General features: G+C 48.4%; 2 protein-coding genes across 2 annotated transcripts in view; both read right to left on the bottom strand.

Moving 5' to 3' along the window:
* Positions 1-13236: 13236 nt before the first annotated feature.
* LOC142255826 (endogenous retrovirus group PABLB member 1 Env polyprotein-like) lies at positions 13237-51429 on the bottom strand. Its single transcript, XM_075327272.1, has 4 exons — positions 51097-51429; positions 44903-45068; positions 43135-44339; positions 13237-13257 (listed from the first exon to the last, which is right to left on the bottom strand). The coding sequence occupies exons 1-4, from the start codon at positions 51427-51429 to the stop codon at positions 13237-13239; spliced, it is 1725 nt and encodes a 574-aa protein (XP_075183387.1).
* A 19940-nt stretch (positions 51430-71369) lies between these two features.
* Positions 71370-72089, bottom strand: part of RNF26 (ring finger protein 26) — a 2309-nt gene continuing 1589 nt past the window's right edge. Inside the window, exon 1 of the mRNA XM_075329337.1 lies at positions 71370-72089. This exon is cut by the window's right edge and continues 1589 nt beyond it. Within this exon, the coding sequence (XP_075185452.1) occupies positions 72042-72089 (48 nt within the window). The 3' untranslated portion in view covers positions 71370-72041.

Genomic DNA, 72089 nt, shown 5'->3' with positions numbered 1-72089 from the left:
CTTCACTGGGAATGGTCACCTGGACGGGCTCGCCCTCAGCAGGAGTGGTACTGCAGGACGTTTGGTTGAATCACAGCCTGTGTGTTCATTGACCTCACAAATCAGCACAGCTTCATTTAGCACCACGACAACTGTGCTGCCTCCGTGCCAGCAGCCGCCGCTGCTCGGATCCGGACCTTCTGTGGGTGGCTCGAGGGTCTCGCGGACACGCCGAATAAAAAAGGGGGGGACGCAGATGTACGGGCTAGGCCGTATTAAGTTTGTGACGCCACCCACGGTGTGTGCTGAGGTGGGACACCACCGCTGCTGTTGCGGGGCACCCGAGGGAGATGTAGTGGCAGCTGGATGTTAACCCCTCCATGGGTAGGGATGGTTGCCCCGAGGCCCAGTGTCTTTGTACAGGGTATAGTGATAGCAAGGGCCGGCGTGTCCGGACATGAGGGGGGGATGTTTGGTTACTCACAGTAAATAAACCACATAAGTCTTTTGGTAAACCAAGGTGCTGGTGGCCGGCCGCCGCAGCCGGTTGCATTCAGGTCCCCCTCCCGGGCTGGTGGTCAGGGCCGTATTTGGAGTTCATGCCGCCCTAGGCACTCTCAATGGTGGCGCCCCCTTCTGATCAGTCAAATTAAGGTTATGTGCACAGCATTTTGTTTTCAGACAGATCCGCCCTGTAACCCACCCAAAAACCCCAAACTCTAAATATTAAAGGAATTAATTCATATACTGCAATGTAAAAAAGACTTGCTGTCCATATGTTCAGTCTTTGGAGTTTTTTAAGTGCGTCAGGTTTCCTCAGACATGAAGCGGCTGACAGTGACTGGACCATTATATGGCGCCTGCTGCTTGGATGCCGCTTACTAGTTCACTTAAAAAATAAGTAAAATCCAGTAGCTAAAAGATGTTGGAAAAAACAACCAAGAAGCAACAGCAAAAAAAAAAAAAATATTTGCTTCAGGATAAAATGATGGCTGTCCTGAAGTGTTTTCTGTCTGAATAATTCCGGGGGTTCACAGACAACTACAAGAGGTGTGCACATTCCCTGATAGAGCCCAGAGCCTTCAGATAGTAGTTAAGACCTGCATACACATTAACCTAAAGTGGTCTAAACTCGCCAATATCGACAGGTTCTGCTCACAGTCCAATGTGTATAGGGGCTCTCAATTCTGATTGTCGGGGGAATAAGGATCCAGCATGTCCGATTACGGAGTGTAGATCCTATTATCCTCTAAATGATAAGCTGCTGCCGGAGATGTCCAGCAGCGGCTCTAATGGAGAACACAAACACTTGGCAGAATGAGTGCTCCTGTATATGGGAGAGTTGAGCAAGATAGCTGTCGGCTGAAAGATCAGACTATACTGTATGGGGGCTTTAGTCTATTACTTATTCGGCTGATAGACATGCAGATAGCTGTATTTTTAGTCCAGCACACTGACGCTATGTTTTAGGATCAAGACTGGTAAGGTAAAGATTACAACAGCCACATGACTATCACCAAAACCACCATCAGTACAGTACTACATAACTAAAACCACACGAAATACAAGAATACATAACCAAAACCACAGTTAGTACAGTAATACATCAACAGAACAACTGTCAATACAGTAATATATCACCAAAACCATCCTAAATACAATAATACATCACCAAACCCACCCTAAAGACAATAATACATCATCAAAACCACCATCAGTACATGAATACATTGCCAACTTCATACAGCAATCAAGTGCAGTGTAAGGTTAGACCCATATACATATATGTATTGAATTAACGTACAACTCCCAGTATGTCCTTAACAATAGTAAGGAGATGCTGGTAGTTGTTACCAGCCATCATTAGACTGTGGACCATATAAGAACCACAATACTGATTAGTCCCAGGCAGTAGACTTAACTTTTGGAGGAGATCTTATATGTTTAGGTCCATTCATTTTGAGGAGATTAGTAGGGCAGAGGTGGGCTCAGTAGGGAGAAGGGACATCATGGGGTGGGATTTGAGACCCCTACCAATTGCTCAAAAGACCTCTTAAGTGCACAGCTCAGGAGACAGGACTATGAAATTTTACTCCCGGATTCCATTCTGTCTGCATGTTCTGGTTCTCGGAAACACTTGGGGCCACGGTAGTCGGACCCCCAGCGATTGGACAGTTATTCCCCATCCCAAGGATAGGGGGTAAGTTTCTAATGTGAGAAAACCCCTTTAAAGCAGCATTAACACTGCAGCCAAAGATGGGAAACTGATTTATCTAAACAGTGTCCATCACCCGATGCACGAGCAAAACTTTCATTCATCAGGTGAGATGATTTTTAAGCTGACTGAAAGGGAATCTGTCACCCCAAAATGACACCTAGACTGCAGAAATATTTATATGGCGGACATGATCTGTGGAGAAATAATCCCACCCATATAGAGTTCAGCTTAAAAGGAACTGGTCACGACCTTTAATATTAAACTGCTTCATCGTCTTGTTAGTCAGAAAATGTGCATCACTTACATTGCGTCACTAACAAGACATCGGGGGCAGTTTAAAATTAAAAAAAAGGGTGTAACAGGTTCCCTTTAATATTCACTGAAAAAGCCACATTTATTTGATATGAAAATTAGAACATTTCTGCGCAGCCTAAGCCTGGGTGCACGATACCACCTAATATAGGAAAATACTAGCCAGGCCTTTGTCTTGATTAATAGTGATCCATTGGTGAGAGTGAGCACCGTAACAACAGATCTCCTGACTGCACCGCACCCAACACTGCGGCACACTCCAAGTGTCAGTGCGGGTATGCACAAAACATAGGAGGAGCACAGCGGCACACTCCAAGCGTCAGTGCGGGTGTGCACACAACAGAGGAGGAGCACAGCAGCACACTCCAAGCGTCAGTGCGAGTGTGCACACAACACAGGAGGAGCACAGCGGCTCACTCCAAGCGTCAGTGCGGGTGTGCACACAACACAGGAGGAGCACAGCGGCACACTCCAAGCGTCAGTGCGGGTGTGCACACAACACAGGAGGAGCACAGCGGCACACTCCAAGCGTCAGTGCGGGTGTGCACACAACACAGGAGGAGCACAGCAGCACACTTCAAGCGTCAGTGCGGGTGTGCACACAACACAGGAGGAGCACAGCGGCACACTCCAAGCGTCAGTGTGGGTGTGCACACAACACAGGAGGAGCACAGCGGCACACTCCAAGCGTCAGTGCGGGTGTGCACACAACACAGGAGGAGCACAGCGGCACACTCCAAGCGTCAGTGTGGGTGTGCACACAACACAGGAGGAGCACAGCAGCACACTCCAAGCGTCAGTGCAGGTGTGCACACAACACAGGAGGAGCACAGCGGCACACTCCAAGTGTCAGTGCGGGAGTGCACACAACACAGGAGGAGCACAGCAGCACACTCCAAGTGTCAGTGCGGGTGTGTACACAACACAGGAGGAGCACAGCAGCACACTCCAAGTGTCAGTGCGGGTGTGTACACAACACAGGAGGAGCACAGTGAGGAGGGGGACACGGCACTGTGATGTGCTGTCTGCTCACTTCAACAACCTTCCTTCTCATTGAATCTGCAGTCAAATATAGGCAGCAACCAGGTGTCAGAACGTACCTGCAGTCACATTGCATGCGCACCAACGCGGACACTGCAGTCACATTGCATGCGCACCCACGCGGACACTGCAGTCACATTGCATGCGCACCCACGCGGACACTGCAGTCACATTGCATGCGCACCCACGCGGACACTGCAGTCACATTGCATGCGCACCCATGCGGACACTGCAGTCACATTGCGTGCGCACCCACACTGACACTTTGAGTGCTACTCTGCTCCTCCAGTGTCAGGACACGTGCAGAAATGCTAAGTGATTTTAGACAGCACTGACTCTCACCAAAGGACGAGGGACTGTCTTTAATATGCAAATAGGAGGGTGCACATCTGCACTAAGACACCGGCCGCAACAGGGTGCACAGAACAGTCTGCATATATATAATAAAATATTAAGTTAAAACTGTACATGCCAGAGCGACATCCCCTGTATAAATGTGTCTGCAGATTAATTGGCATTTTGGGAGTAAAGAAAAATGTCATCGTTCTTAGCAACACATTGTCCTGTGTCTCCCAAGACTCCCCTCTCGTCTGGTCTGCTGCAGAACATACTGCAATGGTGCCCGTATAGGGAATGTGTCACCAGGTTTTTGCTCCCCCATCTGAGAGCAGCATAATGTAGAGACAGAGACCCTGATTCCAGCAATGTGTCACTTACTGAGCTGTTTGCTGTCATTTTCTCTGCTGCAGATCTCGTAGTTTTACAGAGCTCATAAATATGCTGGACTACCTGCAGCACACCAAGTAGTCCTGTAATGATAACTACTGCTGATTAAACAGTGATTTTATCAAAACAACACTAAGCAGCCCATTAAGTGACAACACTGGAATCAATCAGGATCTCTGCCCCTACATTATGCTGCTCTCAAATTAGGTGGCAAAAACCTGGTGACAGACTCATAATTATCCTCACTAAAGAGTAACCACCCTAAGTAAGCCCAAGGCTGTGCCCAAGAATAAATAATTGCCCATCATTGAGCTCGCTTCATAAAAAATGACCTCACACCGTGTCACTTATAGTATACAGCCTCCACATTCTCTCCTATAACATTTCCACTACACTGCCCCCTCAAATGAAAACCCCCACTGTCCTCACCACTGAATTATACCCTCCAGACCTTCCTCACTTATGAACTATGATCTCCTCTGTCCCCACCTCTCCATGCAGCCCCCACTTCACTGTCCCCCTCATGATGTCCCCACTCTATAATGAGCCTTATGCTTCGCATTCTGTATACCGAGCCCTCCCAGGCTCCTAACTGAGCGCTCCCCATGCTGCCCCTTCTCCATATCAAGCCCCCCCATGGTTCCCCATTCTCCATACCATGCCTCCCATTCTCCATACTGCAACTCCCATTCGCTATACTGTCCACCACCCTCATTTTCCCTCCCCCCCATTTTCCCATCCTGCTCCATCCCCCATGCTGCGCACCCCCATTATGCTCCATCCTCCATGTTGTGCCCCCACATCATGCTTCATCCCCCCATCCTCCATGTTGTGCCCCCACACCATGCTTCATCCCCTCATTCTCCATGTTGCGCCCCCACATCATGATTCATCCCCCATCCTCCATATTGCGCCCCCACATCATGCTTCATCCCACCCATCCTCCATGTTGCGCCCCCACATCATGCTTCATCCCCCTCATCCTCCATGTTGTGCACGCCCGCCCCCCCCCCCCCGGGTTGCTTGTTCGGCGCTGTCTTCGGCTGTAAAGCGCTTACCTGCTCCAGGCTGCATCTCCGGTCCTCTGCGGCGGCTCCATCTCCCATTCTCCGCGGTGGCGGTGGCGGCAGGATGTCACATCTTCCTCGGCGGCGGCTCCATCTCCCGTCCTCCTATGCGCGGCGCTGCCTTGCGCTGCTGTGACCTCTTTACAGTGAGCGCACGGCAGCACGTCGGGGCGGGGAGCTGATTCCAGATCCTCTGACCCTGGAAGTGCCGGCACGCTCACAGTTTAATTTATATTCGCGTGTTATAGACGCGATTATAAATGACTGCGGCGCCCCCTCCCTCCTCCAAAAAGGCGCCGGATTTAATAAAGAGTTTGGAGGAGGGAGGAAGATTTAAAAAAAAAATATTTTTTTTTTTTTTAAGTTTTGGTCTGGGCGCCGCCCCCTGGAAGGCGCCGTCCCAGGCACGTGCCCTCAAGTGCCTAATGGCAAATACGGCCCTGCTGGTGGTCGCTGTCTTTTCCCTCTGCACTTGCTTTGTGTATGGTGGACTGCCTGGTCTGGAACTCAGGAGTCCGCTCTCAGCTGGATGTGGCCTAAGGAGCCGTGCCCGCAGACGCTGGCCCGTGGGATCTATGGGCCCTGGCGGTGGCCTTATCCCTATAGGTGAGCTCTTCTCTTCTTTTAGGGACTTTGGGTGGGACAGGACCTATAATCCTGCCCCCAATCGGTTAATTAGCTAGGCCGCTGGTTTCGGTCCTGGCTTCAGGGTACGAGTACCCCCTCTGTGCTACGGTTTTCGGGTCAGTTTTCTGTGTCGATACTGGCGGGCTACAACCCTGTCCGGGTCCACCTCGGATCTGCCGAGCCGTCTTCCCGTCTCCTGCTGACGGAGACCACTGTCTGCCACCTAGCCAAGGTACCAGGGCTCCAACCCTGGCACCATTCAACTTGAACTTCCTCTGCTGGAGCTACACCTAGCTTCAGCCCAAACTCCTCTCCACTTGAACTACAAACTTCATTTCAAGCTTAACTGAACTGTTTTCCTCCCCTGGGTCGTCTAGACCCCTGGGTGGGCGTCTCCAACCACCTGGTCCCGTCCACTGGTGTGCCTATATTTCCCTAAGGGGGGGTGACTAGGGTTTCAGGTCGGCTGTTTGTTACCTAAGTAAGGGATGGTGTTATGTGAGGGCCTATCTGTGACTACCTAGTTTGACCAGGGCATCACACAACCACTGTGAGTTTCTCTGCTCCCTGTCTCCCAGGCCTACAGCCCACGGCTCCCCTTCACCACCATCACCGGGGTACAGCCCCCTACCCACGGAGGGGTTAAACACCTTGCAGCTATACCACCGCGACCGGGCTCCCCCACCAACAGCAGCAGTGGTACACCATCTTACCACGCACCGTGGGTGGCGTCACAAACTTTCCTAATCCCCTGTACATAATTCCCCTTGCATCGAGTGGCCGCATGACCCCCGGGTCCGGAGACCCCTCGAGCCACCGTGGATCCGGATCCGAGCAGCCCGGCTGCTGGCACGGGGGCGGCACACCTCGATTTCTAGCGTCAAAAACAGGATACGAGCAGGACCCACTTAACTGGGTGACGTGCGCCTTGAAAGCCAAAGACTGCAGGTCCAAAGTCCTTTTCCCGCCAATTCCGCCATTGTCCACCATCTTTTCGCGCCAAAAAGCTGTCTTCATCGGAAAAGAGAGCAAAGTTTAAGCCCCGCCCCTCGTCTTCCTTGTGAGGCTGGAACCGGAAGTTCCCAGAGGGCCACGGTCAGCGAGAGAGTTCTGCGAAAAGACCGAGGGGGTGGGCCAGAATGTGTTACTAGCGGAAGTGGGGCAGGGACCCCAGGACTCTGCGACAACGTTCCTGGAAGACACAGTGGCAAGATGGCGGAGCGAGACTGGTCCCCAGAACGTGCTGTCCCTGGGACCGCGACATAGATAGGGGAGGAAACAGAGCAGCTGTGCAGGAGAATGCGGACGCAGTTCCTGTTCATTCTGAATCACTGGAGGGAAGAGATGAGGAGCTTAGCAATGGCGGTGCGAGCCCGTGAGATTGAAATCCCATGTGAAGAGAGGGTAAGCGGTTACCCAGTCCCTATTGATTGCCCAAATCCGGCCACAGCGGCTGAGGGATCCGGACCGTCCCCGCTCGCGGTGAGCACTCCACCATCAAGTACCCCGTCCTCGGCGGACACCGAGCTGCCCACACCAACCCAGGCAGCAGAACCTCCAGTGTATCTACAGGAAGCTGCAGCTACAGAGATTCAGACCACAACCCTCATTCCTGTCACGGCAGCGGTCACCCAGACACCGGCCAGACCAGACCCGGCCGCATCACCGGGCCCGTCCTCAGAGGCGGAGCACCCGGACCCTGCAACCCCGGCTGCGGAGCAGTCGGTACATCTACACGCAAGTTCATAAAAAGTTTTAAAAGTTGTATATGGACTGTCACCTTTGTTGAACGTTCTCCAGTGTTGAAATGGAGCAGGCTGTCAGTGACCGACTGAAGGGTTCCTGATAGAAGGTGACAGACAATTTCTGCTATAATTAGACTGCGCCCACCTTGTTGAACCTTTTTCCACCCGTTGTTACAGAAAAAGACTGCCAGTGCCTTGGACGATGCAGTGCTGGTAGGCGGCACCAGGAGGCCCCGGTGGGGGTTGGCGCAAGGGGCAACAGCTACCAAGTTGCTCAGGACTGTTACCAGAGTCGTCTGTTAAAACACCCGGGATCTTAACCTGGTCACTGACCCATGAATAGGTATGCAGAGGATCAGTTTGTTTGGGTGGTGGGTTAATGGGATCCGGGACATTGGGAGTGTGGACTCTGAGTATTTTTGCAGTGTTGGGAAGTGTGCCTCCCCTGTGAGGGATGGAAACTGTTTATACAATGTTATTCCTTTTTTTCTCCTTACAGGAGTAGTTTTAAATAAACCCTGATGTGTCCTGTAGCTCGGGTATGAGCTACGTTTAACCAAGGGGGAATGTGACACCCTGGCCTATCAGGTTGTCACAGGGTGTTGGACAATTTTCCTTTCTGTGCAGCATCCATCTCTCTGCCTTGGTTCCAGGTGCCACCCAGTGATATGCTAAGACCAGCATGCAAATCCCACACACACTCACCGGTGGGAAGGTCCAGTGAGGAAAGGGCCACCCACCGAAGGGTTAAGCAGACTGGGTAGGAGGTGACTAGTTAGTCATCGGCAGAGGAGCAAGGAGAGCAGTGGGCTCTCAAGTAGCTCTCAGGGAGGAGAGCAGGCTGGGGATTTGGAGCTCCAGACAGCGTGAGAGAGCAGACTCAGAGAGTGAGGAGCTGTAGAAGTGGAGGCTCCCGGAGGGTCGGACTAGACCAAAGCACACTAAGGCTATGTGCGCACGTGTGCGCTCTGCACGGCACCTAAAAGGTGCGCTTCAGAGCGCAGCTGAAAAGCTCCGTTCTGAAGCGCATGGTGCCGGCGAGAACGTGCGCTCTGCCTGCAGCTCCTGCCATAGACAGAGCAGGAGCTGCCGGCAAAACGCACGGAAGAAGTGACATGTCACTTCTTGAACGCAGCGCTTCGTGCAGCAGCCGAAGCCTTGCACTCTAAGATGCCACGTGCGCTCGGCTCCTGCACAGTCTCCATAGACTGTGCAGGGGACGCAGGACGCATGCAGTTACGCTGCGCTACAAAGCGCAGCGTAACTGCATGAATTACGCACACGTGCGCACATAGCCTTAGTAACATCACTGGGAATGGTCACCTGGACGTGCTCCCCCTCAGTGGCAGTGGTACTGCAGGACGTTTGGTTGAATCAAAGCCTGTGTGTTCATTGACCTCACAAATCAGCACAGCCTCATCCAGCACCACGATAACCACTGTAAGTTTCTCTGCTCCCTGTCTCCCAGGCTTACAGCCCATGGCTCCCCTTCACCACCATCACCGGGCCCCGGGGCACAACCCCCTACCCACGGAGGGGTTAAACACCTTGCTGCTATACCACCGCCACCGGGCTCCCCCACCAACAGCAGCAGTGGTACACCATCTTACCAAGCACCGTGGGTGGCATCACGAACTTTCCTAATCCCCTGTACATAATTCCCCTTGCATCGAGTGGCCGCACAACCCTCGGGTCTGGAGACCCCTCGAGCCACCGCGGATTCGGATCCGAGCAGCCCGGCTGCTGGCACGGGGGCAGCACACCTCCATAAACAAAAAACATGGGAAAAGGACAGACATATAATGTAATAATTGTATATGACGTGTGAAAACATCAACAACACTTCAAAGTAAAATTATCACAACCCGTGATTTTTATTATTTTATTATGACTCTTTCCTGTTGAGCCTTATTATCCACACTCAGAAATAGTTATCACAACATTATGGAAAGGGAATCGGTCAGTAGGATCAACCCTCCTAAGCTGATGCGATGTCTTGGAGCAGAGAAACACGTGTTTTTCTTAATATGTAAATGAGCTATTAAGATCTTTGAGTCGGACATAGATCTCTTTTAGACTCTGCCTCCAGACCTTATTTTATGTGAAAGGGAGGGTTACCAGTGTGAGACACGTAGATCAGGAGAGCAGGGTTACACACAGCCCAGAAGTCTTAGGGGCACTTTGCACACTACGACATCGCACGTGCGATGTCGGTGGGGTCAAATCGAAAGTGACGCACATCCGGCATCGCACTCGACATCGTAGTGTGTAAATCCTAGATGATATGATTAACGAGCGCAAAATCGTCGTAATCGTATCATCGGTGTAGTGTCTGGGAAATCCATAATTACGTTGCAGCGACAGGTACGATGTTGTTCCTCGTTCCTGCGGCAGCACACATCGCTGTGTATGAAGCCGCATGAGCGAGGAACATCACCTTACCTGCGTCCCGGCTGCAATGAGAAGGAAAGAGGTGGGCGGGATGTTTACGTCCCGCTCATCTCCGCCTTTCCGCTCCTATTGGTCGCCTGCCGTGTGACGTCGCAATGACGCCGCACGACCTGCCCCCTTAGGAAGGAGGCGGTTCGCCAGCCAGTGCGACGTCGCAGGGCGGGTGAGTGCATGTGAAGCTGCCGTAGCGATAATGTTCGCTACAGCAGCAATCACATGATATCACACCTGCGATGGGGGCGGGGACTATCGCGCTCGGCATCGCAAGCATCGGCTTGCGATGTCGTTGTGTGCAAAGTGCCCCTTAGCTCTGCTACATCTACATACAATCAAGAAGTCTATCAAAACTACACCAGTAATTGATACATAATAATAGGAATTTTTATTTATATAGCGCCAACATAATCTGCAGCACTTTATAATTTAAAGGGGACATATACAAACAATATGAAACATTACAGAGTAAACAAATCAACAACAGATACCAAGAGGAGTGAAGGTCCTGCTCAGAAGCTACAATCTATGGGGGAATAAGAGAGGTACAAAAGGTAATCGGTAAAAGAGCTTGTATTGTTTGGTCCGGCCATCAAAATAATAAAAAGGGGCTTCGAATAGCGCTGCATGAACCGGTCACCAGCCAGTATGTGTCCAAGTACAGGTACAGAGTGCTATTAAGTGCATGGAGGGTGTAAATAAATGATAAAAAGGACCAGATTTGGAAGAGGAATTTGTAAGGGCAAAGAATAGTTAGTGTAGTCGTGTGTGCAAAGTGAGATGAGGTGATAGACTAGTCTACAGAAACGTATTTTAAAGCAAATCTGTCAGTAGATGTAGGCAAAGAGACCCCAAATCCAACAATGTATCACTTAGATTATTGGGTGCAGCAGTAGTGACGCAATCAAAGATTTTCATTTTAGCAATGCAGCAGAACTTAAAAAGCTGCCCCCGTCCATATTACGCTCTTTATGTACAGAAGCTGCTAATCCCAGAGGGAAGTGGAGTCAAACTTAAGCTCTCCCACTCCTCAGACCACCATTGATAAAGCACTGACACTTAAACTAACATTGCAGGCAAACAAAAACACACTTTGTGATAAGAGACACATGGCTGAAATCTCAATGTTTAACCCTTACAGCATGCCGTCATCAGATTGCATAGCAAAAACCTGCGGACAAATTCCCTTTAAAACTGTGGGTATTGCAAATTAACAATTGTTCTTGGTCACGTGTTCCAGTGAATTGGCGCTGCTCATGAGAAGTCTAAAGGGGGCTTTACACGCTACGATATCGTTAATGTTTTATCGTCGGGCTCACGTTATTAGTGACGCACATCCGGCGTCATTAACGATATCGCAGCGTGTGACACATACCTGCGACCTTAAGCGACCTCAAAAATGGTGAAAATGGTTCACCATGGAGAGGTCGTCCCAAACTCAAAAATCGGTATGGGTTATTTTTCGTTGTGGTTCGTCGCTCATGCCGCAGCACACATCGCTATGTGTGACACCGCAGGAGCGAGGAAAATCTCCTTACCCGGCCGTAATGCGGAAGGAAGAGGTGGGCGGGATGTTTACATCACGCTCAGCTCCGCCCCTCAGCTTTGATTGGTCGGCCGCTTAGTGACGTCGTGGTAACATCGCTGTGATGCCGAACGTCCCTCCCCCTTGAAGGAGGGATTGCTCAGCGGTCACAGCGCCGCCGCCGACCAGGTAAGTGCGTGTGACGCTGCCGTAGCGATAATGTTCGCTACGGCAGCGATCACAAACAATCACATGCGCGACGGGGGCGGGTACTTACACGCTCGATATCGCTAGAAATTGCTAGCGATATCGCTACCGTGTAAAGGCCCTTTTAGAGACGAGAGTGGGAGGTTCGAATTATAGAGCATGTCAGTCTTAAGTCATTAGCGGAATTTAGAGCATGGGTAAGGTGATAGACAAGATGAAGTAAGACATGTGGGATGGCGCAGAACTGTGGAGGGTATTGTGGGTGAAAGTTTATATTGTACTCTGTAGCGGATGGCACAAGGTGGAGGCATCGGTGTGGCGCTTGCAGAGGAATTTAATTCTGGCTGCTGAATTCTAGATGAATTGGAGAAGGGAGAGTTTAGTAAGAGGGAGACCGATTAGTAGAGAGTTGCAATAGTCCAGATAATAATGAACAAAAGTAACAATAAGAGTTTTTGCAGAATCAATGGTAAGTAAAGGTTTAGTTCTAGAGATGTTTTTGAGGTGTAGGTGACACGAGCAAGCAACTGATAAGATGTAGGGAGTGAAGGAGAGATCGGAGTCAAATAAAACCACAAGACAACAGGGGTGCTGCTGGGGAGTGATGGTAGAACTACAGACGGAAATAGCAATATTGGGTTTATGAAGGTTATTAGAGGGAGGACCAATATGGGCAGTGTCAATGCAGAAAAATGGTTACCCAGACTCCAGCGGACAGATACCAAGACTCAGTAGATGTTCTTTAAAAAAATATTCTTTTTGCAAAGCAATTTTATTTAGGTAATATAATTAAAAATAGTTCCACACATAGGGCAAAAAACAAGTGTCGCATAGGGGTAGTTGTCTCCCATACTACGCGTTTTGGTGTATGTGCGCCTTCTACATGGTCCCTGTCCCTGAGGGACCAAGTAGAAGGCGCACATACGCCAAAACGTGTGGAGCGCCGAAACAGATAAAGTGGAGCATAGTGAGGAGGAGCTGGTGATCCACAGTGTTAAATGCAGCATAGAGGTCCAGGAGAATCAGTATTGAGTACTGACTATTAGATTTAGCTGTTGGTTGATCATTAGCGAGTTTAACAGGAGCAGTTTCAGAAGAGTGTAAGAACCAGGAACTGGATTTTAAAGGATCAAGAATAGTTATCTGAGAGACAGCAGATCAGACGGGATCAAGAGATCCAGAAGTTTAGAGATGAAGAGTAGATTAGAGACAGATCTGTTTTTAGCAGCACTATTTTGGTCCAGGGTAGTGATGAGTGAAGCCGAACTGTAAAGTTCGGGATCATACCGGACACCTAGTATACATGCACAGACCCCGAACTCAGACTTCTCAGGGAAGTCCATGTTACTTTTCAGATTCAGTAACCTGGATTAAAAAAAGGCAAAATCGGGATTACAGCAGGACAATTATACTTACCGAGTCACCCCCACAGCTGTTACACTGATTCCGGGTCCATTGATTAAACTTCATGAATATTAACTGCTTCCCCCACCCACCCTCTGTGACAGCATCTGTGATTGGTTGCAGTCAGACTGACGGCATGCTGGATTCTAGGATTGGTTGCCCTCGCATTAGCTGTCTGGGTCTCTGGAGTGGAGTGTAAAACTAATTAAATAATTAGAAAAAATGGCATAGGCTCACCTGTATTTTGATACCCAGCACACATAAAGCAGACAGCTGGAGGCTACAGCCCACAGCTGTGTGCATTACATTGGCTGTGTATCAAAATACAAGGAACCCCATGCAGGTTTTTTTAAATTATTTATATAAATACATTTTGAAAAAAACAGGTTGGTGTCCCTCTCAATTTTGATACCCAGCCAAGATAAAGTAGACAGCTGGGGGCAGGTATTCTCAGGCTGGGGAAGCCCATGGTTATTGGGCCCTCCCCAGCCTAAAAAATAGCAGCCTGCAGTCACCCCAGAATTGGCGCATCCAATCCTGGCGCTTACCCAGTTCATCCCGATTGCCCTGGAAATCAACCTTGCGGTGGAAATCTGAGTAATATAAGGGGTTAATGACAGCTATGATTTGTCAAAAAAATCACAGCTGTCATCAAGCCTGAGTTTAGTAATGGGTAGGGGTCTATGAGACCCCCCATTACTAATCGTGTAAGTAAAAAGAAATAAACATCATGTAAGCACTAGGATTGGCACGTCTAATGGATGCACCAATTCTTGGGTGGCTGCGGGTTTATATTTTTAGGTTGAGGAGGGTCCAATAACTATGAGTCTCCCCAGTCTGAGAATACCAGCTCCCAGCTGTCTGCTTTATCGGGGTTGGATATCAGAATTGGGGGGGGACCATACTCCTTTTTTTTAAGTATTTATGTAAATAATTTTAAAAAAGCGCCATATGGGGTCTCTCATATTTTGATACACAGCCAAAATAACGCACACAGCTGCGGGCTGCAGCCTCAAGGTGTTTGCTTTATCTGCTCTGAGTATCAAAACATGGGAGACCCTATGCCATATTTTATCATTTATTTTTACACTTCACTTCCAGGACCCAGACAGCTAGTGTGAGTGTCGCAGGCAGGGGGTGACTGACCACGTCAGTGAAGGCTACCCGAGGCTACCCGAGGATCCGGGGCTCATGAAGCGGTCCGTTGCCCACAACAATGAAAAGGGGGTATTTACAGGGGAAGAGTTTGTCAGTGATACCACCTGTGGGTTGCAATGATGGATAGTGACACCGCTGCTGCCTTGGTATGGGACACCCGGGGTTGATGGAGTGGGGCAGCAGGATGGTATCCCCTCCAAGGGTAGGGGAGGTGTTGTCCCGGGGCCCAGGTGTACGGGAAGGGATGCTGCGGAGCGTGTTCTGCAGGGCTGGACCGGGTGGTAATGGTGTACTCACAGTTCCAGAGAAATTCACACAGAGTCCAATGGTAAACCAAATTGCCAGTGACCGGTGACCTCCGGCGGGTGTATTCGAGTCCCACACCCTGGTACAGCAAACAGGGATCCCTTCCTCCTGCACTTAGTGTTTGTGTCTTCAGTTTGACTACTCCACTTGAAACGGGGAAGTCCACTCCGGTTATTCTATATGTTTGGTGCTGTGGCCCGTGAGAACTGACCCGTGGGATCTTAGCAGGCAATCTTGCGGAGCCCTATCCCCCTCGTTGGGCTTCCGTCTCGCTCTCTGGGCTTGCTGGTGGGACAAGACGTGGAATCTTGTCCACGGCTAGCTAATTGAAGAGGGGCTTGAAGCAGTCCTCACCTTAGGGTCCAGGCACCGTGACCATGCATGGCCTCTGGACCAGATTCCCGCTGTCGGTACCGGCGGGCTACAACCCTGCCCCGGTCCACTTAAGGGCTCCCACGACCGGATCTCCATCGCCTGTGGCCCTGTCTGCCAACTGCCACTTAGTCAGTAGTCCGGTAGTCCAGAGGCTCCAACCCCTGACTACCCTGTCACTCCACATTCCTCTCACTTCCACTCTCCGCACTGAACTGCGTCTCAGCTCTAACTTCAACTTCAGCTGACTTGTTACCTCCCAGAACACCTCAGGACCCCTAGGTGGGCGTCACCATCCGCTTGGCCCCGCCCACTGGTGTGTCGCTATTGTCATGGGGGGGTGACTAGGCTTTGCTGGCTGATTAATGTGTACCTGGGTGTGGGTTTGGTTGGTATGCCAAGGAGGATGGAGTCCTGCACTTGGAAGATTTGTGCAGTCTCTGTGACAATCTGGTGTTGCCAGAGCATCACACGAGGACAACCAATCACAGACACCTGCGCGATGTTGCTCTGACAGTAACTAATCGCAGACGCTGTCACAGAGGGTCAGTATTCATGTGACGCGCCCACTGGGGCCTGGGGAGACTCGTTACCGGGCCGTGGTTTTGTTTCTGCTGCTGCTGGGATGCCCCGGTGGCTAGGCTCGGTTCTGTGACCCCGGCGGTGTCGTTTAATAAAGATGTAGGGGATGATAATGGTTGATTCGTGACGCCACCTGTGGTATGCGGCAAGTTTGTTGCCGTCACTGCGAGATAGGAACCTCTGGGGAAGATGATGATGCAACTGGGATCATATAGCTCTCCACAGGTAGAGCTGGGCCCCAGGGCAGATGGGGGTGGTAGTAGTAGTCTATGATGGCAGGCGCAGGTGAATACTGGAGCAACTCAGGGGTGCAGTCAACAGGTGTTTACTCACTGTAGCCAGTTACACAAATGCCAGGGACCACCTTTGGAAAGCCGGTATTCACTGTGATGGGCTCCAGTCGATCCCAGGTAGTTCGGCGGTTGAGTCTGGTGCGCCTTTCTAAAGTGTTCCCTTTCCTGGCCGACTCCTGCGCTTGCTTCTCCCTCCTGCGTTGCGCCTTCGCTCACTGAACCCTGTATCAGTGCCCGTGAACCCTGTGAGGTGGCATGAAGCTCTATCCCTTTGGTCCTTGAGGGTAACCTTCCAGTGTATTTGTGGCGGTGGTAGCAGTTCGAAGACAGAAAATGACCTAGATGAAGTGCAGAAGTGAAGAGAATGTGTCGCGGGCGGGGAGGAGGATGCTGCGCTCACCACGCTCGGGTCCGGCACTGCTACTGCTTTGCTTGCTGCTCGGTGGCTCGAGCGGTGGGCCGGATCCAGGGACTCGAGCAGCGCTCCTCGCCCGTGAGTGAAAAGGGGAATGGTTTTGGGGATTTATTGTCCATGACGCCACCCACGGTTGTGGTGAGGTTGTGACACCACCGCTGCTCTGGACGGGGATCCCGGGAGCGATGACGGGGAGCAGCTTGGATGTTGTTTTTCCCCTCCGTGGGTAGGGGGTTGGTTGTCCCGGGGCCCGGTGAGGGAGAGATGACAGGTGGGTTACGGGATCTGGGGAGGTGCAGGGTCGCGGGGGCAGCGCGGTGCCACACGGCACAGTGGTACTCACTCAGCCAATGATGAATGCAAAGTCTCCGGTAAAACAAACGGCTGGATGGATGGGTCCCACAGACGGCTGCGGTGTTTTTCCTCCCGGTAGGTTGGCGGTGACTGCCTTTCCCTGCACCTGTTTTAAGTTCTCGGTTCTGATGGCTTCCCACCGGTAACCCGCTCCCCAGCTTGGATGGATGCTGAGGGAGCCCCTTTTTGCCCGCAGGCTCTGGCCCTGGGAACTGTAACCTTGGCGATGACTGTATTTCCCTTCACGGTTTGAGCGGTTGCCTTCAATCGGGTCTTGACTGCTGGGAAACCCCAGAGGTTCCCTTCGCTGACGGATTTGACCGGTTTTACGGCGACTCCTAGCCTGGTCGGGGTCCGTAGGCCCTGGCGAATTGTGCTGGCTTCTCTTCGTTCCCCGATCCGGTACCGGCGGGCCACCACCCGTCCCTGGTCCTTACGGTTCACGTCAATCAGCCCCTCCTGCAGACGGTCACCACCGTCTGCCAACCTTGCTGTAAGTGCCCGGGCCACGTACCCGGACACGGTCAGTCTGCTCCTTTACCACTTCACTCTCTCAACTCCCAAACTGATCTGACTGCTCTCTCTTCCTTTTCCCGCCTCCTGGACTGTGAACTCCTCGGTGGGTGGGGCCAACCGCCTGGCTCCACCCCCTGGTGTGGACATCAGCCCCTGGAGGGAGGCAACAAGGATTTTTGTCTGACTTCGATGTGCCTAGCCGGGGTGTGGGGTGTGTTGTTGCAGTATTTGTGACGTCCTGGCTTGTCCAGGGCGCCACAAATACATGATATCAGGAGATTGGAAAATAATTTCATTTCATATATGGTCAATTTTTTCATTAAAATAATTGGCCAGATCATCAGTAGTTTTGTGGAAACCCGTGGCTTGGAGCGTCTGGGGGTCCCCTCCTGTTTGTCGTCAGGCTCTGGTCCGTACGGCGGGCAGTGTGAACCATGTAGGGTCGGTGTTCTGTTCTGGTCCCTGGCTCTATCGTTGCTGCTGGTGCCCCCGTACTCTTGGGTCAGTGAGGACCATGAAGGTCCCCTCACTGTGCAGGTATTTGTCAGGCAGCTTGAAGCGTTCACCTAACCTAGGGCCTTGTGCCCAGTCGGTGCTTTGGTTCCTGGGGTACCTCGTCGTATCCTCCCTGGCAACCACTCTCCTGTACCAGTCAGGTCACTGCTACATGACCCCGTCTGGAGACACGTCCATCTCCTACCACTGTCACCACTGACTGACCTACTGTCTCTCTCCTCCCCCAGGTTGTTGGCTAGTGGACTGGATTGGCTCCACTCCTAGTTGGCCAACCATTAGGTCACCCACGATTGAGAGAGGGAACTGAGGATGTTGTGTTTTGATGGTACCAGCACTGAGCTTCCAGGTCCCTAGGGGGTAGGCCCTGTATCCTTGTCATGATGCAGTACCTAGTAGTGCCCTGAAGGTTTCAGGGGCGCTACAGTAACACCATGCACTTAGCAAAGGCAGGAGAAAATCAGGTCCTGAGTATTCCCTTTTTGATGTGTAGGGGAGTTAGTTGTGAAAGGCCGAGATATGAAGTTAGAGATAAAAGATGTGTGGTAGATGGAGAGAGGGGATCATTAAGAGGGATGTTAAAGTCTTCCCTGATGAGAGTGGAAGTGTCACAAGCTAGAAAATGTGGAAGCCAAGAGACAAAGTGATTGAGGAACCGATAGGATGTGGCTGGAGGGCGATATACAACCGCCACTCAAATGGAGAAGGCAGTAAAGTCTGACGGTGTAGACCTCAAAAAAAGGAAAGGAAACAGAAGGCATTTCAAAGAAAATTACCCGTATTTTTCAGACTATAAGACGCACTTTTTTTCCTCCAAATTTCGGAGGAAAGCGTGGGGTGCGTCTTATAGTCCAAATGTCAAAGCAGGCGGTACCTGCGGGTTAGGGAGCTGTGAGGAGGGAGCGGCTGTGGAGTGGGATCACAGGAGGCAGGGAGGGTCGATGCTGCAGGAAGGCGGCGGCTGGAGAAACCACGTTTGCCCACTGCTTAAAGTAAGCGAATATTCATTAGCTGCTCGCTGCCCACCTCTCTCAATCAATCCGACGTGTGCCTGATGCAACGGATCTGGCTCAGACTGTAAAAACTGATGCAACGGATCCAGCAAAAAACTGATCCGTTTTTTTGTTTTTTTTGTTTGTTTTTTTTCTATTTTCATGCCGAGAGAGAGAGAGAGACCATCATCACTGCACACACTGGTACTACCGCCCCCATCATCATCACCGCACACACCCCGACACTACCGCACTCATCAACACCGCACACACCCCGGCACTACCGCACCCATCATTCCCGGACACACCCCGACAATACCGCACTCATCAACACAGCACACACCCCGGCACTACCGCACCCATCATCCCCGGACACACCCCGGCACTACCGCCCCCATCATCATCCCCGCACAAACGCAAGCACTACCGCCCCCATCATCGTCCCTGCACACACCCCGGCACTACCGCATCATCATCATTCTCGCACACATGCAGGCACTACCGCACTCATCATCATCACCGCACACACAAGCACTACCGCACTCATCATCATCACCGCACACACCCCGGCACTACCGCACCCATCATCATCCTCGCACACACGCAGGCTGTTTTTTTTTTTAATTACTTATTTATTTATTTTACTACACTATATAGACCCGCCCACCAGCGGCTATGATTGGTTGCAGTGAGACAGCTTTAACTCAGCGTGGGGGCGTGTCTGACTGCAACCAATCATAGGCGCCGGTGGGCGGGGGAACAGTGAATACTAGATGGAATAATGAGCGGCCGGCATTTTCAAAAGAGGAGAACCCGCCAGAGAAGTGTGACAGCCGTGCAGTGCTGCGACGGTGATTGGTGAGTATAAAGGAGGGAGGGAGAGACTGACCAACAGAGAGAGAGAGACCGACGGACCGACCGATAGAGAAAGAGAGAGACTATTTACATACCGTCTGGGCATGCCCAGAAACAAAAAACGGTAACCGGCTCTGGCTTCCAGCATATGACGGATGACCCCGGATCCGGCGTCCATAGGCTCCCATTATAAAACACGGCGTACGTTGACGGATCTGGCGCGATCCGTTTTTTTGCCGGACACAAAACTTTCATCTTAGTGTTTCATCCGGCCGCCAGACAAGCAAATTTTACCGGATCCAGCAAAAACCGGATGGCACGCAAGGCCATCCGACGCAATCCGGTGCTAATAAGAGTCTATGGGGACAAAACGCATCCGGCGGCAACAGACGCTGGATGCGTTTTTTCATGTTTCTGCCGGATTGGGCTGATGGCAAAAAACTGATGTGTGAACATTAGCTGCACACCCTGTTCAGCTCTCCTCCTGGGTCCTAGCTGCCTGCACACCCTGTTCAGCTCTCCTCCTGGGCCCTAGTTGCCTGCACACCCTGTTCAGCTCTCCTCCTGGGTCCTAGCTGCCTGCACACTCTGTTCAGCTCTCCTCCTGGGTCCTAGCTGCCTGCACACCCTGTTCAGCTCTCCTCCTGGGCCCTAGTTGCCTGCACACCCTGTTCAGCTCTCCTCCTGGGTCCTAGCTGCCAGCACACTCTGTTCAGCTCTCCTCCTGGGTCCTAGCTGCCTGCACACCCTGTTCAGCTCTCCTCCTGGGCCCTAGTTGCCTGCACACCCTGTTCAGCTCTCCTCCTGGGTCCTAGCTGCCTGCACACTCTGTTCAGCTCTCCTCCTGGGTCCTAGCTGCCTGCACACCCTGTTCAGCTCTCCTCCTGGGCCCTAGTTGCCTGCACACCCTGTTCAGCTCTCCTCCTGGGTCCTAGCTGCCAGCACACTCTGTTCAGCTCTCCTCCTGGGTCCTAGCTGCCTGCACACCCTGTTCAGCTCTCCTCCTGGGTCCTAGCTGCCTGCACACCCTGTTCAGCTCTCCTCCTGGGTCTTAGCCGCCTGCACACCCTGTACTTAACTCCCTGCCTGTTCTGCACATTGCTGATCTGTGGCGGCTCAGAGCGATCACGGACAACTTCTGCAGTTTCAGTTTGCTGGATGGGTGTGGATGGGGAGTGGATATGGGTGTGGCTGTTTGTGAACTGGGTATGGTTAGGGGGCGTGGCCTAAAAATTGCCACAAAACTTTGTCCCTCTTTCCCTTCTTTAAAAGTTGGGAGATATGCATACATACACACACATTGTATATATATATATATATATATATATATATACATATATATAAATATATATATATACATACATATATATATATATAATATATATATACACATATATACATACACACACACACACACACAGGTTGGAGGATCATATTCCACGACGGGGGCCATATATACCTTGAAGGGACCCAGAATGGGGAATATGTGTATAGAATTTGGGGATATTATTACCTCCATAACAGTGTCTGCAGCAGACTCACCCCCCCATAACAGTGTGTCATGATCACATTTTTTTACTTTAATTTTTCTTTCTATTTTTTCCTCCTCTAAAACAAGCGTGCGTCTTATAGTCCGGTGCGTCTTATAGTCCGAAAAATACGGTAATGAGATTTGCGGGGCTTCTAAATGTAGCAGGGAAGGAATTAAACGTATTGTTCCAAAAAGGCTTGGAATAGGGGCGATATCTCCTACGAGAAGGAGAATAGAGAGAGTACGCAGATGCTTAAGTGATTTGTGATAGCGTCTCTTGAGTTGTACAGTGGGAGTGAATGGATCTGTGTGGTATAAAAATGTGAAAACAGCATGACAGCCATGCATAGGAGAGATAAGGAGAGGGAGACTGACATAGATGAAGTGCACAGAGTACATGAAAGGGAGGTAGATATGAGAGACTGAAGCAGCTAGCACATAAATGATATACATACATATGGTGAAAACATTTTGCAGCACAAATGAACTAGGAACACGTTTATTTGATTTTCTTGCATGATTGCATGACGTACCTGTCTCTTACCCTGTCTAACTGCCATTTTTAACTGCAAGACTCATAAAAATCTGGCACTTCGATAATATCTGCATAAGTGTTTTCTCCTCAGCTCTGTCTAAATATATAAGAAGTTTTGTGCTCAGATTCAGTTCTAATTTAACTCCATAATAATCAATCAACTAAGTTAAGACAGTAGTAGGTAATAAGATGCAAAGACAAACAGCTTGAGGCCAGCATCAATCATAAAATCTTTGAACAAGAGAGATGACCTTACAGCATCAGGGAACAAACTCATTAGGATTAATGAAATATATACCATTGATACAGGCTGGAAAGATGGGTTAATCCCAGCAGATGAATGAAATATATAGCTATATGAAGAAAAGTGAGAAGAGTGTTAAGCGGGCTTTACACGCTACGATATCGTTAATGTTTTATCATTGGGGTCGCGTCGTTAGTGACGCACATCTGGCGTCATTAACGGTATCACAGCGTGTAACACTTAGAGGCGACCTTAAACGTCCTCCAAAGTGGTGAAAATCGTTCACCATGGAGAGGTCGTCCTAAAACCAAAAATTGTTAATGGTTGTTTATGTTTATAGATGTTGTTCCTCGTTCTTGCGGCAGCACACATCGCTGTGTGTGACACCGCAGGAGCGATGAACCTCACCTTACCTGTGGCCACCGGCAATGAGGAAGGAAGAAGGTGGGCGGGATGTTCGTCCCGCTCATCTCCGCCCCTCCGCTTTGATTGGCCGGCAGCTTAGTGATGTCGAGGTGACGTCGCCGTTACGCCGAACGCACCTCCCCCTTGAGGGAGGGATTGTTCGGCAGTCACAGCGACGCAGCCGACCAGGTAAGTGCGTGTGACGCTGCTGTAGCGATAATGTTCGCTGCGGCAGCGATCACACGATATCGCATGCACGACGGGGGCGGGTGCTTTTGCGTACGATATCGCTAGCAATTGCTAGAAATATTGTAGCGTGTAAAGCCCGCTTTAGATTCATACTATGTATATCTTCCGGGCACTTATAAAAATCTGCCACTTCGATAAAATTTACATTAGTGCCCCCTGCACAAGTTACTGGAATTAGGCTTTCTTAACCTATATTATGCTGCTGTTAGATTATACAGCAAAAACCTGTAACAGAGTCTCTTTAATTAAATTGATATTGCTTGAACTTAGAAAGTTTGTATGTGACTTATTTCTTTTTTTATTTAATAAAATAATTGCAATACACTGATGAGTAAAAGGGTAACAATTAGTGATGAGCGAGCATGCTTGTTACTACTCGGTACTCGCACGAGTATCACTGTACTCGGTCTACTCGGCGGGGACCGAGTAATCTCGCGATACTCGTGCTGTACTCGTGGTCTTCATTTCTGCATGTTGGCGCTCTTTTGAGAGCCAGCCCTCATGCAGGGATTGGCTGGCAGACCACTGCAATGCCACAGCCCTGTTAGTTGTGGAATTGCAGTGATTGGCCGGCCTGGACAGCGTGACCGAGCCTTTATACCAGCGGGCGCGCTGTGCTCTGCTCACAACTATCCAGACAGTCAGTGCAGGGAGAGTGTTGCTGCTTCAGGGAAAGGTTTGCGGCCCTTTATAGCTATTTCCGTAGCAGGGCTGCAAACAGTGTGACCAAAAGTCCTTCTCAGGACTATTCTAGTTGTATACAGGCAGGCAGGGTATAGCCAGGTCGGAGTACAGTAGCAGAGTCCTTCTCAGGACTATTGTTGCTGTATACAGGCAGGGTATAGCCAGGTTGGAATACAGGCTAGTGACCAAAAGAGTCCTTGTCAGGACTATTGTAGCAGTATACAGGCAGGCAGGCAGGCAGGCAGGGTATATAGCCATTCCTAGTGGTGACCGTATACCAGCCTTCATCATATCTGGGGCTGGTGTATACAGTCTAAAACAGTCCAGATAGTGTCAGACTTCTCAGTAATTGTCGCTCCTAAAAACCTGTTAGGTTCTTATTGCGTCCGTGCTTGCATTTAAAAACCGCACGTGTGTGCCTGTCGGTGGCAGCGTACAGGTGCACTTGTGTGCATTTTTCACAAACTATTATATAACGCACAAGTGTAGTGTATAATACACGTCAGTCAGCAGTGGCTGATAGTGTCAGACTTCTCAGTAATTGTCGCTCCTAAAAACCTGTTAGGTTCTTATTGCGTCCGTGCTTGCATTTAAAAACCGCACGTGTGTGCCTGTCGGTGGCAGCGTACAGGTGCACGTTTTTCACAAACTATTATATAACGCACAAGTGTAGTGTATAATACACGTCAGTCAGCAGTGGCTGATAGTGTCAGACTTCTCAGTAATTGTCGCTCCTAAAAACCTGTTAGGTTCTTATTGCGTCCGTGCTTGCATTTAAAAACCGCACGTGTGTGCCTGTCGGTGGCAGCGTACAGGTGCACGTTTTTCACAAACTATTATATAACGCACAAGTGTAGTGTATAATACACGTCAGTCAGCAGTGGCTGATAGTGTCAGACTTCTCAGTAATTGTCGCTCCTAAAAACCTGTTAGGTTCTTATTGCGTCCGTGCTTGCATTTAAAAACCGCACATGTGTGCCTGTCGGTGGCAGCGTACAGGTGCACGTTTTTCACAAACTATTATATAACGCACAAGTGTAGTGTATAATACACGTCAGTCAGCAGTGGCTGATAGTGTCAGACTTCTCAGTAATTGTCGCTCCTAAAAACCTGTTAGGTTCTTATTGCGTCCGTTCTTGCATTTAAAAACCGCACGTGTGTGCCTGTCGGTGGCAGCGTACAGGTGCACTTGTGTGCATTTTTCACAAACTATTATATAACGCACAAGTCTAGTGAATAATACACGTCAGTCAGCAGTGTCTGATAGTGTCAGACTTCTCAGTAATTGTCGCTCCTAAAAACCTGTTAGGTTCTTATTGCGTCCGTGCTTGCATTTAAAAACCGCACGTGTGTGCCTGTCGGTGGCAGCGTACAGGTGCACGTTTTTCACAAACTATTATATAACGCACAAGTGTAGTGTATAATACACGTCAGTCAGCAGTGGCTGATAGTGTCAGACTTCTCAGTAATTGTCGCTCCTAAAAACCTGTTAGGTTCTTATTGCGTCCGTGCTTGCATTTAAAAACTGCATGTGTGTGCCTGTCGGTGGCAGCGTCAGGCTCCATATTGTCCCTGGATAGAGATGTGCATGAGGGCCTCAAAACATTATTCCCATTGCAAAGGAGCGGGTCTCCTGTCGTTGTAATGCCCATTCTGAAAGAATGGGCGAAAAAATTTACCACTGGGGGTATACCTGAAACAAAGGCCTAACTCTTGTAACGGTCATCATGATGGCGCATGAGGAGAAGGAGGAGCAGTCCAGCGATTAGCCAAAGTCCAGAAGTGTGTTACCATGGGTGAGTGGAGGTACATGGCAAAATCCCGTTACAAACTTTAAATTCCGCTGTCATTTGCTGGTGGTGTGGTGAAGTCTGGCCCAATCCAACCCTTGTTCATCTTGATTAGAGTCAGCCTGTCAGCATTTACAGTTGACAGGCAGGTGCGTTTATCTGTAATGATTCCACCTGCGGCACTAAAAACACGCTCTGACAAAACGCTAGCGGCAGGGCAGGCCAGGACTTCCAAGGCGTAGAGAGCCAATTCATGCCACGTGTCCAGCTTGGATACCCATTAATTGTAAGGCACAGAGGAATGTCAGAGTACAGTTGTTTGATCTGCAAGGTACTCCTTGAGCATCTGGGCAAACTTAGGATTTCTTGTGGCACTACCCCGCACCTCAGGGGCTGTGGTATGTGAGGGGCTGAGAAAACTGTCCCACATCTTAAAGACTGTTCCCCTACCTCTGGCGGATTGGACTTGTGCCCCTCTCGGCTGTACGCCTTGGTTGTCCACTGATTCCTGACCTATGCCGCTATCGTTTTGTGAGGGGAATGCTTTGCCTACTTCCGTGACTATGGCCTTCTGGAACTGCTGCATTTTTCCTGACCTCTCCGCCTCGGGAATAAGAGACATAAAGTTCTCCTTGTAGCGTGGGTCTAACAGTGTTACCAACCAGTAATGATTGTCGGCCAAGATGTTATTAACGCGAGGGTCACGAGACAGGCAGCTTACCATAAAGTCAGCCATGTGTGCCAGACTCTTAAAAGCCATCACTTCAGTATCCTGACCAACACGATGACTGAACATGCTGTCCTCCTCCTCCTCCTCCTCCTCATCATCATCTACCCTGTCCTCTGGCCAGCCACGCTGAACCGAGGATATGACTGCATGTCATATCCTCAATTTGGCCAGAGAGTTGCTCCATGTCTTCATCCTCCTCCTCGTCATAGTCCTCCACTGCACGTTGTGATGAGACGAGGCTGGGCTGTGTGTTATCACCCACACCCACTACTGTTTCTTGCTCAAACTCATCGCGCTCCGCCTGCAATGCATCATGGTTGTTTTTTGAGCAGAGACCATTTTAGAAGGCAGAGAAGCGGTATGGTGACGCTAATAATGTCGTCATCGCCGCTCACCATCTTGGTGGAGTCCTCAAAGTTTTGGCGGATGGTGCATAGGTCGGACATCCATCTCCACTCCTCAGGTGTTATGTGTGGAGTTTGACCCATTTCCCTACGGCTTAGGTGATGCAGGTACTCAACAACTGCCCTCTTCTGCTCACATATCCTGACCAACATGTGCAGAGTTGAATTCCAACGCGTGGGGACATCACACACCAGTCTGTGAGCCGTAAGATGCAAATGGCGCTGAAAGCCAGCAAGGCCGGCTGAAGCAGTAGGTGACTTTCGAAAATGTGCAGACAGGCGGCGAACTTTTACCAGCAGATCAGACAGCTCTGGGTATGACTTTAGAAACCGCTGAACCACGAGGTTGAGCACATGGGCCACGCATGGAACATGTGTCAGCTGGCCTCGCCTCAAAGCCGCCACCAGGTTCCGGCCATTGTCACACACGACCTTTCCTGACTTTAGGTTCAGAGGTGTGAGCCAGTGATCTGCCTGCTGTTTCAGAGCTGTCCACACCTCTTCTGCATTGTGGGGTTTGTCACCTATGCAGATTAGCTTCAGCACAGCCTGTTGCCGCTTCGCCGAGGCAGTGCTGCAGTGCTTCTGTGTCGCCCTGGACAAGCCAGGGGCCACAGAGCACAACACTTACACACCCCACACTCCCTGCAGGCATATCATAGTCAAAACACAAAATCCTTGTTGCCTTCCCCAGGGGCTGTTGTCCACACCAGGGGGTGGAGCCAGACGGTTGGTCTCCACCCACCAAGGAGGAGGGAAAAAACAGGCAGTGAGAGTTAAGCTAAGGAAGTTGAAGGAGGAAAGTAGTAGAGAGGAGAAAAGTGACAGCAAAGAGCCTGAAGTTGGTCCGGGTGTGTGGCCCGGACAGGACAGCAAGGTTGGCAGGATGTGGTGACCGTCTGAAGTGGAGGCCGATTGGAGTCTGCCGTAAGGACCGTGGACGGGTGGTGACCCGGCCGTACCGGACCGGTATACAAAGAGAAGCCAGCACCATTGGCAGGGGCCTTTCGGATCCCGGCAAGGCTTGGTGTCGCCGTGAATTTGCCAAATCCGTTAGTGAAGGGGACCTCAGGGTTTCCAAACAGCCAAGTCACGATAGAAGGCAACCGTCCAACCGTGAAGGGGAGACACCGCCACCGCCAAGGGCAACCGTCTCCCAGGGCCAGCGCCTGTGGGCAAAAGGGGCTCCTCCGGCCCATATCCAGGTCGGGGAGCGGGTTACCGGTGGGAAACCATCACTACCAACACTGAACTTAGGTGCAGGGAGAGACAGTCATCACTAACCTGCAGGGAGGGACAACCGCAGCCGTCCGAGGGACCCGTCCATCCAGCCACTTGTTTTACCGTGAACTGTGTCATCATCATTGGGCTGAGTGAGTACCTCCGTGCCGTGCGGCACAGCGCTGCCCCTGCGACCTTGCACCTCATCAGGCCCCGCAACCCGCCTGTCATCCATCTCTACCCCATCACCGGGCCCTGGGACAACCAACCCCCCTACCCACGGCGTGAGAAATAACAACAAAGCTGCTCCCTGTCACAGGCTCCCGGGATCCCCGTCCAAAGCAGCGGTGGTGTCCACACAATCACCACAACCATGGATGGCGTCACGGACAATATCCCCAAAACCCAAACGACCCCTTTTCACTCACGGGCGATGAGCGCCGCTCGAGTCCCCGGGATCCGGCCATCGCTCGAGCCACCGAGCAGCAGCAGCCGTAGAGCAGCGGCAGCCGGACCCGAGCAGTGGGAGAGCGCAGCGTCCCCTCCTCCGCCCGCAACACTTCCAGCTTGGGACTGGTGTGTAGGGTAAAGTGGATGAGGATGCGCAGGAGGAGGAGGAGGCTGAGGAGCATGACATTCCGGAGCTGTAGAGTGTGGGTGAAACCCTGACTGAGGTAGGGCCTGCAAAACTTGGTGTGTGAAGGACGTGTTCCGTCCCTCGCTCAGACTGGGTCCCAGCTTCCACAATATTAACCCAGTGTGACGTCAACGAGATGTAGCGGCCTTGCCCACATGCACTTGTCCACGTGTATGTGGTTAGGTGGACTTTGGCTGAAACAGCGTTGTTCAGGGCACGTGTGATGTTTTGTGACACGTGGTTATGCAATGCGGGGACGGCACACCGGGAGAAATAGTGGCGGCTGGGGACCGAGTAATGTGGGACAGCTGCCACCATCAGGTCGCGGAATGCTTCTGTCTCAACCAGCCTAAAAGGCAACATTTCCAGCGCAAGCAGTCGCGAAATGTTAGCATTTAGAAGTGTGGCATGTGGGTCGTTGGCAGTGTATTTGCGCCTGCGTTCAAAGGTTTGCTGAATGGATAACTGAACGCTGCGCTGGGACAAGGACGTGCTTGATGATGGTGTTATTTCGGCGTGGGCAACTGCAGGTGCAGGGCCGGAGGAGGCTTGTTCTCGGGCAGCATGGACAGGGGATTGGCTCGCATGCACAACAAGTGAAGACGAAGCAGTGACATCAGCAAGCACTGCTCCTCGACTCTGTTGTACATCCCACAAAGTCGGGTGCTTGGCTGACATGTGCCTGATCATGCTGGTGGTGGTCAGGCTGCTAGTTTTGGTACCCCTGCTGATGCTGGCACGGCAGGTGTTGCAAATGGCCTTTTTAGAATCATCTGGAGCCAACTTAAAAAACTGCCAGACTCGGGAAGACCTAACATTTGTACAGGCACCTTGTGTCGTGTTGTTCCGGGGAACAGTTGCCTGACGTCTGCCTGGGGCCACCACCCTGCTTCTTACTGCCTGTTGGGATGCTACGCCTCCCTCCCCCTGTGCACTGCTGTCCTCGCTCTGCATATCCTCCTGCCAGGTTGGGTCAGTTACTGGATCATCCACCACGTCGTCTTCCTCTTCCGCACCCTGCTCCTCCTCCTGACTTCCTGACAATTGTGTCTCATCATCGTCCACCCCTTGTTGAGACACGTTGCCAACTTCGTGAGAACGTGGCTGCTCAAATATTTGGGCATCTGTACATACAATCTCGTCATGGCCCACTTCAACAGGAGCTGGCGAGAGGCCAGAATGTGTGAATGGAAACGTGAACGAACAGCTCTTCCGAGTGTCCAAGTGTGGGATCAGTAATGTCCGTGGACGTGTACTCGGCCTGGTGGTAGGAAGGAGGATCAGGTTCTGAAATGTGCGGTGCAGTATCACGGCTACTGACACTTGACCGTGTGGAAGACAGAGTGTTTGTGGTGGTGCCAATCTGACTGGAAGCATTATCCGCTATCCAACTAACAACCTGTTGACACTGGTCTTGGTTCAAGAGCGGTGTACTGCTGCGGTCCCCAAGAATTTGGGACAGGACGTGCGAGCGACTAGATGTGGCCCTCTGTTGTGGCGAAATTAGAGCTTGCCCACGACCTCGGCCTCTGCCTGCACCACCATCACGTCCACTTCCTTGTTCCTTGCCAACGCCCTTGCGCATTTTGCAATGCTGTGCTGACGTGTATTCACTAGACTTGTGCGTTATATAATTGTGCTTCTTACTGCCTGTTGGGATGCTACGCCTCCCTCCCCCTGTGCACTGCTGTCCTCGCTCTGCATATCCTCCTGCCAGGTTGGGTCAGTTACTGGATCATCCACCACGTCGTCTTCCTCTTCCGCACCCTGCTCCTCCTCCTGACTTCCTGACAATTGTGTCTCATCATCGTCCACCCGTTGTTGAGACACGTTGCCAACTTCGTGAGAACGTGGCTGCTCAAATATTTGGGCATCTGTACATACGATCTCCTCATGACCCACTTCAACATGAGCTGGCGAGAGGCCAGAATGTGCGAATTGAAACGTGAACAGCTCTTCCGAGTGTCCAAGTGTGGGATCAGTAATGTCTGAGGACGTGTACTCGGCCTGGTGGTAGGAAGGAGGATCAGGTTCTGAAATGTGCGGTGCAGTATCACGGCTACTGACACTTGACCGTGTGGAAGACAGAGTGTTTGTGGTGGTGCCAATCTGACTGGAAGCATTATCCGCTATCCAACTAACAACCTGTTGACACTGGTCTTGGTTCAAGAGCGGTGTACTGCTGCGGTCCCCAAGAATTTGGGACAGGACGTGCGAGCGACTAGATGTGGCCCTCTGTTGTGGCGAAATTAGAGCTTGCCCACGACCTCGGCCTCTGCCTGCACCACCATCACGTCCACTTCCTTGTTCCTTGCCAACGCCCTTGCGCATTTTGCAATGCTGTGCTGACGTGTATTCACTAGACTTGTGCGTTATATAATTGTGCTTCTTACTGCCTGTTGGGATGCTACGCCTCCCTCCCCATGTGCACTGCTGTCCTCGCTCTGCATATCCTCCTGCCAGGTTGGGTCAGTTACTGGATCATCCACCACGTCGTCTTCCTCTTCCGCACCCTGCTCCTCCTCCTGACTTCCTGACAATTGTGTCTCATCATCGTCCACCCCTTGTTGAGACACGTTGCCAACTTCGTGAGAACGTGGCTGCTCAAATATTTGGGCATCTGTACATACGATCTCCTCATGACCCACTTCAACATGAGCTGGCGAGAGGCCAGAATGTGCGAATTGAAACGTGAACAGCTCTTCCGAGTGTCCAAGTGTGGGATCAGTAATGTCCGAGGACGTGTACTCGGCCTGGTGGTAGGAAGGAGGATCAGGTTCTGAAATGTGCGGTGCAGTATCACGGCTACTGACACTTGACCGTGTGGAAGACAGAGTGTTTGTGGTGGTGCCAATCTGACTGGAAGCATTATCCGCTATCCAACTAACGACCTGTTGACACTGGTCTTGGTTCAACCGCGGTGTACTGCTGCGGTCCCCAAGAATTTGGGACAGGACGTGCGAGCGAGTAGATTTGGCCCTTTGTTGTGGCGAAATTAGAGCTTGCACACGACCTCGGTCTCTGCCTGCACCACCATCACGTCCACTTCCTTGTTCGTTGACAACGCCCTTGCGCATTTTGCAATGCTGTGCTGATGTGTATTCACTAGACTTGTGCGTTATATCCAAGTTTTTGCAAAACGCACACAAGTGCAGCGGAAAGCTGCCACCAACAGGCACACACGTGCGGTTTTTAAATGCAAGCACGGAGGCACTAAGAACCTAACAGGTCTCTATCCAGGGACAACGTGGAGCCTCCCAATTTTTGGCTGCCCTGCCTAAGGGCTATACTACAATAGACCCACTTCCTTACAATGGGCACTTCAGGTTTACAGGCCATCATGCACGTCTCTATCCAGGGACAACGTGGAGCCTCCCAATTTTTGGCTGCCCTGCCTAAGGGCTATACTACAATAGACCCACTTCCTTACAATGGGCACTTCAGGTTTACAGGCCATCATGCACGTCTCTATCCAGGGACAACGTGGAGCCTCCCAATTTTTGGCTGCCCTGCCTAAGGGCTATACTACAATAGACCCACTTCCTTACAATGGGCACTTCAGGTTTACAGGCCATCATGCACATCTCTATCCAGGGACAACGTGGAGCCTCCCAATTTTTGGCTGCCCTGCCTAAGGGCTATACTACAATAGACCCACTTCCTTACAATGGGCACTTCAGGTTTACAGGCCATCATGCACGTCTCTATCCAGGGACAACGTGGAGCCTCCCAATTTTTGGCTGCCCTGCCTAAGGGCTATACTACAATAGACCCACTTCCTTACAATGGGCACTTCAGGTTTACAGGCCATCATGCACGTCTGTATGCAGGGGCATTGGTGAACCTCACAATTTTGGACTGCCCTGGCAAAGGAAAATACTACAAAGACTCACTTCCTCAAAATGGGCATATTATACTCAGAGGCCTTTATGTACGTCTCTTCTCAGGGACATCGGAGTGCCACACAATGTTTTACGTAAAATCTTTCATGTATTGATCTCAAAAAGTAACATACATTAGCTCTATCTCACTATTGGGTATGTGCCCTTAACATTTCCGCCATGAAAATTCATTTTGGTGTCATTTTGGAAGGTTTTCTGGTGAGTCCGTAAAAATGGCGTAAAACGCGGACAAAATTGTTCACAGCTGTGACTTTTGAGTGATAAATGCTTCAAGGGGTCTTCCCCATGCTGTTGCCATGTCATTTGAGCACTCTTCTGAGACTTTTGTGCCATTTTTAGGGTTTCTACATGCTGCCGGTGGTCATTTCACAAAAATACTCGGGTCTCCCATAGGATAACATTGGGCTCGTTGCTCGGGCCGAGTACACGAGTATCTTGGGAGGCTCGGCCCGAGCTTCGAGCACCCGAGCTTTTTAGTACTCGCTCATCACTAGTAACAATGTTATGAAATTTTGACTTTCAGGCTCCATATTTCACCATCCACTACAGCTTCGAACATGAGATGACCATCATTTTGTAGACAACCATTTTGGCTGTTTCATACATAAATTTGATATCCAACTATTTAGCATATAATTAGTAATGCAGATTCTTGTCATGTCGCTGCATTGTTACGGTTCTGCACCTAAAAATCTAAATTTACATTTTTGTTATTTTGTTAATCCATGTTTATCTTTCAGCACTGCCTGAAACATTCTGGGCATGCGCTTGATCAGATTCAAGCATATATTGACTGAAATCTGATCCAAAATCTCTTCTACACGTTCCCAGTGTTGGTGTGTGACGCCCCTGACTCTATCAGGGTGTCACAGGGAACTGCACCTCTTTCTCTTATGGTGCAGAACTCACCCTCCATGGTTCTGGGTTCCTACACACTAGTATTGCTTCCATCAGCACTCAAATCCTAACCACACCTCACACCACACCCTGTCAGGCACACCAGTGGGTGGTCTAGCTGAAAAACGGCCACCCACCTAGGTGTCAGGCAGACTGGTGGGAGGGAGGAAGTCAGTCGAGTAGTAGCCCTCAGAGAGCGAGCTGAGGGAGTTGGAGCTCCCTGTGTGACCTTGGTTGGATCGCAGACGGTGGTCTGGGAGCAGAGGAGTCAAAGACCCGATCGCAGGGTATTAGAGAAGGGTGTACTGACTTTAGTTTTGGAGAACGGTCGGCACCGGAAAAGTCCAGTAATTGGACCGGTACTGAGTATGGCGGGGTACAGGACCCTAGATCAGGGAGTAGCTTTATGCAACCTGATAATTTACCTGTGGAGGATAGTCTCTTTATGAACTTTCCCCAAGAGCTCAGAGATCGAAGGCACCAACACAACGAGGGGGATAGGGCTTTCCAGCTTATGCGGCCTACAGAAATCCCAAGTGTCAGCCATCGAGAGTACAGCTCCACTATACCATTATAGGGAGCAGGACCTGATAGCTTCAGGCCAAAGGGTCACTTAGGAAAATCTACAAAATTGTGCATGGAGGCAGGCTCCAGACCACTAAGCAATACCAGTGGGAACGGATATCCGGACGAGTTCCCCCAAGTGGCAGCGGCACCCAGAGACTTGGTTTACTTCTGTGTCAGAGTCTGCTTAATGGTTGCACCAACGTCTACACCACCTGAGTGAGTACACTGCTCTCCCTGCGTCCTGCCTGCCCTCATAGCCCACACAACGCTATCCTCCACCTATCTTCCAGAGTCCCGGGGTCTCCCCTACCCGTGGAGGGATCACGCCATCTCCCCCGGGTACTCCCATCGGTAGCGGCGGTACTCCCCTTACCACAAACCACGGGTGGCGCCACAAACTCTCCCTTGTAAATAACCCCCCCTTTACATTTGAAGTGGCCGCAAGCCCCCGGGTCCGGAGACCCACGAGCCACAGCAACCCAGGATCCGAGCAGTTCGACTGCTGCAGGGACAGCACAGGTGCACACTGGTTGACTCATTTGTGTATGTAAACAGGTTTTTCTTCAACTCTACCTACAAGTATCCGATTGGGTTGAGGTCTGGCGACTGTGGGAGCCAATCCAGCACCTCTTCTTCTTTGTCATTTAACAATTTCTTTGCCAATCTTGCTGTATACTTTGGGCCGTTTTCCTGCTGGAACATTGTGTTGTCTTTTTCATACCCATAGTACTGAAGTGTACGAAGTAACACGTCTTGTCTTATGTCTTTGATCTATGACTTAGAGAGCACTTTGTGCTTGAAATGCATAAGAGAGCCAGCATGCTTTTTTAAAAATGTTTTGATATTGTTGTGCTATAAACTTAATTCTTTTATCATGGTGCCTATCCTATACACTTTTTTTATAACACGTCTTGGAGGATACTCACATACAGCTCAGCACCATCCATCCTGGTCAAGTATCTATTTCCTTTAGCTGTGAAACAACACCAAATCATTAGGCTTCCTCCACCGAACTTGACAGTTCCTTCAATTTCTTGAGCTGTTAACCAGTTTTTCCCTCATTTCTTCCAGACACATTTGCACCCATCAGAGCCTAGTCTATTGACTTTTGTTTTCAATCTTCTACAGTTTACATTTCGTTCTTTTTTTCAAACTCGAGCCAACGCTTCTTATGATAATATAGTATATGGTATATACTATAATATAATGTAATATAGTATATAATCTACATATATTATCATAAGAAGCGTTGGCTCAAGGTTGAAAAAAAGATATACAGTATATTATCAGATGAAGCATTGGCTCGAGTTTTAAAAAAAGAACGAAATGTAAACAGTAGAAGATTGAAAACGGGTGATTTGGAGCGATGAGACAAAAGTCAATAGACTAGGCTCTGATGGGTGCAAATGGGTCTGGAAGAAACGAGGGAAAAAGTGGTTAACAGCTGAAGAAATTGAAGGAACTATCAAGTTCGGTGGTGGAAGCCTAATGATATGGTGTTGTTATGATATGGTATAGGCTTCTTCACCTTTTATCGAGCCACCATTCCAGACTTGTGTAACATGTGTTGCATGGTGCTTGCATGGATGTCTGTGATCTCCCTTTTATGAAGCATGTTTACAGTATCGAGAAAGATCTGATAGACCTTGTGATGAACCGAATTGTTGACTTTGATATTTTGTCTCAACGTCCAGCTCTTGGCTTCTGAATAGATGGATGGACTTTATTTCACATTTCTCCAACTGTCATGGCCTCACATGATGAAGTTTGGTATTTTCTTGGCTCAGAGATGGCTATCGATGAGCTGGATGATGCTGTTTCTCTTGGAAAATCTTTTTCATCGCTGCTCCTTGATTCGAACCAGTGACCTTTATCTTGAGAGTCAACCTAACTCACTGAGCTATTAGGGGATGTTGAGAACAGGTTGTAATTTGTAGTATACAGGAAGAAATAGATTTTTCCTCCACCAGGAGCAAAATAATAATGTAGTAACATGACAAGAACTTTCCCACGATGACCAATCCACTTTTCAGGACAATGTTCATGTAGGAATGCTCGGACCTGACACCCATAATGTGATGGTGCACCGAGCATTTCTACATGAACAGTGTCCTGGAAAATGGATTGGTCATCATGGGCCAGTTGAATGGCCACCAAGGTCTCCCGATCTGACTCCCTTAGCCTTTTATCTTTGGGGACGTCTGAAGGCAATTGTCTATGCTGTGAAGATACAAGATGTGCAACATCTGAAACAAAGGATACTGGAAGGCTGTGCTAGCATTTCTTCTATGGTGTTGCTATCAGTGTGTCAAGAGTGGGAGAAGAGGGTTGCATTGACAATCCAACACAATGCACAATGGGCAGCACTTTGAACACATTTTATAGGTGGTCATAAAATTGTAAATTACTAATGAATGAATAACGTTACGTTACAACCAAGTACACCATTGTTTTTCTAGTGAAATTCTCAATACGTTTTATGTGTTACATGACCCTCTTCTCAATGGAAAAAATAAAGTTGGATACAAAATGGCTAACTTCAAAATGGCCGCCATGGTCACCACCCATCTTGAAAAGTTTCCCCCATCCCATATACTAATGAGCCACAAACAGGAAATTGATATCACCAACCATTCCTATTTTATTTAGGTATATCCATATAAATGGCCCACCCTATATATATATATATATATATTATACTGTATAATATCACAAATTAATCTCATTAGTTTTTCTCTTTACAAGTATCATTCCTGCGCCCCGTTTTATCCTGATAGTGGCAGCAGACAAGCATTTATACCATTCCTGGCTGGTTAGCATACGTGTTATTAACACAAGATAAACTGTGCTGACTGTACATCCAAATTGTCATAATTCACAGTTTCACATCAAACACAGGAAATGAAGATGACAATATACACTGAATATCACAATAAGTTCTTGCACTTTTGTATATACAGGTTTCATTAGCAATTTCCAGGTCTTTGTCACAGCAATTCCGGTTGCAGTGTGTTGCCTGTCAGCCTTTCATGAGCTGAGGTCAAAACTGGGCAGTAGACAATAATAGGAAACTGACAAAGTGACTGAAGGACCCTGGTGTTTTCTTAAGACATGATATGCAGTATTCTTCAGTTATTGGCCAAGCGCCATAAGACTGTAGCCCCAAATAATAGGTTCCTCCATGTATAGTAAATACCAGAACCTTCCATGTACTGGCTTTAATCGACTAAGGATAATTCAAGCAAGTTCTTTATAATTTACTGGATCCACCAAAAAGTCTCTAACGCAACAGGCCAAAAAATGGTCATCCTCTCTATGTGTCTGAAGAAGTGGTTGAAGCCTGTAACACATGCGGTTTTTTTTTTTGCCACAAGATGCAGATTTGGTGCAAGAATTCTGTGTATAAATTTCAGCACCAAATCTACATCTCCTGGCAAAAAAAAACAGTTTAGGTGTGTTTTTCTGCCAGGAGATGCAGATTTGGTGCAGAAATGTCTGCTCCAGATTTCTGCACCAAATTTGCATCGCCTAGCAAAAAAACGCACACAAAACGGGGCAAACGTCATAGTTTTTGTGCAATTTTCTGCCAGGAGATGCAGATTTGGGCTGGAATTTATACACCAAATGTCTGCACCATATCTGCATCTCCTGGCAAAAAAAGCATCAATATGGCATCAAAACCACATTGCGTTTAGATGTGGTTTTTGCCAGAAGACGCAGATATGGTGCAGGAATTTGGTGTTCAAATTCCAGTACCAAATCTGCATCTCTTGGCAAAAAAACACGTTTTCTGCACTGGTTATCACAATATGGGGGACCCTACGCCGATTTTTTAAATTTAGTTTTACACCACTATAGGTACACAGACAGCGTGTGTGGTTCCAACCAATGACAGACACTGTCACACAGGGTGGGGTCGTGGTCTGGCTGCAACCAATCACAGACTGATGGTGGGCGGGGGAAGCAGTGAATATATAGGGTTAATGAACACACCCATAAGCAGTGTGACAGCTGCACAGGAGACACGGTAAGTATAACAGTCCTGTTCTAATCCCCCTAGCCCTCTCTACCACCATTTTACAGTACAATGTTTGGGCCCCCTTAGACTTATATAGGGTTTGGCATCCAGGCAGATGTTCAGGTTCAAGTCCGGTCCAGAACCAGACTTTTTTTTTTCCAGCCAGACACGCCAAACCCGAACGAACATCTGCGGGTTCACCCATCTCTACTGATAACTTAATTCTTGGAAGCCTAGTCCGTATATAGTAATGTATTCTATCCATTTTATTGGACTCATCATTTGCCTTTCTGCTGTGTTGAAAATACCAAACGGAGGTGTTCAAGAATTCTGCTACACCAAATTCTACATGGACTCTAAAGGGTGCTTTACACGCTGCGACATTGCTAGCGATCTCGTTAGCGATGTAACACGCTAGATCGCACATACGATTTGCCAAGATCGCACATGTGACCGGCGCTATATAAAATGACCTATGTGCGATCTCGGCAAATCTTATCTACGATCTGGCGTGTTACATCGTGATAAGGTGACCCCTGGATGAATTACAACTGTTGCCAGCGATGACCGAATGCGGAGAGGGTCCCGGTCACCCCCTCGGCTTCCCTTAACCTTAATGAGATACAGACAGAGAATGGTGTCTGCACATAAGGCAAGAGAGTATGCGCTCTGAACAACTAGTTTATTTTTCACCCATACAGGGTTTATCAAGCTAATTTGGGCATAGCTATGTTGTATGCATAATCATTAGTTTCGATTCTCATCATAAGCGTGGATTTTACTTCTCAGCAAAAAACATAACTCTCATTGTCCTTGGCTAGGCGCAAGTCTTATCTCTGTCCTTGGGAAGACATAACTTTCTCAGTCTGTTTGTGCTCTTTTGCAAGCAGTGTGAATTTCTGTGAATTTCTATCCAATTAGAGTTAACTCTTTCCTCACAATCCCCCCTTTGGCGTGCGTGATGGGACTGGGTCCTATCGAGAAGCTGGAATAGCAGGCTGGTCACCAGATGCTGTCCAAGCCGCGGGTTGCCTGGGGGTGTGAAATCTTCAAATCCACAGCCATCCTCCGGGTACTGAGCCTGCATACCTCCCGACAAGAGTCACATCATAATACGCCAAGGTGATTCTATGGGAAAGAGCAGAAGAAAAGTATATGTTAGAAATTTCATATTGGTGCTGAATAATCACTGTATTTGCATTTCTTCAAGCAGCAGGAAAATATAGCCATTAACAATTTAACCCCATAGCGACGGCCTAACGTCTCAAGACGTCGGAAAAACAGGGTACTTATTCTGTTCCGACGTCTTGAGACGTCAGGCCGGAAAAAGCTTGTAGCGCCCCCCAGTGACGAAAAATCTCGGGGGTTTCAGCTACCGGAGGTAGCTGAGACCCCCAAGATTATGAATCGGGGTGTTTTTTTTGGACCCCGTTAATGCGATCGCCGGTATACACCGTATACCGGCGACAACATTAAAAAAAAATAAATGGCCGGTAAAATTGATTTATTTCTCATCTGACGTGATCAAACATGTCAGATGAGAAATAAATATAATCCTCTAGTGCCCCCAAAGCCCCCGGTACCGGAGAGTCCCCCCACCACCCCTACCCCCCCCTCCGGAAAATCCAAGATGGCGCCGACGCGCGCTGAAAACTGCCGCCGCCGCCGCCGCCTCTGTATTCATTTCCCTCCGATCTGAAATGATCAAACATTTCAGATCGGAGGGAAATGTCCTCCCCCTGACCCCTCCTCCGGTACACCGGAGATCTCTGGTCCCCGGAGCCCCCTCCGGTTCTCCAGAGCCGCCTCCCCCCTCCCCCCTCCCCCCTCCGGAGCGTGGAAAATGGCGGCCGCATTCATCCTACTCTTTCTGCCGCATGTGACACGTCACATGCGGCAGAAAGTTGTCCCCAGGTCCCCCCGTCACCCTCCGTCACCCCCCCCCCCAGCCCCCGGTCATACGTTACCTGTCTGCTGGTGCTCCGGCCCCGCGATCACGCCGCCTCCTTCTCTTGAATGCTGGCGGCGCATGCGCAGACAGCGGCTGTCAGCTGGATCCCTGCAAGCAGGGATCCTGCTGACGTCGCTGATGCACAGGCTCCACTGTGGACCGGGGGAGGGTGAGTGCAGTGATCTGCAGCCACACTCCTCACATGGAGAGGCTGCTGTTCCAGAAAATGGGGGGTATGTTCTGTGAGCGTGCCCCTCATATTCTGGAATGAGGTTACTGCAGGTCACTCTGCCCTATGTTGGACCGGGGCAGTGTGAGTGCAGTATTCTCAGATTACTGCACCCACACTGCTCATGGAGAGCTTGCTCTTCCAGAAAATGGGGGATACGTTCCCTGAACGTGCCCCCCATATTCTAGAAGATCCAGAGACGGCGTGGGACCTCAAAAATGGATTACAGCGACCGAAATTTATTTATTTACAATAAATTGGTAAAAGAGGAATGTTTCGGGGAGTTTTTTTTCAAATAAATTTTTTTTTTGTCTTTATTTTTTTCTATTTCTTGACTGGGTTAGTGATGTCGGGTATCTGTTCAGATGCCGTGACATCACTAACCCCAGGGCTTGATGCCAGGTGACATTACAGCTGGTATCAACCCCATATATTACCCCGTCTGCCACCGCACCAGGGCGCGGGATGAGCTGGAGCGAAGCGCCAGGATTGGCGCATCTAATGGATGCGCCACTTCTGGGGCGGCTGCGGCCTGCTATTTTTAGGCTGGGAAGAGTCCAATAACCATGGCTCTTCCCACCCTGAGAATACCAGACCCCAGCTGTCTGCTTCACCTTGGCTGGTGATCTAATTTGGGGGGACCCCACGTTTTTTTTTTTTTTTTTAAAAACGCCTGGGGAGCCCTCCAAATTGATCACCAGCCAAGGTGAAGCTGTCAGCTGTGGTTTGCAGGCTACAGCTGTCTGCTTTACCCTAGCTGGCTATCAAAAATAGGGGGGACCCCACGTCGTTTATTTTAATTAATTTTTTGGGGGGCTAAATACAAGGCTAGGCACCCTTTAGTGCCACATGAAAGGCACTAAAGGGCGCCAGCTTAGAATATGCAGGGGGTGGGACGTTATATTTGTTTGACATCTATCCATTCATCCATTGTAGCATTTTAGGCTGTGCGCCCACAATCGGGATTTGCAGCGTTTTGGGCGCAGAGTGTTTTCCCTGCGTCCATAACGCTGCATTGTGCAGTAGAAGCACAGTGGAAGGATTTTTAGAAATCCCATGCCCAATGTGCTTGCCCAATGTACTTCTCTTCTCCGCAGCATAAACCGACCTGTGGCGCAGCTTCCCGAGCCTCAGCATGTCAATTTATGCTGCGGAGATGAGTGTTCTCTGCAGGTAGCATAGAGCTCCACAGCGGCCTGAACCCAAATCGTGGGCATGGGCAGCTGCGTTCTCCCGTGGACAACACTCACATCTCTGCAGGAGGCTGACACTGTGTACTAGACGCCGTGTCGCTGGATCATGGCCACATAGCCTAAAAGTGAGACATTTGTTGCTACAGCAACATTTTTGTGAAGTACCTGTGGATTCAAAATGCTACTATACTCCTGAATAAAATCCAGTTTCCAAAATGGAGTCACTTGTGGGGGGTTTCGAATGTATAGGTACCCAAGGGGCCCTGCAAATGTGACATGGTGCCCGCAATTTATCTCAACTTTTCCAGAATTCAAATGGTGCTCCTTCCATTCCAAGCCCTCCCATTTATCCAAACAGAGGTTTTTGGCCACATGTGGGGTATCCCTGTGCTCATAAGACATTGGATAACAACCTGTTGGGTCCACGGTTTGTTGTTGTCTCTTGAAAAAGTGAGAAATTTGATGCTGAAGCAACATTTTTGTGAAAAAAATGAAAATTTTCAATATGGCAACCTAAGCTTATCAAAATCTGTGAAGTATTCGTGGATTCAAACTGCTCACTATACACCTAGATAAAAGCCTTGAGGTGTCTTGTTTCCAGAATGGAGTCACTTGTGGGGGACAGCCACTGTTTAGGCACCTCAGGGGCTCTCCAAATGCAACCTGGCGTCCGCTATTGATTCCAGCCAATTTTGCAGTCAAATGGCACTCCTTCCCTTCCGAGCCCTGCTGTGCACCCAAACAGTTGATTTCCACCACATATAAGGTATCGCCAAACTCAGGAGAAATTGCACAATAAATGTTATGCTGAATATTTTCCTTTTACTCTTGTAAAAAAAAAAAGCTACCTGGTTGAAATAACAATTTTGTGGTAAAATTTTATTTTTTTTTTTTCATGGCTCAACGTTATAAAATTCTGTGAAGCACCTGGGGGTTCAGGGTACTCACCAAACATCTAGATAAATTCCTTGAGGGGCCTAGTTTCCAAAATGGGGTCACTTGTGCGGGGTTTCTGCTGTTTAGGTACCTTAGGGGTCCTCCAAATGTGACATGGTGCCCGCAATCTTTTTCAGCCAAATTTCCTTTCCAAAATTCAAATATTGCCCCTTTCGTTCCAAGCCCTCCCATTTGTCCAAACAAAGGTTTCAGACCACATGTGAGGTATCACCGCGCTCATAAAAAAGTGGTTAACAAACCTTGAGGTCAAATTTTTGGAATTACCTCTTGAAAAAGTGAGAAAATTGATGCTAAAGCAACATTTTTGAGAAAATTATTAAAATTTTCAATATGACAACGTAACGTTAACAAAATCTGTGAAGTACCTGTGGATCTAAAATGCTCACTATACCCCTAGATAGAATCCTTGAGGGGTCTAGTTTCCAAAATGGTGTCACTTGTGAGGGATTTCTTCTGTTTAGGTACCTTAGCGGACCTGTAAATGCAACATGGTGCCCGCAATCTATTTCAGCCAAATTTGCTTTCCAAAATTCAAATATTGCTCCTTCTGTTCCGAGCCCTCCCATTTGTCCAAACAGAGGTTTCTGATCACATGTGGGGTATTGGCGCGTTCATAAGAAAGTGGGGAACAAGTTTTGGGGTCCATTTTGTTGTGTTATTTCTTCTAAAAGTGAATAAATTTGGGTTAGAGCAACATTTTTAGGTAAAATTTAATTTTTGCTTTTTTTTCATTCCACATTGCTTTTGTTCATGTGAAGCACCTGAAGGGTTAATAAACTTCTTGAACGTGGTTTTGAGTACTTTGGGGGGTGCAGTTTTTAGAATGGTGTCACTTTTGGGTATTTTCTATCATCTAGGCCTCTCAAAGTCACTTCAAATGTGATGTGGTCCCTAAAAAAATGGTTTTGTAAATTTTGATGTAAAAATGAGAAATCGCTGATAAACTTTGAACCCCTCTAACTTCCTAACAAAAAAAAATTTTGTTTCCAAAATTGGTCTGATGTAAAGTAGATAAGTGGGAAATGTTATTTATTAACTATTTTGTGTCACAGAAATCTCTGGTTTAACGGTATAAAAATTCAAAAGTTGAAAATTGCAAAATTTTCAAAATTTTTGCCAATATTCAATTTTTTTCATAAATAAACGCAAAAAATATTGTCCTAAATTTGGTACTAACACGAAGTCCAATATGTGACGAAAAAACAGTCTCAGAATCACCGGGATCCGTTGAAGCGTTCTAGAGTTATAACCTCATAAAGTGACACTGGTCAGAATTGCAAAATTTGGTCTGGTCATTAAGGTGAAAATTAGCTCCGTCACTAAGGGGTTAAACACTACATAAGCTACTAATAGACAGAGTAGCACTTGGAATACTGATTGCAGTATCCCCATTAACCATCCTCCTATTCCCTTAAACCAGTTTGCGGGGTTGAACATTGAGAAGGTATTGCTCCACCAAGCATCTGAGCTCCTGAGTACCTCCTCATCATGTCTTTTCCTCAGCTTTTGTATCTCAGTTAGACTGGCTTGCGCTTTTAGGGTTCCTTTTGGATCTATGTAGTGACAACAGCTGGGGCCTATTATCTGGCACATCTCCCCTTGGGCCGCTGTGAGGTAATCCAGTACCAAAGTATGTTGGTTGGTTACAATGATTAATTGTCTCTGTATGGCAATGGTACTATTTACTGCTTGGAGAACCTCACAAATTTGATCATCAATATAGTCGGTACTTTCTACCAACTTATCATACATCTGCATCACCATAGGGTAGAGAAAAAGGGTATTGAAAAATTTATTGACGTGGCTCATTTGAACCACATGGGGTCGGCCACTAGGCCTTTCTTTGTTATCTGACACTCTTTTTACCAGTAGGTGGAGAGGCATTTTTCCTGCCGGTATATCAGTAGTATTGATAATGAAGGTGGCAGGCGTCAAACGGGCTAGGGTGCAAGTGCCATTTACTCCCACTGGTAGCCATTTATAGGCGTTGTAGCTACAAATCCAGTAGGTTTGTGGCGGGAGATCCCAGATGGCAGAATGTTGTAGTACAAGTCTATGTACTATATCTATAAAGGCCGATATGTTTCTCAGCGTACACCATCCGGGAAGTTGGCCTAGGGGACTACAATACCCTGCGGACTGTTCACCACAGGTTTCTCGGCCAGGCACATACGGGTTTGAATCATTGCACCATAAATTTCTGGGTTTGGAATAACAAGTATCATTTGTGCCTTCTGGAAACAATGAATTGTATGTCCACCTGTGGTCATGCAGATGTCTGTCTAACAACAAGGGTTTAAATGCATCTGTACTGTCAGAGGTTCGCCCAAAACTTACTTTAATTCCTTCCATTGGAATATTGCCCATAATAGGTGTTTTTGTGAAATTACGGGGTACCCAGCTGTTTCCCTTAAAGGCTAAGTATTGCTGGGTTCCGGGAAGGCCGATAGTAACGTTGCCTTGCCACCAGGGAAAATCTACCCATCCTACTATTGGTATAGGTACACTAGTGTTCCACAATTTTTGGTACTTTGTGTCATTGACTGATAGTCTATTGTAAAGCCAGCTTTACACGTTGCAATTTCGCATACGATATCGTATGCGATTTGCAACGCCCCCATCGTATGTGCGGCACGTTCAATTTGTTGAACGTGCCGCACAAACGATTAACCCCCGTCACACATACTTACCTTCCATACGACCTCGATGTGGGCAGCAAACGTCCACTTCCTGGAGTGGGAGGGACGTTCGGCGTCACATCGACATCACGCGGCAGGCAGCCAAGAGATGCGGAGGGGCGGAGCTGAGCGGGACGTAAACATTCCGCCCACCTCCTTACTTCCGCATTACCGGCCGGGAGCCGCAGGACGCAGGTAAGATCTGTTCATCGTTCCCGGGGTGTCACACACTGCGAAGTGTGCTACCCCGGGTATGATGAACAATCTGACGTTCAATCCATGAGGAATGAACGACGTGCGTGCGATGAACGTTTTACCGTTCCATCGCAATCGCACGTACCTGTCACACACTGCAATGTACCTTACGATGCCGGATGTGCGTCACTTACGACGTGACCCCGCCGACACATTGTAAGATACATTGCAGCATGTAAAGCCAGCTTTACAGCCTCCCCATTGGAACACCTCATTTATTGGGACTGGTATAGCTAAGTAAGGCATGGAGGAGGATGTCACAGGCGCGTGTTTACATATCCAGCAGTCTGTGACCTCAAGTTTTTCTGCTAATACTTCATGGTGGGTCTCAAATGAAATCTGCCACGGTGTAGAAGGCCCCAGAAAGGAAGTACACATAGAAATACTTATCAGCAGTATTAGGCCTTCTTCCAGTGACTGGCATGGACCCATGTCGATCTTCCCTCTAGTTTGACGGAGGTTGGTGTGGTCAGCTGGACAATCAAAGGTCCTTCGAATCGGGGCTCGAGGGTCTTTCTCACGTGCTTCTTCAGGTAGACCCGGTCACCAGGCTTTAGGGAATGGGTTCCTGGAACGGCCTCAGGATCGAGTAGAGAAGAATAGACCCTTTGGTGGGTTTCAGTTAGTCTCTGCTGCAGGGAGACAACATAAGATGTTAGGCTATCACATTGCAGTTCTAATTCCTGCGGGAAATAGCATCCTAATCTCGGTGCACTTCCAAAAAGTATTTCAAATGGTGAGAGCCTGTGCTTTCCCTGCGGGGTGGTCCTTATAGAGTAAAGAGCTATGGGGAGACATTCTGTCCAAGGTCTACCAGTCTCCACTGCCTTGGCTAGTTTGAGCTTTAGAGTTCCATTTTACCTTTCCACTTTCCCTGATGACTGTGGGTGGTAAGGTGTGTGTAAGGCTGACCGAATGCCTAACAGGGAACAGGTATTCTGGAAAATTTGTCCAGTAAAATGGGTACCTCGGTCTGACTCTATGACTTCGGGGAGTCCAAACCGGGGTACCAGCTCACAGGCCAATTTTTTTGCTGCGATTTTGGCCGTGGCTGAGCTGACAGGGTAGGCCTCTGGCCATCCTGAGAAGAGGTCTACACAGACAAGTACAAATTCGTAGATGCCATGTCTTGGCAGTTGGATATAGTCTATTTGTACTCTTCGGAATGGGTCAAACATCTTTGGCATGTGTCTTTGTGGGGTTTTTGTTGGCTGGCCTGGATTATGCTGTTGACAGATGTGACAAGCTTTTATTCTCTGGGAGGCGTATTGTCTGAACCCGGGGGCTACCCAATGAGGTTGCATCTGGTTCATGATTGAATTTGTGTTACCGTGCGTAGGGTAGTGGAGTATTTGGAAAATGGCAGGGAACCAACTGTGTGGCAGGACAGAGAGTTTGTTTAGGCGTCAAATCCCCTCCACTTTTTGTGCCCCCTTGGCCCGCCATCTGGCCTTTTCTTCCTCAGAGGCGTTTTCCTGTGTCTCAGAGAGGTTCTGCGTGTCTTCCTCCTTCGTTGACACTGTTTCCGTCTCCTTCAAAGGGAGTAAGGCTGCTTGTTTTACTGTTTGGTCGGCCAAGTGATTTCCCCTAGCCTCGGGTGTTTGGGCCTTGGTGTGGGCAGCAACCTTTATGATTGCCAACTGCTTTGGTTTCAAGGCTACTTCCATTAGTCTTTTCACTGAGGCTCCATGCCTGATGGGATTTTCTGCCGCTGTGAGGAATCCTCTAGTTTGCCAGATAGTGCCAAAATGCCGTGTGCATAGGCTGAGTCCGTGTAGATCAAAAATATGTGAATAACTAGGTCCATGTCAACATGCTAATCTCATGAAGAGTCACCAAAGCCAGATACTATACCTACAAAAAGACCTTCATATTCAGTAATATAAATATTCAAAGACCATAATGGTTCAAATGCAATATATATTTTATTTATTATTTATACAAAAATTGGGTCTAGGATTTCAAAAAGGACAGAAAAAGACACAGATTGTGCATATAAAAACCGCAGGGGGGGGTGTGTACAAGATGTATGGTCTGGGCATCACATGATTATACAGAAACACACATGAGCAATCTGATCGCATATAAAAAATTGCATGATTACACTGAGATAATTATTGTTCACATGATTAAACCATTACAGTTGTTATAGAAAAAAATTCAATTCATGAGGAATGGTTTTGCTCATAAACCGTGACCCCAAATATCTATAGTGCCTGAATATAAGGCTGGAACACAATTAAATCAATACATGTGAGTCAAAAAATGCCTAAATAGATATACAGAAGTGATTGCTTGCATCAGTGTGGCATTAAACAGTGAATACCAGCAACAATTCAGTCACCACAAGTAAATCTTGTGTGATAATGGATCAGTACGGCATTAACCAGTGAATACCGGCAACAATTTAATCATCACAAGTAAGTTTTATGTGATAATGGATCACAGTTACATTTGATCAGACTCAATAGTCTGATTATAGCAAAGTAGATGACAAGTTGCAAACACAGCAATGAAATTAATGCCCATGTATGATGCCCAGGACAAATAGAGGTACAATGACCTACCCAGGAACCGCTGCGGGCCCAATGCACACACACCACCGATTTCTTGGATATACGGGTTTTCAAGGGGACAGATGGACAACTTTGTACAGACATCTTTCGTAAGGAAACGGCAGTTAACGCAATTCTGAGTGCAAGATCATCGCACCCTCAACAGGTGATTAAATCGGTCCCTACAGGACAATTTTTGCGAGCTCGCCGTATATGTTCTAACGATGGGCTTTTTGAAAAACAGTCTACAGATCTTAAGAGACGTTTTAGGGCTCGGCACTATCATGAGCGGTCGATACAGACCGCTTATGATAGAGCAAGGAATACTTCACGTGAGACCCTTTTGAGGCATACTGGGAAAAAGGATGATGGGGATGTGATTCGGTTTATCACACCCTATCACGCCCAGTGGAGAGAGATGTCTGGGATTGTTAGAAAATATTGGTCGGTGCTCCTTACAGATAGTGACCTCACCAGGGTTCTAACTCCTAGCCCTGCAATTACTCCAAAAAGAGCTAAGACTCTGAGGGATCAAATTGTAAGGAGCCATTACACTCCTGCGATTGGGAAAAACTTTTTTAGCACCAACAGAGGCCCTAGGTGGGGTTCCCGTTCATGTGGGGACTGTGGTGCTTGCCATCAGATGGACCGCACAACTGAGTTTTGGGACTCCACCCGAACAAACATGTACAAAATAGTACATTTTATTAATTGTCGTTCAGCAAAGATTGTCTACTGGGCTAATTGCCCATGTGGGCTTATCTATGTTGGATTGACGACTCGTGAATTCCGGGTCAGAGTCCTTGAACATGTTCGGGACATTAAAAATGCGGCAAAATTACATAAACCTGAAGAAATAGAGCTCTTAAAAAACATTCCCAAACATTTCAAGGAAAAGCATGAGTGTAATTGGCGGCTGTTAAAATTCAGGGGGATTGAAAAGGTCCATCTTGCAGCCAGAGGTGGCGTTTTAAAAAAGATTTTGCACCTGAGGGAAGCTCGTTGGATAACGATTTTGGATACTGTCAGACCAAGGGGATTGAATGATGTTATTAGTTATAAACCCTTTTTGGCTTGATTGTGGTTCGCGGTCCTGCAACTTGGGGGTTAATGTTGGATCTCTGTTTGCCCACCTGCCATTTTATTATATGTTTTAATTTTGGATTTTAACTTCCAGACTGCCTTTTCCCTGGACATATGAAAATATATATAAAGATGAACATCTCTTATAAACGGATGGGAGCTGAACTTATAAAACTGGAGGACATCGGGACAACATAATATGCCAATAATGTTTATATTTCTTATATTATTCACTGATACTGCAATTTTTGCCCTCACTTCAGCCCTCCCTTTCAATGGCGGTTCTGACTTCCGCCCTGTGCGCGCGCGGCCCCCTGGTCTTCTCTCCTCCTCCTCGCCCGGCGACCTATGGAGTGCTGAGCCTGTGCGCATGCGCAGTCTCGGTTCCGGGACGCCGGGCGCGCTGGAGGATGGACACCGGTGGATCGTGGCGCGCCATTATGGGACGGTAAGTCACATACCCCAGGGATAAAAAGCAGCTCTGAGCACCATACCTGCACCTCTGGACAAAGCGGTAGCGAAACGCGTCGAGGTGTAGGGTGGTGTGTGTGCATTGGGCCTGCAGCGGTTCCTGGGTAGGTCATTGTACCTCTATTTGTCCTGGGCATCATACATGGGCATTAATTTCATTGCTGTGTTTGCAACTTGTCATCTACTTTGCTATAATCAGACTATTGAGTCTGATCAAATGTAACTGTGATCCATTATCACATAAAACTTACTTGTGATGATTAAATTGTTGCCGGTATTCACTGGTTAATGCTGTACTGATCCATTATCACACAAGATTTACTTGTGGTGACTGAATTGTTGCTGGTATTCACTGTTTAATGCCACACTGATGCAAGCAATCACTTCTGTATATCTATTTAGGCATTTTTTGACTCACATGTATTGATTTAATTGTGTTCCAGCCTTATATTCAGGCACTATAGATATTTGGGGTCACGGTTTATGAGCAAAACCATTCCTCATGAATTGAATTTTTTTCTATAACAACTGTAATGGTTTAATCATGTGAACAATAATTATCTCAGTGTAATCATGCAATTTTTTATATGCGATTAGATTGCTCATGTGTGTTTCTGTATAATCATGTGATGCCCAGACCATACCTCTTGTACACACACCCCCCTGCGATTTTTACAGTTTTTATATGCACAATATGTGTCTTTTTCTGTCCTTTTTGAAATCCTAGACCCAATTTTTGTATAAATAATAAATAAAATATATATTGCATTTGAACCATTATGGTCTTTGAATATTTATATTACTGAATATGAAGGTCTTTTTGTAGGTATTGAGTCCGTGTAGATGTTCGCTGTCCGTTCTTCCAGAAACTCAATTGCCCAGATAAGGGCGAGAAGTTCTGCTTCTTGGGCAGATATGTACGGAGGTAGTGGTTGCTTGGTTATGACTTCATGTAGGGTTACTACCGCAAATCTGGTGTGAAATTTGCCTGTTTCATCGGCATATCTACTACCATCCACAAAAAGTTCGAAGTCTGGATTTGCCAGTGGTGTTGTTTGAATATTGTGCAAGGGCTTCGCCTCATGTTGAATGAGTTCTTGACAATCATGGTCAAATGGTGCGCTGGTACGTTTGTCACTCTCTTCCTCTGTCCCCCCTTCTAAACTTGTGAAGATCAGCAAGGTTTAGACTTGTAACTCGAGCGAATGAGATGTTTGGGGGTAGCAATAGCGCACATTGAAGTCTGACTTGTCTTGCCATGGAGAGGTGTTTCAGCTGCACTTGGTTGAGAACAGCATAGATATCATGGCTGGTAAGGATGGTGGTCGGGAAATCGAGTGAGATTTCAGATGCTTTCTGCAGTATGTTTGAAACTGCTGTGATTGCACGGACACAGGTTGGTGCCGCTCTGGTGACGTTGTCGAGTTGAGAGGAGTAATACCTGATTATATGATGTTTTTCTGTCTTCTGGGTGAGTACTCCTACGGCAAATCCTTGAAGCTTGGCTACGAACAGGTAAAAGTTGAGATCGTAATTTGGTAGTGCCATAGACGGAGCATCAATCACTAGTTCCTTGAGCTTTTGGAAGCTTTGTCGAGCTTCTTCTGTAAGGAAGAATGAAACATTCTTGGTGCAATCATATAATGGTTGCATGAGTAATGACGCATTGGGAATCCATTGTCTGCAGAATGATATCAGTCCTAAAAATCCTCTGAGTTGTTTGAGGTTCCCAGGTATGCTTGCTTTCCTGATCACTTCTTGTCTGTCGGGGCTGAGATGTTTTTGTCCTGCAGAGAGGCAATGACCCAGAAAAGTGACCTTTGTCTTGCAGAATTGTAACTTGTCCTTACTCGCTTTGCATCCTGATTCTGCTAGGAAGGTTAGAAGACTTATTGAAGCCTTTTTACATTCTTCTTCGCTTGGACAGCAAAGTAGTAGGTCCTCCACGTACTGGAGAAGGACACAGTGGTCAGGGGGCTGCCAGCCTTGAAGGACACTACTCATTGCCTGAGTATATAGAGTAGGGGAATGCTACATCCCTTGTGGCAGCCTTGTCCACGTGTATTGGTTTTGTTTATGCGTGAATGCAAAGAGGTCTTGACATGCTGTATCCAATGGTACCGAGAAAAAGCGTTGCCAAGATCTATGACCATGTAATGGGTAGAATTAGCCGGTACCTGTGTGAGTAGAGTATGTGGGTTGGGAACAACTGGAGTGAGGGGCTCCAGTATTGAGTTTACTGCCCTTAAATCGTGTACCATTTGGTACGCAACTGGGTCACCTTTCTTCACCTGTTTCTTCTTGACAAGAAATAGTGGAGTATTGTATGGAGACTTAGTAGTTCTGAGAGCTCCCGACTTCACTAGTTCTTTTATTTGGTGATCCAGGGCGGCTTCCTGTTGAGCGTTAAGAGGATATTGTCTTAACTGTGGTGGTGTAATTCCAGGTTTGACTGATACTTTTACGGGGGGAACGGGTAGTGTGCCGTGGTCAGTTTTTGATGTGGACCAGAGTTTCGCAGGAACTTGGAGAAGTACTAGGTCCGTGTTTGCTTCCTGTGTCGCATCAATTTCTAGTCGATCTTCGATCATCTGAATAGTGCACAGGACTTCTTCTGGAATTATATAAAGTCTATTTCTGCTAAAGTTTAGTTATGAAACAATTGGTGAAAGCTGTTCAGACAACAGATCACTTTCTGTTTAAATTTGAGCTCTGTAACCATATGAGTTAAAGGGAATCTGTCACCAGATTTTTGACACCTGAGAGCAGCAGAACGTAGGGGCAGAAACCCTGATTCCAGCGATATGTCACTAACTGGGTGGCTTGGGTAAACTGACGTCACAAAGGGGTTTTTTGCCCAACCCAGGTGACGCCGGAGTAGCCGCCCACACCAGCGCTCTGCATCTCTACACCGCTGAACTGTGACAGGTGCTGCAAATTCCATGACGTTACGGCAAGTATATATACTCACCTTGTTCCCCTTGTTGTCCACGGTCCCCTGAGGAAGTCGAACGAAACACGTGTTGGGACTTATCCCTATGTGTGTCCACATGCGATTTACTTCACCTTGGTAAGCTCCCCTGTATTGGTACTCTGTGCTGCTGTGATACTTTTAGCTCACTGGATTTTTAGCATGCAGATCTCTGACGTTGTTCAGCTTATTTACTAAAGTATCTTTCTGCTATTTTGCTCCATATGTATGCTTGGTTTTTACCACTCAGCACCTTTCTTACCAGGGAGCGATTCTGTATACTGTTTTGCACGTGGCCCCCCCACATGGGGATTCTTTCACCTTTCCTTGTCAAATTCCTGTCTTTAATGTTTTGATAATATTTATATCCCATGTACTTGCTGTCTAAATAAATATCGCACACATCCTGACATTTCCGCACACATCCCGACATTACTGCCGACATCCCCGCACACAACCCGACATTCCCGCACACATCCCTGTACACATCCTGACATTCCGCCGACATCCCCGCACACATCCTGACATTACCGCCGACATCCCCGCACACAACCCGACATCTCCGCACACAACCAGACATTACCGCCGACATCTCCGCACACATCCTGACACTACAGCCCTCATCATCACCGCACACACACCGGCATTACCTCAGTGACGTCCCGGCTGACAGCGCGATTCACTTCAGTTGCTGCGTGGAGCTCACAGGGGCGGCGGTGTTCTACTGCCGCTCCTGTCAGCTTAATGTAGCAGAGCTGGATGCGTCGCGGGACCTCTGGATTACGCCGGACCTGGAGGGGTATTTGGGGATTTTAATAAAGTGGTGAAAGAGGGTGTTTTTTTGTCTTTTATTCCAAATAAATGATTTTTTTTGGGTGTATGTGTTTATTTACTTTCACTTACAGTTTAATTATGGAAGGTATCTCGGGGAGACGCCTGTCATGATTAACCTAGGACTTAGTGGCAGCTATGGGCTGCTGCCATTAACCCCTTATTACCCCGATTGCCACCGCACCAGGGCAATTCGGGATGAGCCGGGTAAAGTCCCGGGACTGTCGCATGTAATGATGCGGCAATTCCAGGCGGCTCCTGGCTGATATTGTTAGGCTTGGGGGCTCCCCATAACGTGGCACTCCCCATCCTGAGAATACCAGCCTTCAGCCGTGTGGCTTTATCTTGGCTGGTATCAAAATTGGGGGGGACCGCGTCGTTTTTTTTTAATTATTTATTTATTTTACTGCACAATATAGACTCGCCCACCTGCGGCTGTGATTGGTTGCAGTGAGACAGCTGTCACTCAGCGTGGGGGCGTGTCTGACTGCAACCAATCATAGGCGCCGGTGGGCGGGGAAAGCAGGGAATACGAGATTGAATAATGAGCGGACGGCATTTTCAAAAGAGGAAAAGCCGCCGGAGCAGTGTGAACGCCGTGCAGTGCCGCGCCGGTGATCGGGGAACGGTGAGTATGAGAGAGGGGGAGAGACTGACCGACGGACAGAGAAAGGGACAGACAGACAAAGAGACCGACTGACAGAGAGCGAGAGAGACAGACAGAGCGACCAACTGACAGAGAAAGAGACCGACCAACCAACAGACAGAGGGAGATTCACCGACATCCACAGAGGGAGATTCACCGACATCCACAGACAGAGATTGACCGACATTGACAGAGAGAGACTGAAAAGACGCATTTAAAGCATGCGGAACGCAACAAAAATGCAGTCCAAGTGCATTTTGGTTGCCTTTCTAATCCACATCATTGATTTCAATGGGTGGAGAACGCAGCTACAACGCTCAAAAGAAGTGACATGCTGCTTTTTTTTCCGCAGCGATTTTGGGCATCCAAAACGCTGCGTTTAGAAACGCAGCGTGTGCATTGATTTTTCGGCTTTCTCATAGACTTTGCTGGGGAAGCTGAACGCATGCAGTTACGCTGCAGTTCAAAACGCAGCGTTTCCGCAGGAAAAAACGCAACGTGCGCACATAGTCCTACTGCATAGACTGTTAGGCTATCAGCTGTGTATCCACCAGACTTCTGCACAACACAACTGATGGTCTCAACCCCATTTATAAGGCAAGAAATCCCACTTATTAAACCTGACAGGGCACACCTGTGAAGTGAAAACAATTTCCGGTGACTACCTCTTGAAACTCATCAAGAGAATGCCAAGAGTGTGCAAAGCAGTAATCAAAGCAAAAGGTGGCTACTTTGAAGAACCTAGAATATAAGACATATTTTCAGTTGTTTCACACTTTTTTGTTAAGTATTTAATTCCACATGTGTTAATTCATAGTTTTGATGCCTTCAATGTGAATCTACAATTTTCAGAGTCATGAAAATAAAGAAAACTTTGAATGAGAAGGGGTGTCCAAACCTTTGGTCTCTACTGTAATATATATATATATATATATATATATATATATATATATATTTATTTTTTTTTTTACTGTTTTGGTTTTATTACAAATTTTGCACTGGTTTTCTTTTTTTTTCAGGCTCTTTGTTTCCCGCCACATGTTTAAGAAATACACGTACGGTATTCATGTATAAAAAAAAAATGCCCCAAACGTTGTGGCCAACCCCTTTAATTGTGAGCAGTGTATTCCTGAAGATTAGGACACCAAAAGTGTTGGGCGCACCCGCTGCGGGACCCGTCCATTCAGCCGTTTGTTTTACCAGAGACTCCGTTTACGTTATTGGCTGAGTGAGTACCACCACGCTGCCGCCCCTGCGACCCTGCACCTCGCCAAACCCCGCCATCCACCTTACAGTCACCATCACCGGGCCCCGGGACCACCAAAACCCCCTACCCATGGAGGGGAGAGAAACATCTCGGCTGCTCCCTGTCATCGCTCCCGGGATCCCCGTCCAGAGCAGCGGTGGTGTCCCAACCTCACCACAAACCGTGGGTGGCGTCACGGACTGACTTCCCAAACCCTAGAAACTATTCCCCTTTCACTCACGGGCGAGGAGCGCCGCTCGAGTCCCCGGATCCGGCCCACCGCTCGAGCCACCGAGCAGCAGCAGCAGCATCAGCTGGACCCGAGCTGCGAGCGCAGTCGAGCAGCGCACCCCACCGTCCGCGACTACTTGGCGTCATGAACAGGATCTTACCTTTCTACCGCCTGGTAGAAGTGCGTCATGTGTCCCGCCGGAGGTGTCCAGCCGAAAATTTTCAGAAGCCGCCATCTTGGGCGCGAAAAGTTCCCCGCTCGAGCGTCTTCCCGAGCAGTGGAGGCGCGAAAGCCAAAGCTCCGCCCCTGAAGAGGAGGTGCTGAAAAGAAACCAAGGGGGGACGGATGGCAGCTGGCCGCATGTAAGCCGCGGCTATAAAAACAGGGACGCCAGGACTCTGCGGCCATCTTTGGTTCCTGGAAGAGGCCGCTGCAACGATGCACCGTCCGACCAGCAACACCGCAGCCCCTGCGCCCGGCACCGCGGCGTAGATGGAGGTCCGGACCGCCCAAGTGAGTAGCCGTCTGCAGATCCGCGTGCAGCTCCTCCTGGAGGAGTGGGAGGCCGACATGGCGGATGTGGTGGCGGCCATACGGAGACGCGAGGTGGAGGAAGTTTTGGAAGAGCGGGTAAGCGACCCACGCCCCTGTATCCCTACCGGGTCAGTCGTCGCGGCTGAGGGGCCCGGTCTGCGCCCGCTCGCCCTGCTGCCTCCCCCGCTGCCCGTGTTGGCTGCTGCTGCCCCGCCACTAGGCCCGCTACCACCGCAACCGGTAGCGGTACCCTGCCTATCCGCCCAAGCGGACCGATCTGCAGCCGAAGCCTGTGGCCGCCCTGAACCGCTTCCCTGGAAGCTGCCGAAGACCGAGCCCGTCAGCGGAGATATACCGGAGGCACATGTAGTGCCCGTGCCTGGTCCCGTACCGACTCTGGCAGCCCGTCCCGTGCAGGAGGAGGCGGAGGTCAAGCGGGAGAGGAACCCTGTACCCATCCCCCACGCCTCGGCTGAGGCTGCACCGGATCGTCGCTGCGAGGCAGCACCCCAGGCTATGACACCGCGGGACCTTCCACCCAGAATGCCAGTAATGGGCAGCGTAAAGGAAGTCTCGCGGGGCCCGACCCGCGCGCAAGGGGCCGCAGCAGCCCCTTACTGGGACTGGAAACCGACCCAGCTGGGCCGATAGATTGCGGAGAGGGAGAAGTGGAAAGCGGAGCTGGTGGCCCGCACCATCCAGGAGAAGGAGAGTCTCCGCAGAGCCACCTTCCGAGTACGGGGCCCGAAATATGAGGGGCAAGTGAGGAGATTCGATGTCCGTAGGGGATACGGCTTCATCTTTGAGCCGGGTCTGGAGGCCGAAGTTTTTGTGGCCCGAAGGGACGTGAATGACCACCTGCCGGAGGACCACCCGGGCCGCAACCTGCTCCCCGGTGACCTCGTCACCTATACCCGGCACTGCAGGGAGAGGGGCTGGTTTGCCCTGTACGCTAGGCTGAGAGGAGGCCAGAGGCCTCAAGCACCAGCCCAGCCCCCTCCCTCGGTCGGTGGGGTGGACCTGAAGTGACGGCAGCGGTCCTCCGCTGCAAGTTGTCCCCGTTGGGACCACCAGTACCGTTGAGTGTGTAAATAAGAGTTTGAATGATAAGATTAAATCAGCCGAAGATGTTATCTGATTTGCAACCGGCCGTTGCCGGCAACTAGTCCCCGTAGGGACTGTCTGCATCGTTTGCGTAAGGAACTACTTACGGACACGCCCAAGAACTTGCAGGGCAACCACAAACTTGTGGCATGTAAATAATTGTTGGCATACAGCCGTTACCGCCTCCGGAGAGGCAGATTGGAGGAAGGGCCCGCAGTGGAGTAGGCTGGGGCCCGGCCACCACCTGGACCGGTGGCCATCCTCCGGGGGTCAGGGGTCCCCCATGGACGTGGGTCCCCTGAAAGAGACCGTACCCGCTCGGGCAGCTTGGTGATGGACTGGGGCAAGGGGTGCTGCCCACTTGTTAGGGGCAGCATCAGGGCCAGGTTGTTTGGGCGGGAGAGAGCGGAAGCCATTACCGTTAATAAAGTTGACTACCGTTAGTAACGTTAAAGAAAGTGCCTCCCGTTAAGGGAAGATTGAAAAAAAATTGCTTGTTTTAATGTTTATATGTTTTTACCACTTTTTCTACAGTTACAAAATAAAACCGGTGATGGACGGGCAGCACACACACACCTGAAAAAATCATTTATTAGAAATAAAAAACACTAACAAATTCCTTGGTTCACCAATTTAATAAGCCCCAAAAAGCCCTCCATGTCCGGCGTTACCAGGATGGTCCAGCGTCGCTTCCAGCTCTGCTGCATGAAGGTGACCGGAGCTGCAGAATACACCGCCGCTCCTGACAGCTCCATGCAGCAAATGAGGTGAGTAGCGCGATCAGCTGAGCTGTCACTGAGGTTACCTGCTGTCACTGGATACAGCGGTGGCCGTGGGTAACCTCAATGACAGCTCAGCTGATCGCGCGGCTGTCTTCAGTTGCTGTGTGAGGCTGACAGAAGCGGCGGTGTCTTCTGCAGCTCCGGTCACCTTCATGCAGCAGAGCTAGATGCGACGCTGGAGGTCCGTGGATTACGCCGGACATGGAGGGCTTTTTGGGGATTATTAAATTGGTGAACCAGGGAATTTGTTAGTGTTTTTTATTTCTAATAAATGATTTTTTCAGGTGTGTGTGTGTTTATTTACTGTAACTTACAGATTAATCATGGAAGGTATCTCATAGACGCCTGACATGATTAATCTAGGACTTATTGGCAGCTATGGGCTGCCATTAACTCCTTATTACCCTGATTTGCCAACGCACCAGGGCAAATCGGGAAGAGCCGGGTACAGTCCCAGAACTGTCGCATATAATGTATGCGGAAATTCTGGGCGGCTGCTGACTGATATTGTTAGGCTGGGGGGCTCCCCATAACGTGGAGCTCCCCATCCTGAGAATACCAGCCTTCAGCAATATGGCTTTATCTGGCTGGTATTAAAATTGGGGGGACCGCACGCCGGTTTTTTAAATTATTTAATTATTTATTTCACTGCACAGTATAGACACGCTCACCGGCTGCTGTGATTGGGTGCAGTGAGACAGTTGTCACTCAGCGTGGGGGCGTGTCTGACTGCAACCAATCATAGGCGCCGGTGGGCGGGTAAAGCAGGGAATACGAGATTGTTTAATGAGCGGCCGACTTTTTCAAAAGAGGAGAAGCCGCTGGAGCAGTGTGAACGCCATGCAGTGCCGCGCTGGTGATCGGGGATTGGTGAGTATGAGAGAGGGGGAGAGAGGGATAGACCGACATGGACAGAGAGTGAGGGACAGAGATAGTGACCGACACAGAGAGAATAGAGACCGAGAGGGAGAGACCGACTGACAGAGAATAGTGATTGACAGACATTGTGAGACATCATTCGTTTCCAGTGTTTTAGGAAACATGTGAGAAATGTATTTAGAAAATCGGATGTCACTAGGATGGTGTGAGTGCCGTCCCGTGACATCCGATTTTTTTACACGCTCCCATAGACTTTCATTGGAGATTCTCGCAGTAGAAACTCGCAAAAAAGCAGCATGCTGCGATTTTTTTCTCAGTCCGATTTGGACTGAGAAAAAAAATCGCAGATGAGAGCTGAATCATTCACCAACATGTGTCCGATTCCAATGCGAGGTTTTCTCGCATTGCTCTACTGCGAGAAACTCGCAAGTGAGAAGCAGCCCTTACACTGGCAGACTGCTGTTTGTAATAGGAGAGCTGCTTTTCTGCAGATCTCAGCTGTGTAGCTGTGATCTGGAGAAATGGAAGATCGATCAGACTGCTGATCCTTATAGCTCCCCAGGGGGACAAGTAAAAAAATAAAAATAGTTTAAAAAATTAAAAAAGTAAAAAACTAAGTTCAAATCAACCCCCATTTGCCACATTGAAAATGTAAGGGTTAAAAAAAAATAATTATACACACAAATTTTGTATCGCCTCGTTCAGAAACGCCTGATCTATCAAAATATAAAATCAATTAATCTGATCGGTAAATAGTGTAGCAGCAAAAAAAAATTCCAAACGTCAAAATTACGTTTTTTGGTCGCATATTTTGCGCAAGATGCGATAACAGGCGATCAAAATGTAGCATCTGCACAAAACTGGTACCGCTAAAAATGTCAGCTCGAGACAGAAAAAATAAGCCATCACTGAGCCCCATATGCCGAAAAATGAGAATGCTATGGATTGTGGAAAATGGTGCAAAAAGTGCGCCTTTTTTGGACAAACTTCAGAATTTTTTTAACCACTTTCATAAAAGTAAATTTATACATGTTTGGTGCCTATGAACTCGTACCGACCTGAGGCATCACACTAACACATCAGTTTTACCATAAAGTAAACAGAGTGAATGAAATATCCAAAAAACATCCAGGCAGTCGCACTTTTTTTTTTTGCAATTTTTTCACTTGAATTTTTTTGCCATTTTCCAGGACACTATATGGTAAAATTAATTGTTTCATTCAAAACTACTACTCATCCCACAAAAAACAAGCCCTCATATGGCAAAATTGACAGAAAAATAAAAAAAAAAAAGTTACGTCTCAGAAGAAGGAGAGTGAACAAAAATACCCCAGAAGGGGTTAATTTTTACTATATATTGTACTGAAAAGAGGAAAAAAATCCTTAGAAGTGTGAGTACTCAGCATTTTGTGAGCGGCAGCCGCAGCGTTCAATTTCTGTTGGTTAATTCATGAGTCCAAAGGCGGGGAGAGAAGCCAGTGATTGGACGCGGGGCTTGCATGATGTCACATGACCCACAGGAACGTGAGTGCCGACCCCCACGGAATCACACCGGCATAGGAGGTGAGTATAAGGTTTTTTTATTTTAATGGAGGCAAATATGGTAAGGCTGCTTTCACACATCTGGTTTTTCCTATGTGGCACAATCCGGCCCTTTGCAGAAAAACCGCAACCGTTTTTTTTTGCCGCCGGTTGCGTTTTTTTTGCATAGACTTACATTAGTGCCGTATTGTGCCGCATGGGCTTGCATTCGGTCCGGTTTTTGCCCCATGTGGCAGATTTACCCGATGCGGCGTCCGGATGGAACGTTGCCTGGCACGTTTTTTTGTCCGGCAAAAAAAACTGCATCGCGCCGCATCCGGCCGATGTGACGTGATTTCAATGCATGCCTATGGACGCCGCATACGTCCGGCGGCAAACACCGCATCCGGCCACCGCATGCGTTTTTTTCCACTGCGCATGCTCAGTAGCCTGCCGCAAGCAGCAAAAAACGGACGGGCCCCATGTCAAAAACTTATGCAAAGGATGCGGTATTGTGGCCGCATCCGTTGCATAGGTTTTAGAGCTGGATTGGCCGGCTCTGCTAAAACCGGATGTGTGAAAGCAGCCTGAGGCTATGTGCGCTCGTGTGCGCTCTGCACAGCACCTAAAAGGTGCACTTCAGAGCGCAGCTGAAAAGCTCCGTTCTGAAGCGCATGGTGCCAGCGAGAACGTGCGCTCTGCCTGCAGCTCCTGCTATAGACAGAGCAGGGGCTGCCGGCAAAGTGCACGGAAGAAGTGACATGTCACTTCTTAGAACGCAGCGATTCGGGCAGCAGCCGAAGCGCTGCGTTCTAATATGCCACATGCGCACGGCTCCTGCACAATCTCCATAGATTGTGCAGGGGACGCATGCAGTTACGCTGCGCTACAAAGCGCAGCGTAACTGCATGAATTACGCACACGTGCGCACATAGCCTAAAAGAGAGGGGATTGTCCAAGTAGTGTGCAATACCTTTAAAGGGTGTTTTTGGTTGGGGGGGAAAAAAAAAAAAACAAAAAAAAAACAAAAACCGTGTCCTCCAGCTGCAGTTTGTTTAAAAAGAAAAACTTCTCAGGTCCAGCGCTAAAGGGGGCTTTACACGCTATGATATCATTAATGTTTTATCATCGGGGTCACGTCGTTAGTGACGCACATCCGGCGTCATTAACAATATCACAGTGTGTAACACTTATGTGCGACCTAAAACGATCGCAAAAGTGGCAAAAATCGTTTGCCGCGGAGAGGTCGTCCTAAAACCAAATATCGTTTATTTCTAATTAGCGATGTTGTTCCTTGTTCCTGCGGCAGCACACATCGCTGTGTATGAAGCCGCAGGAGCGAGGAACATCTCCTACCTGCCTCAACCGGCTATGCGGAAGAAGGAGGTGGGCGGGATGTTACGTCCCGCTCATCTCCGCCCCTCTGCTTCTATTGGACGCCTGCCGTGTGACGTCGCTGTCACGCCGAACGACCTGCTCCCTTAGGAAGGAGGCGGATCGCCGGCCAGAGCGACATTGCAGGGCAGGTGAGTGTGACGGGGGAGCGCAATTTTGTGCGCGAGGGGTAGCGATATGCCCGTGTCGCACAAACGAGGGGGCGGGTACGCAAGATAGCAATATTGTTACCGATATCGCTCCCATGTAAAGCCTGCTTGAGTCTCTGCCGCTGCTCCAGGTTTCTGTTATTTGACATCATATTGACAGCGCTGCAGCCAATCGCTAATCTCCCGGGCTCTGTTCAAATTTACAGAAAAAAAATCACTGAACTCACTGATTGGCTGCAGCGCTGTCAATGTGACATGAATGCTGCAGACAAAAACAGACACTGGATACAGCTGTGGGGGGGGAGGGGTACAGAATGGTTTTGTTAAACAACCTGCAGCTGGCAAGCATGGCTTTTCTGAACCATTAAAGCCCTTTCCCTTTAAAGGGAATATGTCACCAGGTTTTTCTCCCCCATCTGAAAGCAGCATAATGTACAGACAAAGACCCTGATTCCAGAAATCACTTACTGAGCTGTTTGCTGTCATTTTGATAAAATCAATGTTTTCTCTTCTGCAGATCTAGCAGTTATACAGAGCCCAGGAATATGCTGGACTACCTGCAGCACGCCATGTAGTCCTGTAATGATAATATCCTGCTGATTAAACAGTGATGTTATCAAAACTATACTAAGCAGCCCAGGAAGTGACATCGCAGGAATCAGGATCTCTGCCCCTACGCTGTGCTGCGCTGACACTAGGTGTAAAATACATGGTGACAGATTCCTTTTAACACATTAGGGGAGATTTAAGGTAAAGAACAGAAATCTGAGCCAATTTACTCTTAAAGATTGGGTTTTATGATATTAATTTATTGTGTGCTTTAGATACTTTGTCCCTCACCCGACATGACAATACTCTGCTGAAAAGTAGTGTGATATGTGCAGAGTGGCAAAAATCATAATGTGAAGCACCACACACCTACATTTTTTCTCAAATTACTAAAACAAACTTCCAAATTGTCTCTCCAGTAAAGGAGACAAACTCTAGCACAGCGCCACCTATTGGAAGTAGCGATCCTAAAAGTCACAAGTGGATTTTTGACAATCCTTTGCAATATGACTCAGGATATATAAGCCAGATCAGAATCCCAATTTGCAGACACGGTGTTTCGGGGTGCTTGCCCCTCGTCAGTGCAAAGTATGGGGGTGTCTGATCTGGCTCATGAGAAAGCTATGTGGGGACCACGGGGGAACACTATTCTCCTTAAGGAGACTTTGCAAGCCAGTCTGGCTGCCAGGTAAGGGGACTTATAGCTGCAATGCCCCTAAAATTCCACGGGGGAACACTATTCTCCTTAAGGAGACTTTGCAAGCCAGTCTGGCTGCCAGGTAAGGGGACTTATAGCTGCAATGCCCCTCTGGGAAATATTCAAATTGTCTCTCCAGTAAAGGAGACAAACTCTAGCACAGCGCCACCTATTGGAAGTAGCGATCCTAAAAGTCACAAGTGGATTTTTGACAATCCTTTGCAATATGACTCAGGATATATAAGCCAGATCAGAATCCCAATTTGCAGACACGGTGTTTCGGGGTGCTTGCCCCTCGTCAGTGCAAAGTATGGGGGTGTCTGATCTGGCTCATGAGAAAGCTATGTGGGGACCACGGGGGAACACTATTCTCCTTAAGGAGACTTTGCAAGCCAGTCTGGCTGCCAGGTAAGGGGACTTATAGCTGCAATGCCCCTAAAATTCCACGGGGGAACACTATTCTCCTTAAGGAGACTTTGCAAGCCAGTCTGGCTGCCAGGTAAGGGGACTTATAGCTGCAATGCCCCTCTGGGAAATATTCAAATTGTCTCTCCAGTAAAGGAGACAAACTCTAGCACAGCGCCACCTATTGGAAGTAGCGATCCTAAAAGTCACAAGTGGATTTTTGACAATCCTTTGCAATATGACTCAGGATATATAAGCCAGATCAGAATCCCAATTTGCAGACACGGTGTTTCGGGGTGCTTGCCCCTCGTCAGTGCAAAGTATGGGGGTGTCTGATCTGGCTCATGAGAAAGCTATGTGGGGACCACGGGGGAACACTATTCTCCTTAAGGAGACTTTGCAAGCCAGTCTGGCTGCCAGGTAAGGGGACTTATAGCTGCAATGCCCCTAAAATTCCACGGGGGAACACTATTCTCCTTAAGGAGACTTTGCAAGCCAGTCTGGCTGCCAGGTAAGGGGACTTATAGCTGCAATGCCCCTCTGGGAAATATTCAAATTGTCTCTCCAGTAAAGGAGACAAACTCTAGCACAGCGCCACCTATTGGAAGTAGCGATCCTAAAAGTCACAAGTGGATTTTTGACAATCCTTTGCAATATGACTCAGGATATATAAGCCAGATCAGAATCCCAATTTGCAGACACGGTGTTTCGGGGTGCTTGCCCCTCGTCAGTGCAAAGTATGGGGGTGTCTGATCTGGCTCATGAGAAAGCTATGTGGGGACCACGGGGGAACACTATTCTCCTTAAGGAGACTTTGCAAGCCAGTCTGGCTGCCAGGTAAGGGGACTTATAGCTGCAATGCCCCTAAAATTCCACGGGGGAACACTATTCTCCTTAAGGAGACTTTGCAAGCCAGTCTGGCTGCCAGGTAAGGGGACTTATAGCTGCAATGCCCCTCTGGGAAATATTCAAATTGTCTCTCACTTACTTCATCAGTAATTGGTTATATCTTAAGGCCCCGTCACACTAAGCAACATCGCTAGCAACATCGCTGCTAACGAACAACTTTTGTGACGTTGCTAGCGATGTTGCTGTGTGTGACATCCAGCAACAACCTGGCCCCTGCTGTGAGGTCGTTGGTTGTTGCTGAATGTCCTGGGCCATTTTTTAGTTGTTGCTGTCCCGCTGTGAAGCACAGATCGCTGTGTGTGACAGCGAGACAGCAACAACTAAATGTCCAGGCAGCAGGAGCCGGCTTCTGCGGAGGCTGGTAACCAATGTAAACATCGGGTAACCAAGAAGCCCTGTCCTTGGTTACCCGATATTTACCTTTGTTACCAGCCTCCGCCGCTCTCACTGTCAGTGCCGGCTCCTGCTCTGTGCACATGTAGCTGCAGCACACATCGGGTTAATTAACCCGATGTGTGCTGTAGCTAGGAGAGCAAGGAGCCAGCGCTAAGCGTTGTGCGCTGCTCCCTGCTCTGTGCACATGTAGCTACAGCACACATCGTGTAATTAACCCCATGTGTGCTGTAACTAGGAGGAGAGCAGGGAGCCAGCGCTAAGCATTGTGCGCTGCTCCCTGCTCTGTGCACATTTAGCTGCAGCACACATCGTGTAATTAACCCGATGTGTGCTGTAACTAGGAGAGCAGGGAGCCAGCGCTCAGTGTGTGCTGCTCCCTGCTCTCTGCACGTGGAGCTCCGTGTGGTGGTAACCAAGGTAAATATCGGGTTGGTTACCCGATATTTACCTTAGTTACCAAGCGCAGCATCTTCCACGCAGCGCTGGGGGCTTGTCACTGGTTGCTGGTGAGCTCACCAGCAACTTGTGTAGCCACGCTCCAGCGATCCCTGCCAGGTCAGGTTGCTGGTGGGATCGCTGGAGCGTCACAGTGTGACATCTCACCAGCAACCTCCTAGCAACTTACCAGCGATCCCTATCGTTGTTGGGATCGCTGGTAAGTTGCTTAGTGTGACTGGACCTTTAGACAGGAGGGTTTCCGGTCTATCAATCCACACAACCCACTGTGGAAATCAGGGCTGTGGAGTGGGTGTTCATTTTAGTGGAGTCGGAATAAAATGGACCAACTCCAACTACTAAAATCTAGATATATATATATATATATATGTGCCTTATTCTGTCTGTCTGCTGTCTGTCTTGCTCCAAAATGGCATCATTACAGTGACAACCGTCGCATTGGCCTCTCCCCCCAGGACTACTCCTCCTATTATCCTCCTCTCCCTCCAGGACTACTCCACATATTATTCTCCTCTCCCCCCAGGACTACTCCACATATTATTCTCCTCTCCCCCCAGGACTACTCCACATATTATTCTCCTCTCCCCCCAGGACTACTCCACATATTATTCTTCTCTCCCCCCAGGACTACTCCTCCTATTATACTCCTCTCCCCCCAGGTCTACTACTCCTATTATCCTGCTCTGCCCCCAGGACTACTCCTCCTATTATACTCCTCTCCCCCCAGGACTACTCCTCCTATTATCCTGCTCTGCCCCCAGGACTACTACTCCTATTATTCTCCTCTCCCCCCAGGACTCCTCCTCCTATTATCCTCCTCTGCCCCCAGGACTACTCCTCCTATTATACTCCTCTCCCCCCAGGACTCCTCCTCCTATTATACTCCTCTCCCCCCCAGGACTACTCCTCCTATTAGACTCCTCTGCCCCCAGGACTACTCCTCCTATTAGACTCCTCTGCCCTCAGGACTACTCCTCCTATTATACTCCTCTCCCCCCAGGACTCCTCCTCCTATTATACTCCTCTCCCCCCCAGGACTACTCCTCCTATTAGACTCCTCTGCCCCCAGGACTACTCCTCCTATTAGACTCCTCTGCCCTCAGGACTACTCCTCCTATTAGACTCCTCTGCCCTCAGGACTACTCCTCCTATTATACTCCTCTCTCCCCAGGACTACTCCTCCTATTAGACTCCTCTGCCCCCAGGACTACTCCTCCTATTAGACTCCTCTGCCCCCAGGACTACTCCTCCTATCCTCTCTGAGGGGTGCACAACATGGGGGATGGAGCACGATGGGGGGTGGGCAGCATGGGGGGGGGGGGGGAATGAAGCACGATGGGGGTGCACACCTCACCCCAAAACACACACACACGCACAACACACCAGGAACCACAAACACCGCCCTACACAGACAGCCACACACACACACACAACACCCAAACACCGCGGCGCACACAAATATACGCACACACCGCGCAACACACACACACACTGCACAAAACATACCTCCCCCCAAAACACACACACACCCACACACAAACCGCACCACACACACGACGCTGCAGACACACAGCGCACCACAAACAACGCAACACACAAACAACACCGCTCACACACCCCCCACCCACAACATTTACAGTGCCATGCACAAACACTTGGCAACTACACACAACAACATATATATATAACAAAAATCATACATTAACTACACAATAAATTGTAGAATACCCGGTGCGTTAGATTCGGGCCACCTTCTAGTATATAATAAATTGGGGACAGCAGTTCAATGCAGAATGTGCTGAATATTTTTTCATAGGAATTTGGGAAAGTTATGAAATGTCCTATTAATGTCTGTTCTATTCCTGATCTAAGGCTACATTCACACACAGCGTTTTTGCTGCGTTTTTTGAGGCTACGTTTCAGTTGCAAAAGCAGATCAGCTTTTTAAAAAACCGCATCATCTGAAAGGTTTTTGAGCTCATAGATAATGTTTTCAATAGCAAAAGCAGATTAGAAAAACGCCACAAACTGACTGCTCATTCTGTGTGAGGATCCTCACAAAACAATGCTTCAAACATAAGTACAATTACACTGATGAATGAGAGTAATGAACGACAGCTAGAAGAAAATTTAGGATTCAGTATGTGTGAGATGGAGCCACAGCGCTGCTCATGTAACTGAGGAACAGATATTACAACAGAAGAACAGCAAAATGATACTTTAGGATTAGATGATCTTGTTGAAGCTCCTTCAAAACACTTTCATATTCATCACATGCGCTGTGTTGTGCACACGCTGCAGCTGGCAATAAGAGATAGTCTGCAAGAGGGACATGCTGGAAATAGGATTGGAAAAGTGAGGAAATTGGTTATTGCTGCCAGAACCCCTAAAATTGATTCCATCTTGAAGAGAGGTGCTGGGAAAGGGGCAATTGTTTATCAAGCCACTTGGTGGGGCAGCACTTATTTAATGATTGAGTGATTGTTTGAACTAAAACAGTTTCTTATAGATATGGCAAACCCTCAGGTAACCCTAAATGAAAGTGAATGGACACAGGTGGCTGAATTGAAGGAATTGCTTAATCACCCATTTACTGTGACTAAAAAAATTACAAGCTGAGGATTTAACTCCTGGCATTTAAATAAGGGAGTAGAAGAACTTGCTATTTTGCCTGTCCCAAAGAGGAGGTTTAATCGCAGATGGCATTTCTGCTTCAATGAAACAGAGACACAGCTATTGGAAAATAAAATTCTTCTGTCAGCTGTGTATGTGGACCCAAGTCATCGTATACAGCTTGCTGATCAACAGCTTACTAAAGTAAAAGAAGCTCTGACTGAGGTAGCAGTTAGGATGAGCGGCTACAGGACTGCCAGGCGGAAGAGGACGTGGGTTCTAAAGTTTTATTCAAATAAATATATTTTATGTTCTATCTAAATATCTTGATTATTGTATCATTAAAATGATTAAACGTCTGATGTTCACATTGTACTACAATACATTTTTCACTTACATATAAGCAAAATATGTGGGAGTCGGTGCAAGGGAAATTGAGGAGTCGGAGTTGCAGGTTTGGCTTACCGACTCCACAGCCCTGGTGGGAATCTGGAGCATTTTACTACCGTCCAGTCTGAACTTCTGCTGATAAATACGTCTGCTTGAGCATCCAATTTTTGGGTGAAATCACCCAAAAATTCAGCAGAAGATAACAATGTATGGAAATTGGCTAAAAAAAAACAAACAAAAAAACAAAACAAAACAGCAGATCCTCGGCTGAGGGTGACAATTTATAAAAAGGTTACTTGCTATAGATTTTCACATTTGATTTCATCCATTGTGGTGCAAAAAGTTAAAATGAAATCTGTCAGGTGATTTTTTTTTTAGTACAATACTAATGTTATCTTTAAAGTGAACCTGTCAGGTGCAATATGGACCATGGACCACAAGCAGTTCTGGGTGTATATTGCTAATTACCGCCTAACCGTCCCTGTATACCCTAGCATAGATATAGAGATCTTTAGAAAATGTATATCTAAGATCCTTTATGATATGCTAATGAGTGCAGGAACTAGTCACGAAAGGTACCCTCCCCACCCCCAACTAGTCCGCCTTCTTAGCATGATCACAGGGGTGTGCTAGTGCTAACATGCTATTCAGTGCCCATTACTATCATTAGTGATGCACGTACCTCTTGTCACCGCCTCAGACGCTGGGTTTAGGCTCACTGAGACTAAACCCGTCGTCTGAGATGGTGATACCAGACACAGGTACATGTGTCACTGATGATGATGCTGAACAATGAATAGTCGGGGGGAGAAACACGCTCGCGACTAGTCCCTGTGCTCATTAACATATCATAAAGGGTCTTTAGAACTACATTTTCTAATAATCTCCTTATGTATGCTACTACAGGCTGGGACAGTTGGTCATGGATTAGAAATCTGCACCCAGAACGGCTTGTGGTTTGGGTGCATATTACACCTGACAAGTTCCCTTTAAATGGCGCATAAGGAGACCATTCAGGATCAGTATGTTTTATAGATCTACCTTAGGGCTCGTTCACATGACCGTTCTGTTTGTCCTGGTAAGTTCCTGTTTTTTTGCGGACCCACGGACAGGACCATCTTTTCAATGTATTTTGTGTAGGATCGGATGGCACATGGTAGCACGCCAGTGTGCATCCGATCCTACAAAAAAAAAAAAAAAACAAAACACATCGGATGCTGTATGTCTGTTCCGTTATTATGGAACATGTTCTATTCTGTTCCGGAATAACGGACCGTGACTCAATACAAGTCAATGGGCCCGCAAAATACCAGGAAGCCACACGGAAGCACTTCCGTGTGACCTCTGTCGGGTGCCCCTGCAGTCTGTGTCCCCCTCCCCTGCCAGCCCCTCGGCTGCTCGCACTGCAGTGTCAGCAGCTGCGGGGATGATGAATGTTGCCGTCAGGTCAGTAAAGTTCATTATCTGCTGTGATGAAGTCCTGCCATCCTGACATCAGTACCAGTCACTGACCGCTTCGTTCTCACATCTCCTCTCGCAAGCGGGCCCGAGACTGTGACTAGCGGTGACGTCACGGGCCGTTCGCGATACTTGTGAACGCACCGGTCATAGAACTCAGTGACAAGCGCTGATGTCAGTGGTGCAGCAGTTTCCATCACCACAGGTAATGTACCTCGCTAACCTCCTGACAGCAGCGCTCGTCATCCCTTGTAGTGACCTGGGCTGACCTATTGATGTTAGCTCAGGTCACTGCACTACTCTCCCAGCCAATGGGGAACGTTCTGTTCTTCATTGACTGGGACAGTGAGAATGGATCATCATGGGACCCCCTTATTGGATTACGCCGGACCGGATTGATTTGTTTTTTCTTTTCAATAAATTGGTGACAGAGAGATGTGTTGGGGAGTTTTTTTTTCCAAATAAAAATTTGTTTGTCGCCTAGTTTTTTTTTTATTACTGGCTGGGTTAGTGATGTCAGGTAGACGCCGTGACATCACTAACCCCAGGGCTTGATGACAGGTGACATTAAACATCTGGTATCAACCCCATATATTACTCCATTTGCCACCAGGATGAGCTGGGGAAAAGCACCAGGATTGGCACATCTAATGGATGCGCCACTTCTGGGGTGGCTGCGGCCTGCTATTCTTAGGCTGGGGAGGGTCCAAGAACCGCAGACCTCCCTACTCTGAGAATACCAGACCACAGCTGTCCGCTTTACCTTGGCTGGTGATCCAATTTGGGGGGGGGGGGGGGGGGGGGGGGGAGTCGGGACCCCACATTTTTTGTTTTAAATTATTTATTTAATTTAATATAACAGCATGGGGTGCCCTCTGTTTTGGATTACCAGCCAAGGTGAAGCTACAAGCTGTGGTCTGCAGGCTGCAGCCATCTGCTTTACCCGAGCTGGCTACAAAAGATAGGGGCGACCCCACGTCTTTTTTTTTTTTAATTATTTATTTTTTAGCTAAATACAAGGCTAAGCACCCTTTAGTGCCACATGAAAGACACTAAAGGGTGCAAAATTACAAAATACTGGGGAGTAGGACATTATATGTTTTTCTCATCTATTTATCCCTCTAGCTCTATCCACCTATTTATCTATCTAGCTGCTTCCATGTTTTGCAGTCCGCAAAAAAAAAAACAACAAAAAACGGATGACATGGATGATACACGGCCCGTATACAGAACGGATGTCACACGGATGCAGCCGTGAAAAAACAGGACCATTTTTTTGCGGACCATAAAAACAAGATGGTCGTGTGAATGTAGCCTTATCCTGTTATCTTGTTGTAGTAAAAAGTCAAGTACATGTAAATACAAACTGCATATTCCCTGCTCCCATCTCACCTCTCAGTGCTGGCATCAGATAGTAAATCTGAATTTTCACTGCTGCCCCAACCCATACTCCCTCCCACCTCAGCAGTGATAGTGAATGCACTGGGGGGCTGCGAGCAGTGAATATGCATTGTATTTCCATACACTTTACTGGCTTGCACCAAACACTGAATTCTACAGAGCGTACAGCAGGATAACAGGATAAAGGTAGAGCTATAGGAGTTACTGATTCTGAACAGTCTCCTTTTGCCATATTTAAATATATTAGTATTATACTACAAAATCACCGGAACAGTCCCTTTAAATCTGTTGCTGAATCCGTAACAAAAGCCATATAGAACATTTACAGATCTAATCTTGAAGCAAATTTCAAAACAGAAGTTAAAGGGATTGTTCCATAAACAACATACATCATATAGCCATAGGATATGATCCTTAAAGGGAACCTGTCACCACTCTTTTGGCCTATAAACTGCGGCCACCACCACCGTGCTCTTATAAATAGCATTCTAACATGCTGTATATAAGAGCCCAGGCCGGGGTATAACATAAAAAAACACTTCATAATACTTACCTAACGGTTGTGCTGTGGGCCTTATGGGTGTCTCTGTTGTCCGGTGCCGGCTCTTTTGGTCATTTTTGTTCTCCTTCTCTAGCCACGGTGCATGATGGTTCCGGCGTCATCCACACTTGCCGGCATTCAGGTCCTGAGCAGGGCAGAGCAAAGTATTGTAGTGCGCCTGCGCAGGACTGGCAAGTGTGTATGACGTAGACGCGTCATGCACCCAGGCTTCAGAAGGATGAAGATGGACGAAAGAGGCGGCGCCGACACCGGACAACAGAGACGCCCATAAAGACCACAGCGTGACTGTTAGGTAAGTATTATGACGGTTTTTTTATGTTATACCCCCGGCCTGGGCTCTTATATACAGCATGTTAAAATGCTGTATATAAGAGCCTGGTGGTGGTGGCCGCAGCTTATAGGCCAAAAGAGTGGTGACAGGTTCCCTTTAAGGGGTCGACAACTGGATCCCCCACACATCTTGAGATCGGAGGGTGCCAAAGTTCTCTGTGTGACCACTGCTCCATTTTTGGTGGCCACACATGTTCACAAAGGGAACTTTAGGCTCCCGGGATCAGTAGAGAACTCCGACGAGGGGCCCAAGTAAGACATCATCGGTCCTGTGGAGGGTTTCTTTTTGTGCGCACTTATTACAGCTGCCAGTCTATGCTTAAAAAAAAAAAAAAGAAGAAATTGGTTCTTAACACAGGTGGTTTAATCCTAGAGAAAAGAATGGCAGATAATGCAGTAACATTGCTGAATCACACTGATGTGTCAGGACAATCTACAACAAACTACAAAACTAAACTTGAAATGGTCGTCACAGCCAACAAGTAACTGTCCGAAACGCGTGGAATGATCAGGAGACGATGTGGAAACACCGGTCATAACAGCAACATGTACAACGCCTTTCACAGCTTCACAGACACATGGACCTTCACAATGAGTAGAAAAATAATTTCCTTGCTCTTCATATTCTTAAAAACGATGGTCCAGTGTCCAACTATTAAAACAAATGTTAAAAAAGGAAAACAATACTGGGTGCCTCAATTATCCTACACCCCAATGTCATGGAGTTCCATAGGCCCAGTCCGGTCACTACATGTAAACTGTGAGCGTCTGCAGGATCATTTTCCGGCACAGAGG

This window comes from Anomaloglossus baeobatrachus, chromosome 11, assembly GCF_048569485.1.
Source record: "Anomaloglossus baeobatrachus isolate aAnoBae1 chromosome 11, aAnoBae1.hap1, whole genome shotgun sequence".
Lineage (NCBI taxonomy): Eukaryota > Metazoa > Chordata > Amphibia > Anura > Aromobatidae > Anomaloglossus > Anomaloglossus baeobatrachus.
The sequence above is the reverse complement of the archived record's forward strand: the minus strand, read 5'-3'. Positions and strand labels throughout refer to the sequence as shown.

Bases quoted from the DNA above. Each gene is read 5' to 3' on its own strand.
- LOC142255826 (XM_075327272.1), bottom strand. From the start codon at position 51,429: ATGATCGAAGATCGACTAGAAATTGATGCGACACAGGAAGCAAACACG. The intron at 45,069-51,096 runs GTACACGATTTA...ACACCGTGGCAG, and splicing joins ACCCAGTTGCGTACCAAATG to ATTTCATTTGAGACCCACCA. The intron at 44,340-44,902 runs GCTGCAATGTAT...ATAGACTATCAG, and splicing joins CTGTAAAGCTGGCTTTACAT to TCAATGACACAAAGTACCAA.